General features: G+C 49.4%; 2 protein-coding genes, 1 long non-coding RNA gene and 1 pseudogene across 6 annotated transcripts in view; 2 read left to right on the top strand and 2 right to left on the bottom strand.

The window, feature by feature from the left end:
- Positions 1–3,053: 3,053 nt before the first annotated feature.
- Positions 3,054–27,322, bottom strand: MAP2K2 (mitogen-activated protein kinase kinase 2). Its single transcript, XM_079772289.1, has 11 exons — positions 26,971–27,322; positions 22,869–23,079; positions 17,079–17,225; positions 11,649–11,726; positions 10,817–10,868; positions 10,610–10,734; positions 9,818–10,031; positions 7,710–7,774; positions 6,261–6,322; positions 5,204–5,249; positions 3,054–3,409 (listed from the first exon to the last, which is right to left on the bottom strand). Exons 1-11 carry the CDS (start codon positions 27,060–27,062, stop codon positions 3,299–3,301), a joined length of 1,203 nt encoding a protein of 400 aa, XP_079628415.1. The 5' UTR covers positions 27,063–27,322; the 3' UTR covers positions 3,054–3,298.
- A 99-nt stretch (positions 27,323–27,421) lies between these two features.
- Positions 27,422–48,405, top strand: LOC307100359. Its single transcript, XR_013813600.1, has 4 exons — positions 27,422–27,553; positions 46,896–46,970; positions 47,996–48,160; positions 48,279–48,405. It is a non-coding gene; the product is annotated as an uncharacterized lncRNA (long non-coding RNA).
- On the bottom strand, positions 42,703–43,429 carry LOC307100566 (ferritin light chain-like; annotated as a pseudogene). Its single transcript has one exon. The product of its transcript is annotated as a ferritin light chain-like (transcript).
- An 8,342-nt stretch (positions 48,406–56,747) lies between the features above and the next one.
- CREB3L3 (cAMP responsive element binding protein 3 like 3) overlaps positions 56,748–60,948 on the top strand; it is a 10,392-nt gene continuing 6,191 nt past the window's right edge. Inside the window, exons 1-4 of one of the 3 annotated variants that reach the window (XM_079772672.1) lie at positions 56,748–57,165; positions 57,655–57,783; positions 58,182–58,479; positions 59,321–59,433. In XM_079772672.1, coding sequence (XP_079628798.1) covers positions 57,139–57,165; positions 57,655–57,783; positions 58,182–58,479; positions 59,321–59,433 — 567 coding nt within the window. In that variant the 5' untranslated portion in view covers positions 56,748–57,138. Of the gene's footprint in view, positions 57,166–57,654; positions 57,784–58,178; positions 58,480–59,320; positions 59,434–60,948 lie in introns of all 3 variants that reach the window. The other 2 variants (XM_079772671.1, XM_079772673.1) reach the window with 2 other exon arrangements.

Raw genomic sequence — 60,948 nt, 5'->3', positions numbered from 1 at the left:
TCCGACTGTGTCAAATGTGGGGAGGAGTTTGGGCTAAATCAGGCGTTCTCTCCTGAGCACCTTGGACATTGGGGGTGGGTCATTCTCTCTGGGGGGCTGTCCCTGGCCCCACCCACTCGATGCCAGGAGCACCCCAAGTCGTGATAGGCACAGATGTCCCCAGACATCACCTGCTGTCCCTGGGTTGAGGGGGCATTGTCCCCATTGAAGACCCTGTGGGCTAACGACAGCTGGGAGAGCAGAAAGGAGTTACATGTGGCCACGTGTGTCACCTGAGATGTGCTGTGAGGGCAAAACCCCACCATACAAAGCCTTCGTCAAAAAGAAAAAAGAAGAATGTAAAATACCATAGCAGTTTTTCATGTTGATTACAAGGGTCCCCCTCTATTGTGTTAAATAAAACATACCATCAAATTACCTTCACCTGTCTCTTTTTCCTTTTGTAACTGCAGCTGCTAGAAAATGGAAATTGCAGAGCCCCCGCCTGGAGTCGGCCTGGCCTGCTGGTTCTGCAGCCTTTTTTTCCATGATCACGCCTCCCCGCCCCCCAAAACGTTTGTTGTGCTCACAGAAGGGAATGCGACCGGTCCAGGGCCCAGGCTGATCTGGCCTGAGATTTTTTACACGATGAAGGGCGTGGGCAGACGCTTAATACATAAAGTATTTAGATAGATCTGACCCCATGACATCTGGTGTAGCTGAGTGATCACTTATCCCGTGGGTCACCACTGGGTTGTTGGGGTGAGCTACTGTCTCGGAGGCACACACGCCGTGGAAAGACCAGGTGGGGACACGGGACAGCACGTGGTCACGTAAAGTGCTGTTGAGCTGCACTGACTCGTACCAACAACACACTTGAGATTTTCTTCCTGCAAACCAAGCACCAAAAAAAGCGAAGAAAACACAAAACAAATAAATAAAAGAACACCCATTGTGCAAGATTCTAAAGCTCTGATTCTTTTGGGGGGGACAGAAGTCAGACAGAGGGCTGCTGGGGTCACAGGGATTGCTGGGTCCCCCCTCCCCCCCAACACAGTGGCTGTGTCTTCTCACATACTTGGCCTTCCCAGGGTTTTGAAAGAACAACCACAAGAAACCCTGACACACGCACAAAACACTTGGTTTCTCATAGGAACCAGGCCTGAGGCCTGATGACAACTTCTGCCTGGATCCCCACGTTAGGAGACCCCAAAATCAAGGGCAGTCACGAGTTTCACTGAAGAGCCTGCCCCCTTGCAACTGAGAACCTATAACCACGATGCTGGGCGGGGAGCAGTTTCCTAGGTCTGTGGCCCCTTTTGGCCAGGGAGTTGGGGGCAGCTAGGTCTGGACCCTGAGAACTGCTGTGACTGAATTAGAGGGTGCCAAATTTGGGGATGTTCTCAGAGAACGGGGGCTGAGGGAGACACCTGGAAACTTGGCTGTCAGCGGTTCAGACACACTCAGGAGTGAGCCCCCCTTTCTAGAAGCCTGGTTCTGGTGTGGAGTTGAAAGAGAAAGAGCCAGGTTCTAGACCTTTCCAGATGTGCCAAGGGACCTTGGCAAAAGCAACAGTACAGTATAGAACAGTCACGTAGAATTAAGGGCCTTGGGGGTGGCACCTACACCTCTCAATGCTTGTGGAGACGCCCACTTTCAAATCATCCCCCTCCACCCTACATCCCACCCTCCCGCTCCTTCCAGCCCCACCAGTGTGGTCTTTTGCTCCTTGTGAACAGCAGCTGGTTTCACGTTAAGCGGAACCTGAGATGTACAGGACAGGCCCAGAGATGTGGACCATCTGTGAGCACCAGTGCCAGGCACCCCGGGGCCAAGAAGCCAAGTCACAGTTCACGTTAGGGCCCCTTCCCCCTCTGAGGAAGGTCCTGAGGGAGCTGGGTACTCACAGAGCAACACCTTCATAACTTTTAGTTATCTTTTTATTCTTTTCTAAATCAAGTGAGACTTTGGGGGGAAACTATGAAGTGGCAAAAACCTGGAAAGCTGGTTGAAAAAGCCACCAACTCTTCTCTTCTGTGTCCACAGGAAAACATGGGAGACCAGAGGGTCTCCACAAGAAAAGGATCTGGCAGTTCCCTCAGGGCCACAGCCCCTGCCTTCGGCTGCATCTCCGGAAACCCGGGGCCAGCTTGGATTGCACCAGGCCACATCCCTCTCAGAAAACCCTTCCCCTGCAATTTGCCACAGATAAATATCAGCTTGTTTCAGCCATCAGGAGGTTTTGAGGGGGGCGCTGACAGCTTTAACATCTTCAGCGTTCAGAAGAGGGGAGCCTCAGAAGCAGCCCTGGCCTCCACTTCCTACCTCTGAGCCCTGCAGGGAGAAGGCTGGCCACCCCACGGTGCAGGGGTCTGCGAAGACCTCCCTACAACCAGCTGTGGATGAACGGTTCAAGGGCCAGAAGAGTGGCGCCCTGGGTGGTCACTTTGGATTCACTGGGCGAGCAGAGGTGACTGAGGTGCAACCCGCCCACGCATGCCGGCGAGGGGGAGCACAGGCCTTATCTACCGAACCTGCTGGGGGTTTCAACCACACCGAGGGCTTGGAAACCCAACACTTCCTTTCTGCAGAGTCGAGTGTCGGCTCAGCTGCCACTGTGAAGAGTCGGAAGTGTCTGCTGCTAAGGCACAGGAGAGGCCCCGGACCCTCTTGGGGCAGGTCACACTGCTGAGGACACGCAGGGTCGGCTGGACCAGCTCCATGACAAGAGGCGGCAGTGGCCGCGGGAAGTGGACCTCATGACAACCAACCGCCTCACGGCTCTCTGGGCCTGCCAAGGGCCACCTTTAAGGGGACAGGCGTCAGCGAGGGGACCACACACAGAAATGCAAGGTGGCACTTCCTCTGTTTTGGTGAAAGATGTCAACGTCTAGGGGTTCCCTCTGAAGCTTGGTCCTTTGAAAAAAGAGCAAAGCCAGTTCCTGGCGCCACGACCCTCCCAATTTCTCTGTGGCCCAGCTGCCTGGGGGCTGGAGCCGTCCTCCAGGGATGTTCCCCTTGGGGTTGGACCAGAGGCTGACACCCAAAGAACAAACGGGACAAGTACAATGGGCTCGGTTTGCTTTTTCTTTCCCTGTTTTTTTTTTTTTTAAACCTAAGTAAGCGGTTCTGAGACGACAACATGGGCAGTGTCACCCTTCCCCAGAGACCAGAGGCCGAGGCTGCGACAGGTGGGAGAGGAAGTGAATGTTCCGCTGTGTGCACTCTCCTCCGGGCTCGGTGGGACGGGCGGGGAGGAGCTGGTCTGTCCTGGGCGGGAAGGGCGGGTGGACGGGATTCAGACAGGTCACCAGCAGAATCACACGGCGGTACGTGTGGGCGTGCTGGGCTGGTTCAGACGCAGCGTTTTACACAGCCAGCCGGCAAAATCCACTTCTTCCACCTCGGACCGTTTGATGAAGCCGTGGTTCTGAAAAGGAAGGAGAGGCGCCGTGAACAGCCTGGTGCCTGCAGGGAGGAGTAAGGGACCAGGCTTCTGCTCAGATCTGGCAGGCCAGCTGGGATGAAAACCCCAAAACTGAGAGAAAAGCCCTCCAAAGCAGGACACAGTTGGGACAGGGAGCAGGGAGGTTCCATGCCCGAAGCCACAAAGACATGGGACAGGGCGTCAGGGGAGGGGGAGGCTGCTCTGAGCTCCCCGGAGACCAGGCCTCCGCCTCACACTGCTGACCCTGAGGCCAAGTCAGTCCCTGTGGGCCGTCCTGGCACTGTGGAGTGGTGAGCAGCATGTGTGGCCCCCACCCACTCAATGCCAGGAGCACCCCCAGTTGTGACAATCATAGGTGTCAACAGACGTGGCCTAGTATCCCTGCAGGCAGAGTCCCCCTGGACGAGACCATCTAATCTGGAAAAGAACTGCCTGTGTGGATAGCAAGTTCCCTACAAGCCCCATCCAGTATGGCAGCCACTGGCCACAAGAGGCTCCTCGGCCCCTAAATATGGCTTGTGAGGCTGAGGAACGGATCTGTGCATTCCACTTAGTCTTAAGGAATTCGATAGCCGCCCAAGGCTGGCGGTTCCAGCAGGAACAGCAGAGCACTCGAGCTTCCTGGTTCTGGGCTGGGTGGGGTGAACGAACGCTTTCTGATCAGGGTGTGCCTGGCAGGGGCGCCCAGGACAGGAGGGCGGGGCCTCAGAGTCCACGGAGGGGTCTAGTCTTCCCATGTGACATTAAGGTCCGGACTGCTGTCTCTTCTGCAAGCTGGGGCAGGCAAGACCACCTCATCTTCCTGAAGGCTGGTGCAGGCTTGGGTGAAACACCAAAGCAGGGAACGGAACTCCTGCGGTTTAGGGCAACAGGAGGAGTGGGTGCAAAGGTAGCCGCAAACAGCAGATGGTTTTACTCAGGCAGAGAGACCTGGAAGGTTTTTCCGCACAGTGTGCACGGGAGAGCTGGGGAGCAGGGAGCACTATAGGGGATGTCAACACAAATGCATTTCTCCATTTCATGCTTGTATCTTTTACAATGAACACATCTCTTATACTGTACCACACATTCTTTTAGCACACATTACTGGAAAATCTATGTCAGACACAGTAAGAAGTTTCTAGAAATAATCAGGCAGAGGCAGACCCCTTCCCACATGGTGCCCCAGGCGAGGCTTCCTATTTTGACCACAGCAAACGGTGATGACAACCAGGACACAGCCTGTTGCCACAACTAATAGTGGGGCAGGGTTAGAGCAGGTGCAGGGCCTTCTCAGAGGAGGCCCTGAAGGCAAGACTGACAGACAGGGAGCCGAGAGCCCTGAGAGGAACAGGGTGCATCCCTGGGGAGCAGAGCCATCCTGTGCAAAGGTCCTGAGGGGAAGGCAAGTTTCAGTGGCCACCTTGGTTTTCAGGGACATTGAATGGTGTGAGACATTAAAGAAAGGCACTGCCTCATGGCCTCCCTGACCTACGGGCAGCTCGACAAGCCCATGATGGGAGCATCCAGAAGCCTTAGAGCCCATCATTCTGCAGAAACAGCCCTGACCACGCATGGCTGGGCCCTTCTGTTCCCTGAGGAGCTGAGAGGGCAGAGACGGCTCTGGGTCATTCCCACTATGGGCCAGGAGACCCATAGGGTCTCCAGCTGAACACACAACCCATGACAAGAGCTGGCTCAGGAGGCCTGGCCGGGGCTTCCCTCTCCTGAGGAGGAGGGTGGGGCCCTGGGCGGCAGCTGTGCCCCAGGGACCCCAGAATCTGCAGCATCACTCACCATGAGCATCTTCAGATCCGCTCGCTCAGCTGGGTTCTTAATGAGGCTGGGGTTCCATGAGGTGGAGCAGACAGAGCATGGGGAGACAAGATAGAGCAGTTAGTTGGTGGCCACGGGGACCGCCATCACTCTGCGCCTGGTCCCCTGGGTGAGGGCTCCAGCACTGGCTGTGGTGTAAGGGCAGGACGCCTAGGGGAGGGGAGGGCAAGGGTCTGAGACCACGACAGGAGGGAAAGGGGGAGAAGGTGGGAAACCCCCTGCTGCTGCTCAGTCAGAGGCCCGGCAGCAACTGCAGCCCCATTTCCAGTAAAACCCACAAGTTTGGGAGTCCGATTGTCAAAATAGAACTTTTTCCTTAAAAAAAGCAGAACTGCCTAAACGCAGCTGCTCAAAGCAGCTTGGGGCCGAATGGTAATTCTTCAAACACAAGAGAAAACCTTGCATGGAGACAAAAATGCTCACACGGACAATGGGTAATTGGATTTGTGCCGCACGGCGTTGGCCAGAAGTCATGCGGAAGCCAGTGCACCTTCTCGCCCAGAGCAGGTTTGCTGCTGGGAGCCACAGGCTCCAGGTGGCAGCGGGTGGGCCGTGTCTGCTCATCCCTCTTCTTCAGAGGGAACAGCTGACCACCTGCCAGAATCTGGCGAGGAAGGCTTGTTTAGAAGCTGGTGGCTTGCAGGGCTCAAGGGATTCGAGGAGCCTTCTAGCAGAAAGCAAGGTGGGAACAGCTTTATTTCCAAAGTGCCTGTAACCCTGGTTCACTCGGGTTTTGGGGACAGCAGCTGGACACTGTGACTTAGCAGCCTTGGAAAGGGAATCTGGGTTCTCAGGTGACCACAGGTGTCCCACCGGGTGCTGCTGTGCACCCGGCATTCCTGAGTGGTAGGCTCGGCAGAGGGGCCGGGGCCAGGGCCAGAGAGGGAGACTTCTAGGTTGATGGCTGGAAGTGTGGGCGGCCCATTCCAGGAGGCAGGCGGGCCCTTACGTTCCCCGAGGAGGGCCTGGTACCCAGCCCCACCCACCCGAGACCGCAATGGAGGCTGTGGCACCTCACCATTTATTCACAAACTCCTGGAAGTCCTGGGTGAAGACACCACTGGGCAGCTTAGGAGGAGGCTGTGGGAGAGAATAGACAGGTGGGAGTCAGATGCTCACGATGGTTCTGGAATTAGGGAGAAGACGCTTCCCAGCCTTGCCCAGGTGAGGACAGCATGGCACTTGGGGACCCTCAGGGCACACCTCTCCTAGCTCAGTCTCTTCACTCTGCTAGAGGCGGAGGGGGCACCCATCCCCTCTCCTGTCCAGCAGCTTCTTGGCTGGCCCGGCCTCCAGCTCTGATAACTGGGTTGGCCTCTTCCAGGGTTTTCTTTCGAAAGGTCTCATTTGGGGATCACACTGGTTCTACAAGGAAGGAGAGCAAGGCTCACCTCATTTATGGACAAGGGTGGTGTCACACTGCCTGAGCCACCCACCTGTGGGTGTCTTAAATGAGCTGAAGGTCTAGACTACAGGGGCAGCTAGTTCCAGGGGTCAGGGCCTGAAAGCTGGGGGAGCCCGAGGAGCCTGGCCTGACACACACGTCCCAGGGCGGGGACAGTCATGCGCAGGACCCGTCAGAGGCGGTGGCCAGAGATTGTCCTGGTGAAACCCACAGGCCTCCTCTCCAGCTCCTTCCACCTTCCCAGGCCTGGGACACAGCCTTCCTGCTCAGGGAGGGAGGTGCTCGCTGGGTGGCACTGTCAGGTACAGGCAGAGCTGTGTCACCAGTCACCCCACCCTGGTCTGTCACCACCGACCTCTCAGCCCTGGGCCAAGCCCCACACCACGGGCAGCCCAGCCACCCTGTTTCTTTGCCTGCCTCCAAAGGGCCACCGAAAATACACGTCAGCCCAGAGTCCCAGGGAAGGTGCCCAGGCCTTGTTGAGAGGGAGGCTTCAGGGTCAGGTCCTGCTCCACCCCTTCCCAGCTGCAGGCCCCTAAGGAGGCTGCTTCCATCCTTAGGCCTCGGTTTACCTGTCTGTACAATGGGAATATTCACACCACCCTTCCAGGTGCTCTGAGCCTCCTTCCCAGAGAGGAGGGGGCACCTGGACTTTCCCCAAGCGAGTGGAACTATTTATGACTTCATGGACACGGACTCCAAGATGCTCAGAGAGATGCTGGGTGTCAGAGTGCTGAGAGTGGCCTGGCTCCTTGGCCCTAATACTTGGCTATTGACCTTGGAGGGAGAAGGCTGCAGTGGGAATTCTGGGATCATCTTTATAAACACAAAAAAATGTCCCTTGGGGAGGGGTGGATTTCTGCACTATGGCTGGAAGTAAGAGCATGTTTTTAAACCTGATACCCTCCTATTGAAAAGAATGGTCTCCATCTCTCCCCCAGCACCCTCCCCAACAAAATCCTTAGTTTATGTGTCGAATCCTCCCTTTTTGCTAATGTATTCCTACAGGAATAACTTAATTCATTGGCATGAAGATGTGCCAAAGGGCCTTCAAGAACCCACCTCGTTCACAATATAGTCCAGCAGTTCAAAGATAGCCATAGCCGGTCGGCTGTCCACCCCGTGACCTGCCCAGGGGAGAAACAAAAACGGGGGTGAAATGGGCGAGTGGCCGATGTGTTCCTGTTGGGCATAAGTCTGAGCATGAATAAGCCAGCACTCTTCTCCCCACAGTGCCTGAACCAGGGGAGGCTCCCCTGGCCTGGCTACTAAGTTCACTTCCTAGGAAAGTAACTTTACTCCGAATGAATTAATAAAACAAAATAAAACACCAAAATGGCCTGACTGGTTTGGCTCAGTGGATCGAGTGTCAGCCTGCGGACCTGCGGAATGAGGGGTCCCGGGTTCGATTCCGGTTAAGAGCATGTACCTTGGTTGCGGGCACATCGCTAGTGGGGGGTGTGCAGGAGGCAGCTAATCGATGTTTCTCTCTCATCAATGTTTCTAATTCTCTATCCCTCTCCCTTCCTCTCTGTAAAAAAATCAATAAAATATATTAAAAATAAAAATAAAACACCAAAATGAACAGGAGCATTTTTGAGAAGTTACATTTGGTGTGGTGCTGCGCCCAGGTGGTGCCACGTCACAGCCCCTGCTTAGTGGCACACAGGCGCAGCGGGTGGTGGTGGTTTGTTGGCTGCAGGCAAGGACAGCAGCGTGACCTTGCATGGAGCTTCGGGTGGAGACAGCAGTAGGCTGCTGGGGGTGGCTGACCCCGGTCCTAGACCCAGCTGGCCAGGGCTGGGTTTGGCAGTTGGACTTCCCCTTCTGTCTTATCCTGAAATGGGCACAGAGCTGGGGCAGGGGCTGGAGGAGATGGTGGCAGGCCAAGGTGGCCTGGCATGACCCATCATTCCTCCCAGCTGGGAAGGGGCCGAAGGGGAACACCAGGGAGGCTGCTGGGAGTTGGACTGGGAGGCTCGGGGGCAGGGCCTGAGGACACAAATGGGGGCAAGATTCTCTCCTTAGAGGAGTCTGGGTGCAGCCCCGGAAAGGAGAAGGTCTGGACTTGCAAACACTGTGAAAATCACCATCTGACAGCCCAGTGCCCATCAATGGTGGACAGACACACACATATGGTCCAGGGGAACCCTCTTCGGCCAGGAAACGGAGTGAGGCACTGACACTAGTACAACGTGGATGGACCTTGGAAACACGATGCTCAGTGAGAGAAGCCAGATACAAAGGCCACAGTGTGTGATTCCATTTATGTGGAATGTCCATAAGAGACAAATTCAGAGACAGGAAATGGATTTGTGGGTGCCAGGATTGGGGATTCCTTTTGGGGTGACAGTTGGACAATATTGTGAGGATATCAAATCCACTGAATTATAGGCTTGAAAAGAGTGAATCATATGGCACTTGAATTCTATCTCAATAAAACTGTTATGAAACCAGCTGACCACAGTCCACTGTATGTTTCCTTGCACTCTTATTTAACTCAGTTGCCTTCCTGTTAAGCACTGTTCCCAGGCTCTGCCACCTCAGCTGCGACCCTCCCCTTGCCACCCTCCAAGTGTGGAAGCAGCAACCTGAACCTCTCAGCCTTCCACCTCACAGGCAGCAGCTCTTGGTATCAAGAATTGTCTGGGAGCCCAGTGCCCCCCAGCCTCCTGTCTGCTCCCATGCTGTGCCGCTGGTGTGTCCAACAAACCACCGAAGGACATTCTGAATCAAGTTCCTTTCAACTTTGGGTCTCCCTGGAAGGCCTGGCCCAAACACAGCAGAGCGCTCGGGGCAGTGGCTCGGCGGTGCACATAGGGCATTCCCTGGGCAAGCCTCTGGCCTTTTTGTATGCTTGGACATTTTCGTGATAAAATGTTGGAAAATCCAACCCAACCAGTGGCTTGGCTGAGGGGCTGGCTTCTAGATCCCACCAGCTGGTGACAACAGGTGCAGCTGTCCCGGATGGGACAGGTCGGGGGCGCTGCTTCCAGCACGTCCCTAGAAGCCTCAGGACCATCTGAGGACTGCTGACCGCAGTTAGCACAACCCAGGGGACAGGTGGTGCCAAGAAGGGCCAGAGGGGAGGCAGCTGCCATCCCCCAGCATGGCATTCCCCGTGTTGGTCACTGCCCATTCAAACCAGAAGTGCTAGACTCAGGCCATACCACTGATGGGGCGTCCGGGGGGTCTCGGCCGCGGTGAGATGCTGTGAGGCTCTCCTTCTGCCCCATCGACCATGGGCCGGCCGAAGATGGCCTCCAGCTCCTTGGCATCCGGCGGGGGGATGGGGTACCTTCCGATGGACAGCTCCACCAGGGACAAGCCCATGCTCCAGATGTCCGACTGCACCGAGTAGTGAGTGCCTTGCAGCCGCTCTGGCTGTTTGGTGAGACAGAGAGGAAAGAAAGGCCAGAGGGAGACAGATGAACCCTGGAAGCTGAGGGAGCGCACCAGGTCAGGGTGGCAGCTGAGTGTCTCTCCGCTGTTCCCTCAGACCCCTACCCTGACCCCTGCAAACCCTTTAGATACCAGAGTGATTCTGTATTCTCTCTCCACCCGCTTTGGGAGGTCCTCGGCACTTTTGGGAAAGAACGATGATAGTGGAGTGCCTCCTTTTTCACAGTAATCCCTAGACTAACTTCTCAGAATCTGCTTCAACCATCACCCGGTTGTTTCCTAAAATGCCTGAGGTCTAGTTTCTTGGCTCAAAAATGAACTACTACTCTCCTGGACTGGATTTTTATTACCAGTGGGAAGAACCAGGCAGGCATTCCCAGAGACAAACATGAGCGAGAACATGATGGAAACTAGAATTTCAGAGGAGAAATCCAGCAAAGAAAAGAGAAAGTATATTACAAGAATATGCAGGCTTTTGGAAGCTTCTGGAAAATGGGAAGAGCAAATGGGAAGGGGGAAGGTATGGTACATGATGTTAAAACGCCTCTCAAAGCACTTACAGACATGTAGGATCGAGTTCCCACGAAGGAGTTGGCCATGGAGTCGATGAGCTGCCCGCTCACCCCAAAATCGCACAGCTTGATCTCCCCTCTGGAGTTGACGAGGATGTTAGATGGTTTCACATCTGAGAGCAGAGCCAGCGGGTGAGGCGTGGCTCAGGCCCACCCACTGGCCCGTGGCCCGGGAGGGGCTCCCTTGCATCTTACCTCGGTGCATGATCTGGTGCTTTTCCCGGAGATACGCCAGGCCCCGCAGAACCTGTGAGGGAGCCACAGGGTGGGAGGTCAGCAGGGCCGTGCCACATGGGGGAGTCTGCCCTGGACAGGCCTGAAGGCTAGACCTCAGTGGCCACAGCATGTGGGACTAGTAACTCGTTTTCAGGGGGGGGATGAGCAAGAGGAGAGGCAAAGTGATGGCACACCCGCACTGGTGGGTACAGGTGCCTCCCTCACTGATTCTCACATGACGACCCACCCACGAGGCCGACCCTGCCATCCCCTCGGTCTCAGAGGAGCAGCTGAGGCCCACGGAAGCTGAGACAAGGCCCAAGGCACTGTTAGGGCTGTGAGTATGCGGCTGGCCACCCTGCCTCTGAACAGAAGCTGTACCCGCCCAATAGGCACCATCTGTTGAATGCTTTGGTTCCGGGGCTGTGCTAAGGACCCCCGCTCCCCAAACTGATGGGGTGAAGGGTATGGTGGCTTTGTCACCAAGTCAGAGAAGAAACACTCATGATATTGCACTGGGGTACCCTGTGTGCCTGGGACCACATCATCAGGGTCCCATGCAACCTGGCACCTGGTATATGGGGCAGGAGAGCATTACCCCTATTTTATGGGCAAAGGGACGCCCCTGCTCAGTACCCCGCCAGTGGAGACTGGTGTTGGCAGTCTCCCTCTCTGCAGGGGCTGTAGTGACACACACCGCTGGCCATGTGGAGAGGGCATGAGTAAGGATCAAGTGGCAGAGCATGGGGCTATGAGTGCGTGCATGCACCCCATGCTGCAATGGCGGGGGACCTGGCGCCTGCACACTCACCGCAATGCTGACCTTCCCTAGGATCTCTTCTGGAATTCTCTTGGCTTCTTTCAACACCTGGTCCAGAGAGCCACCATCCTGGGGGCAGTACAGGAGAGAGAAAGCAAGCAAGCTGAGCAGGCGGCCGGGTGGGGCCGCTGCAGAGACAGATCCCAGAGGGATGCTGAAGTGGCAGGTATAAAAACGCAACATTTCCCTGGTTCCGGGAGAGCTGAGACCTGCTTTGCTCCACGGGAAACAGAGGCCAGACCACAGCTAAAGGCAACCCGCGGCTTCAGGATGGCACATCTAGTGCAGAAAGAAGGGGAAAGCGTACCTGTGACTCAGCCTTCCTGAGGTTGCCACAGCGGCAGGCCCAGCCACCAGGCTTGCAACTGGAGCCACCTGGAGGGCGCACCAGCTAGACCCAACCCCTTCTGGGCCTGGGTTCTTGTCAGAGCCCAGGCAGGACAGAGACTGAGAGCAAAGGCGATGCCTTGTAAGTGTCCAGCACAGGAGAAAGGCGGCCAAGCCAACTGGCCTCTCCCTTGCTGCCCCCGGGGCACAGAGGACACCTGGGGATGACACCTCTGCCGCTTCCCTTAGGTCTTGTCCTGTGCTCACTGTGTTACGCATGGGACTGTCCTGTAAAGGACCTGACACAGGTCCTCCCAGTTGATCCCCCCACCCCACCCTGGGCGTGGCCCCAAATCTACCTGACAATGAGGAAACAAGTGTCTTGTGCAAGGCTGCCTGGTAATAAATCTGGAAACCAAAACTCAGGGTGTTGCTGGCTCTGGCCGGGTGCCTCTTCAGAGGTGGGGCTCTGAGCATATGCCTGGCGGCCCCCTAGGACTTTAGGTGACATGGCTAAGTTCCAACCACAGGCCGGAGCTTGCCTTGGTTCCCTCCACTCCAGAGGGGAACTGAGGCTCAGTGAGGCCAGCATTTGAACTGGTGGCTGGGTGGCCCCAGAGCCTGCATTTCCTCTACTACGCTGCTCTAGGAGTCCACAGGTGTCACTTCCTCGGGACACCTTCTGCTTCACCTGGGGCAGGGAGAAGCCTTGGAGATGCCCAGGTCTCCCCTCTGGTACCCCAGCTGTGTTCATGGAGTTTTAGAAAACCCAAAGAGTTTGAAGCTTCAAGAATATGTGTGACTCTGTCAACAAGTAAGGGACCCAAACTTGTAGAGGGTGGGTGTGGCTGAGGAAGGCAGGAGGTGAGCCTGGTCTGACCAGGGTGCCCGGCCCACCCCGCTCTACCTGCAGGGCGAGATGGAAATTCCTTCTATTCTTCTCATTTCTTGTTTTATCAATCAACCTTAAAAGAATTAAAAAAATTTTAAAACTGTAATCCCGGTTCCCTAACACAGGTCCTTCTCCATTCTGCACTTTCATCGTGTTGCTATGTTCACTGAATAAGAATATTCAGGGAGGAATCTTCAGAGAGGCTATGGTGAGGCACCGTGCTGGGGGCTCAGGAGTTAACTCAAAACACATGTGTGAAGGACACTGCTCTCTTTCATGGTCTCCCCTCAGCATTGGTAACACTGGGGCCAGGCCATTCTCTCTGGGGGATGTCCTGAGCACTGTGGGGTTTTGAGCAGCACCCCTGACCTTCGCCAGCATCTCCCTCATTGTGAGAATGTCCCCTGGGTGAGATGCCCTGGTCTACAGCTAAGAGGGTAAGTCATTTGCTCAAGTCACACACACAGGATGTGGTGCAGGAGATGTCACAACTAGGTCTTTTTGACCCCTAAACCTGTCTTTATGCATGAGCATACAGTTTCATTTTGTGTGTGTGTTTTAAATGTTCTTAAATTTATACTTTTATTAAGTAGTGGTAGAAGAATACATATTTTTATAAAAATTTAAATGTAGATAAGTAACACGGATCCCCCAGTGATTCCACTTGCCTCTCCAGAAGTGTGACTTACAGTCTTCCAGAAGGCTGCACATGTGCATACACATCCATATGCACAAGGAAATATAGAGTTTTAAACAAATATAAGTGGGTTCACAACGTACATCTTTTCCTCCTTGGGGATTTTCTGATTCGATTCACACAGGCTGACTTTGTTTCTCACTGCAGAGCGGCCAGGTGGCATCCCTTCTCTGTCCCTTACTGACAACGATGTGTCTGATTTTTTTATTATTATAGAACAAGGGGGTTTTCTTCAATGGGTTCCACTAGAGCCTCAGTGGTGAGGAAGCAGCTCCCCAGCTACTCCACCCTGAGATACCCACTGTCCCCTGGGTCCATGCCTGAATCTCCCCCAGAAGAGACTTCGGCCACTCGGAACTTAGCCATGTCACCTAAAGTCCTAGGGGGCCAGACTTCGGCCAGCCCGCTGTCCCCCAGCCCCGAAGGCCAACACACTCTGGCCAGGCGAGGCATAACCGTCTGTGCTGGACCTGAGCTTTATTATCATTAGGACTCTCTTCTCAAAAGCTGCAGCTGGAACCTCCCTGAGGGGAATTAGAGCCAATCCCACAATACCCTGAGTGAAGATGAAACCTCGCCCTCCACCAGGAAACAGTTCCACAATGTGGGATATAGACTAGGCGGGCTGTCACGATGGTGAAAAAAGAGACATGAAGACTCTGGTCTGGTAGCTCATTTGGGTAGCGTGTTGTCCAGATACGCCAAGGTTGCAGGTTCAATTCCCAGTCAGGGCACAAACAAGCAGCAACCAATGAATGCATAAATAAGTGTAACAACAAATTGATGTTTGTTCCCCCTGTTCAAATCAATAAATTAGAGAGAGAGAGAGAGAGATATGAAGGCGACAGAGAAATATGGAGAAATGGCCCCAGTGACAACGGTGATATTTACTCAATGCCCTATGTGACGAGGGCCAGGGGAAAGGCAATACCACTGCCCTTGGCTTGACAGGTAAGTAGGGGTGAGAATCTCATCCAGAGTCATGTGCTGAGAGGTGGGCAGTGGGGCTGAGGCCTGACCCCAGGGAGCCATCTACCCCCTTATGTGGGGCATCCCACAATAAGGTACATGGATGCACAAAGCAACAATGTCCTCCACACAGGGAAAACCTATGAACATGCGAATGGATTCTGGAGGGGTTTATTCAACATAAATATACTGTTAAGGGCCCTGGCTGTTGTGGCTCAGTTGATTGGAGCACTGTTCCATGCACCGAAGGGTCATGGGTTCAATTCCTGGTCAGAGCACAAATCCAGGTTGCAGGTTCGATCCCCAATCAGGGCATTTATTGGAGGCAACTGATTGATGTTTCCCTCTTACATCAATGTTTTCTTCTCTCTCCCCCTCCCTCCATGCCTTCCTCACCAAGTCCCCCTCTCCCTTTTTAAAATATGTTTTGTTTTTTTTAATTTTTTTTTAGAGAGAGAGGGAGGGAGAGGGAGAGAGAGAAACAATGATGTGAGAAAGAAACATTGATCAGTTGTACCCCTACCAGGGATCCAGCCCGCAACCTGGGTATGTGCCCTGACCAGGAATTGAACTGGTGACCTTTCCATGTAGACAAGAATCAAGGAGGGGTGACACCTAACCAATTGAGCCACACCAGCCAGGGCACCAAGTCGCCCTCTTTAAGGTTCATCTTAGTCTTGAAAATCACTGGCCTCCAAGATTAGCGGAACATAACTCCTATAAGGAGAAAGCGGGAAGCGCAGGCCCCACCTTGGCATGTCTTTTCATTTGGGCATTATATATTTCTTCTACTGTCCTCGTCTGCTCGTTATAAAAGCAAACCAAAAAACCCAACTAGAAACTTTTAAAGGATGAGCACAATAAATAAATAGAATGGCTAGCACTCGTCCCCTGCCTCCTGTTGGCTCGGACTGTGTGCTGCTAGGGTGCAGACGCCTAGTGCTGGAAACCAGTCTTACATTCACCAAGAACAGATGGGGGAGCAGAGGGGCGCTAGACTGTGCCGCTCCCCCTTTGCTGTAAGGGGATGAGGTGGTTTCAAACTGTAACGATATTCAGGGAGAACAGGTAGGGGTGATCAAGAGCACTGGAGAGGGAGGAGAGAAGGGGAGGAGAGGGAGAAGGGAGGGCAGGGAGGGGGAGGAAGGAGAAGGAAGGAGGAGGAGCTAAGTATAGAGGCTCTCCTCAGATCATACAGTGACTTCCGTCCTTTCCCCTCCTTGATTCTTGTCTACATAGTGACTTTGCCCTGCAGGCGGGCAGATATGATCTCCCTCTCCTAGGTGAGGAACGGGACTCCTCCAGGGTGCTGCCTGGTGGGGATCTTGATGCAGGGGGGTGGGGAGCATCTTCTGGCGGGCACTCCCTCCAAGCGGTTACCCAGGAAGGCTGCTCACAATGCATTCCTTGCAGTCACTTGCTCAATTTCGTTTCCTGCCTTCATTACAAAACTGTCAGGGGACAGTACATTTGCAAGGCATAACCGAAGCTGCTCAAGCCATGTGCCTAAAGCCACACTGCGCCCTGGTTTTGCAAGGGCCCTGCCAGGCCTGAGCCCATCCAACTGGGCAGCAGGCAGTCTGGTATCTGCTCAACTGGGCTGCCAGAGGGTCGGAGGCATTTCCCCCCAGGGCCTTCAGCTCTGACCACTTCTGCTTTCGTTACACCCAATACACCCAATCCCACCCACTTCTGAACTTCAAGACCAAAGTTTCTTAATTAGGGGTACAGCCGATGCTACTGTGGTGGTTAAAAAAATGATTGGTGCCCAGGCTCCACCCCAGAGTTTCTAATTCCACAGATCTGAGCTAGGTGCAGACCCAGGTCTATCTTTAAAACAGCCCCCAACTCGTACTCTCTCTAGAAGGCACTTTGGAGACATTGATCACATTTCTAATCTTGTGTACCCTCAGGCCCCACAATTTTACTGGGAGGACTTTACCACTCAGGGATGCTTGCTTCCGTGCAAGAACATTCAAGACAGCATCATTCAAAATGGGCAGAGATCAGAAACAATCTCAGTGTCCACCAACAAAATGTTCCAAAATCGGTGGTGGCAATGTTGTGAATATACTAAAAAACGCTAAAATTATACACTCTAAAAGGGTAAACTGTCCAGTGAGCGAGTTACATCTCTAAGTGAGTTTAATAAATTACCTTACAGGTAAATGTGGGTGGCAGAACACTAGACTGGGGAAAAGAGCCGGCTCTATGTGCCGACAGGAAATAATTTCCGCCTTGTACCCAGTGAAAGAGAAAAGTTGGGAGGAGGGCGTCTGGCGTTTAAAGACGAAGGAACCTAAACACGTGTACCCGCATGGCATTGACTACCTCCGGGAGGGCCGCCTGGGAAAGAGGTGCACGGCAGCCTCTGGGGACAGGGCCCAGAGGGACACAGGCAGGGGACCTCCTCTTCACCAGCCACCCTCTCATTCTACATGAACCCTTTGTCCTGCCATGTCTCGCTGGTTGCAAGCCCAGGCGGCTCTGGGACACTGGCTGGGCCCCTCGGGCCCGGGTGCCCCGCCGCGCTCACCATGTGCTCCATGCAGATGCTGATCTCCCCGTCGCTGTAGAAGGCCCCGTAGAAGCCGACAATGTACGGGGAGTTGCACTCATGCAGCACCTGCAGCTCTCGGATGATCTGGTTCCGAATGGCTGGCTTGATCTCCAGGTGAATCAGCTGCAAGGGAATGGGAATCGGGTTCAGAAGCAGGCTTCTGAGGGGCACCGGGAAGGCGCGGGGGGGGGGGGGGGGGGGTCGGGGAGGGCTTAGTCCTCTGCCCTTGAGGTGCTCATGACAGCATTCAAGACGTCAGCTACCCTCCCCTAGGTATCTATCTACCCAGGAGAACTGAAAACACAGATCCACATACACACTTGTACATGTGTTCACAGCAATGTGATCCACAATTGCTAATACACGGAAGCAACCCAAGTATTCATCAACTGGTGAATGGACAAACAAAATGTGGTCCATCCTCACACCAGAATATTACTCAACCATGAAAAGGAGTGAAGCACTGATGCTCACTACAACATGGACCAACCTTGAGAACACGATGCTCAGTGAGAGAAGCCAGACACTAAAGGCCACACAGTGTGTGATTCCATTTATGTGAATTGTCCCGAATAGGCAAATCCAGAGACAGGAAGTGGATTAGTGGTTGCCAGGGCCTGGGGCTAGGGCTTCTTTTGGGGGTGATGGAAATGTTTCAAAATCGGTGGTGGCAATGTTGTGGATATACTAAAAAACACTGAAATTATACACTCTAAAAGGGTAAACTGTCCAGTAAGTGAGTTACATCTCAAATAAAGTTGTTTAAGAAACTCATCAACAGAGCAAACATTTTTCAATTGGTTATAGGGGAAGCTCTGTTAAGAGGAGCTTTCTTCCCACCAAATCGTATGAAGCCAGAAAATGGCCGGGCAGGGGGTTACTTCACCACTGCTCAGCCCCTCATTCAGGGGCGGGTTTCTCTGGAGCCCTTCCCACCTCCAGGTAGAGCAAAGGCAGAGAGAGCCTCTGGTCACCTGAGGATCCTAGCTGCCCTTCCACTTGAGTTCAATCCTGCAGCCAGGAGTGTCACCAAATTCATTACATTTCAAAAGGTGAGAAGCCCAAGGACCATCTGGAGACACGGAGAAAAGATAGCAGCCAAAACACCAAGAGCAATGCTTAACTACAAACCCTAAGCAAGCCAAGATCCCCTGCCCAGTGATACAGAGTGAAGGTTGTGGGTCCGGGTCCTGGCTACTTAGAATCCTAGATGCTCTGGCCATCATGGTAAGTTAAGAAAAAGGTGCGATTTATGCCCCTTCCCCACAGAGGCAGAGGCAGAGGCAGAGACAGATCACAGGCATCTGAAAGTGATTGCCATCAACTCAGATATTTACATAAAGTCGGTTACAACAGAGGTCAGTGATGAGGAGAAAGAGAGCAAAGATGACCCTGCTCCGAGATGTGCCATCGGGAGGGAAGAGAAGCAGGTGAAACAACCCCGAAAGGTGGAGGTGCCCCAATGGAGGAACCGTGGAGAGGTGATCTGGAGCTCAGGTGACACTGGGGCCAGCGTTCCAGAAAGAAAGACAAAGAATTGCCTGTTTGAGGACACCAAGGCACGAAGGGGTGTGTACCAAGTTGGAGGGGAGGGAGGGGGAGTCACAGGGTATGTGTGGGAAGTGTCACCTGCTCACAGGCCCATGCCAATGACCCTTGCAACCTTGAGTACTCTGGCAGGTCCTCGCAGCATGGTGCCTGTGCCCCCACCATGCCCAGGCAGTACCTCCTTGACTGGGCCCCTCCAGCCCCCAGGGCCCCTCAGGCATTTGGTTCTCCACCCAACCTAGCCCGCAGAGCCCAGCCTAACTACCCTCCCCGGGACACTGCACACCCCCACGGCCACCTCCAGGACCAAAACCACACCAGGACTCCAGTATGCTCTCTCCTTTGGTGGGACTGCATCCTCGAGGAGATGCCCAACATATGCACACATACGAGCTTCGAAAGGTTGAGATGCTGGGTCTGAAAACGAAGCTCTGATGTTTGCGCGGAAGATGGGAGGCTGATGCATAGGCAGTGCAGGGTGATGGAGCCCCGGGCGTCCAACAGAAATATACCATGAGCCACATACGTAATTTAAAAATTCTTTAGCTGCCATATTAATGAAGTAAAAAGAAGCAGGTGAAATGAATTTTTCATGTCTTTTGTTTAACTTAATGTATCAAAAAATTATTGACACGGGATCAACGTAAAAATATTAATGACTTTTTTTTCAAACAGAGCCCTTGAAATCTGGTGTGTGTTTTTTGCACATGTAGCACATCTTGACTGAAACTGACCACATTTTAAGGGCTCAGTAGCTATATCTGACTCAGGGAGGCTCTTGACTAAGAACTTGAAAGGAGCCGCAGATGAATGAGTGGCAGGGGAGCCAGAGTCCACCAGGCTTTAGAGAAGAGGGAGGGTGGACAAAACTGAGAACTGCACAGGATCCCAGAGGTCCTGGACGCCTGGAGTGAGGTGAATGTGAAGCCTCAGGCCCCAGGAAGTGAGAGGCTTTTGGGAAAGTTGTAAAGAGGGAACATAGTAAAAAAAACAAAACAAAAATAAAAAGGAGGGAACGTAGGGGTGCTGCTATGTGATCTGATTTAATGGGTCTTGTAAAGCAAACCTTCTGGATTGAACAGGAGTCGGCACTGAGGGTGTGCAGAGAAAGAGCAGGAACGGGAAGGCACATGTGCTCACAGTTCACCTTGGTGACAACCCTGGGTGGGGCACACAATTCGCCCTGATGACAACCCTGGTGGGACAGGGTAACTGCCCCCACTGCACTGATGAGCAAGTTCAGGTTCTGAGACATTAAATTTCATTCCCACGGACACACAGCTGGTGAGCAGTCAGGTCAGGATTGGGGCTGAGCTCACAGACTGCCAAAACCCATCCTCTTTCACAGCAACCTTCCAGGGCCAACCCAGCCCCACTTGCTGATTAAGTCAAAATAGTGCTGGAAGTTCAAACCAAACACAAAGCCTGTCTAGGAGTTTAGGCAGTTCCTACTGCAGGACAGGGGCTCTGAGCTAGGAACGGGGGTGGAGGGTACAAACTAGGAAAGAGGGACATGGATTCTGGAGGTAAAACCCTGACAGCTTCCACAGGGTCAGGGTCAGCCACAAAGGTTTAAATCCAATTCAGGTAAGACCCAAACTAGCCTCAGTTTTCTCACCTGTAAAATGGGGAGGTCACTCAAGGTTTTAACACTGACTTGAAGCATTACTATGTGGCCGTGGGTGGGTCACATGACCTTCATTGTAGAAGCAAGTACACATTCCTTTGCTCCACGTAGAGGGAGATCAAGGGAGCCCTGCTGCGTAACGAATGTGCTAACCTCTCCGAAGAGCTGCCCTGCCCAAGCCTCGCAGAGGTTTTGTTCCTAGGACCCTCGGAAGAACGCAGGAGTTAGTGAGCCAGGCTAAGTCAAGAAAAGTTTATGAACAAGCCCGACTGTAGAAATTGAGAGACTGGTTTTCTTGGGCCTTACCGAACTGGTCTTGTTGCTTCCCCAGCCCGTCCTACTGGTTAGGATGATCCTCTGCCAATCACAGGGACCGGAGGGATGCTGGCCCACAGAGCAGGAGCTGTATGGGCGTCCAGGAGCTCCACCCAACCTTCACCCTCACACCTGCGGGCAGGCTGCCTTTGGAGATCTGATAAGCCTCACACGTGGAATGTGTGGAATTCATACCAGGCTTCCTGGAAAATTCGGAATTCCAACCAGGGTAGTGGAGGAAGGAATGAGGCCACTGTTTCTTAAGAACTATTTTGTCTTGCCAATTTTCCCATCTGTGCCCTCAACTGAATAAAGGCAACAGACCTCCCAGGTGGACTGGCATTCCGGATGGATTAAAAGGAGCCCCTGACCGCCCCTCCCCCGCAGAGCGGTCCAGGGCTCCTGGGCTATAAGGAGTGACAGCCCCAGACCACACAATGCCCAGTAGACAGCCTTCTCGTTCAATGTATTTGCCAACTGCCTGCACTGTTCTGACAACTGCTGGGAGGAGGAGGTTAAGATCTTCAGGAAACAAAATCTGAGTTCCTGACCCTCATTTATTGGACCTTTAAAAAAAACCCAACTTTTTATTTTGAAAGAATTAAAGAAGCAGAGGGAAGTTGCAAAAACAGCAGAGTCCCACGCCCTTCCCCCAACAGTGACATCTTCTATGATGAAGGACCATACCAGGAAACTGACATTGGGACAGCACCACCGCCAACTTGACTACAGAACTTATCTGTCCCCATTTTGAAGTCTGATGTCTTACTTCAAAGGCTTTTATAAAGTTGTAGACAAACTCCCAGATTCACGTTTATACAAGGCTGGTTGGGAACACCTGGAAGATTCCTCAGCTGGCCTGAGAGAACCCGGGTCCCTGATATACACTCTGACCAGCACTGTTCTCAAGTCCCTCTCCCCATCCCCCTCCCTGAACCTCATACCTGCCTTTTATTCCTGGTGCTTCGGGCAATGGCAGACCAGAGATTTCTGGGGCTGCTCTGGTTTTGAAAAGGCTGCCTGCGCTAACAGGACAGAAATAGGCTGCAGGAGGAGGGCAGTGCTCTAGAGGCAGGAGAAATAGCTACAGAGCTAAAACCCATGGAAACCAAGCTCATCATTCCCAGGAAAGGTGGGACCTGCTCCGGCCCACCAGGCACGGGGTGGTCAGGTTTCAGAGAATACAATTTGGAAATGACAAGACAGTGGGCTTCCAGAAATAGGTGGCTTTTGATGTCTGAAAGAACATGACTGTATGAATGAAACAATTGGTCAGCACGAAGCCCCTGCAGTTATGTGTTTGGAAACCACTGTCCCCAGATAGTCACATCCCTCTTGTCCACTCCTTATTCTCCCAGGGCTATTCCCAAATGTTTAACGGGAGGCTGCACTGTAGTACAGAAGCCCAGGTGAGGGAGGCTCAGGACTTCTCAGAGCCAAGGTTTGTATGAAAGGGTGGGGTGATAGTTGATTTAATGTATCCAGCTGTCTGGTCAAACACCAGTCTAGATGTCACTGTGAAGGTATTTTTCAGATGTGATTTAACATGGAAATCACCTGACTTTGAGAAAAGCAGACACCCCCCCCCCCGCCCCTCATAAGTGGGCAGCCTCATCCAATCAGTTGAAGGCCCAAAGAGGAAAAAACTGAGGTCCCCCAAAGAAGAGGGGATTCTGCCTCCAGACTTAAGCTGTGACATCAACTCTTCCCCGGGTCTCCAGCCTGCTGGCATGTCCTGCAAATTTCAGACTTGCATGATTGCATAAGCCAATTCCTTAAAATACCTATACCCCGCCCTGCCATCCTAGTGCTTCGGATTCTCTGGAGAACTCCGACTAATACAGGTGTTTTGGTTACCCCATTGCCCCGGGACCATCGCAGCAGAGGCCCTGTCTTGGGTCTGCAGTGTTTTCTTCTGGTTGTGAAGGCAGGGTGATGCCCGCTCTAAGGGGATTTAAATCTCATCCTTTCTTCCTGAAAACTCCCTCAGCTTTCTGGGAATCTGAATTTAAGCCGCCCCGAAGGCAAAGGTCAGTAAAAGAGAGGAAGAGCTGCTTGAGGCAAGCCAGCATTGCCGCATTCTAACTGGAAGCCGAACTCTTTTTCAGGAATGAGAACCCACTGCTGATGGGAGGGCTGCTGAGCACAGGAGCCAGCAGAAGACAGAGGCCGGCACCTTTCAAACTGCTCTCCTGTTTCCAGGGACCTGCTCCCACCACATGTCACCCACAGAGCACAGGGACAGAACACCTGCCTTGCCACTGGCCACCTCTCACCTTTCTGGCCATGATGAGGCCTGAAGGTCTGTGCTGGACCTTGGTGACCACTCCGCCGTTCCCGGCTCCCAGCTCTGAGATCCTTTCGAAGTCATCATCCTTGAGCTCCCCAACCTTGGCCTTTTGGGTGAGGAAGGCTTCTAACCGCTTCTTCTGCTGCTCATCAAGCTCTAGTTCCTCTAGCTTCTTCTGGAGGTCCACCAAGTTTGCTCTGTAGAGACCCAACGGCAAGGATTAGTGAAGAGTGTGCAAGCTGCCCAAATGACTCAACCTGAGCTGAGGGTACCATGTGGCCAGATCCTGGGTTTGTAACCAAAAGGATGCAGAGATGAATCAGATTTGATTCTTGGGCTTGAGGGGCCGATGATCCAGCAGAAGAGAAAGAAGACCTGTATACACACGGCTGACAAGAGGAGAAAGCTGGGTTGCCGAGAACTGAGGCCACTGCCTCTCTCTCTGCTCACAAAGGTTAGGAGACCTCAGCACCTGGAGGACCAGCTCTGGTTCAATGACCCTGTAATCAGATTCAGGAGCCCTCCTTCCTGACACAAGGGTTCCCTACCTCTCAGGAAGGAGACATGGAACTGGGGAGACACGACTGGGCATCAGGGGAGTGAAGGCCCAGGCCAGGATGTCTGTCTTCATGAGGATGGAAGAGCAAACTCCTTTTTAGTGGCCTCAGAGCAAAGAGCAAGAACCAATGGGCAGAAGATAGAAGTTGTAATTTACATGAAGAGCAGACTGATTTAAATAGTGCAGATAATCCCAGGGCATTCCACTCAACCAGCACACTCTTATTATATCCTGAGCACTACTGTAAACATTAGGCATTTATACCCACACACATTCCTGGACCAGTTATTAAAAAACCCACATGTACATTGCACTTTATAGGGTGATTCAAGGAATTTTCAAAGAAAAATTTGACGATCAGCTATTTTCACTAATGCCTTGGGGTAAAAAACAGTTCCTTGTAACAGGCAGGTAGACTTTAGCACGATGCACACAAGGACCAACCCAGTGCTGTCCAAACATACAATGTAAACAACATGTGCAATTTAAAATTTATAAGCACATTAAAAATACATATCAAGTGAAATTAATTTTAATACATTTGATCTAACCCATCAAAATATATTTTGCAATGTGCAATAAATATAAACAAATTCATGAATATCAATTCCCAAGTGACTATGATTTGCCTGCAACTTAAAGAGGTTTGAGCAAAGGGGCACACAGGCCAGGAATGAGAAAACCTGCCACTGGGCAATGCCACCTGAGCTGGTACTGCAAAGAGGTGGCTGGAAGGTAGGTGTCATTTCCTGAGCAAGTAAACCAGAGCTTCACTAGTATAAGCACCATCACACTATCTTGTTTAATTCTCTCAATCCTCCTGGGAGGCGGGGTCTCTTGTAGAATGAAGCCCACGCTAAGGGAACAGGCCCAGGGAGGTTAAGTAACTAGCCTGAAGGTCACAACTCTAGCAAGTGGCAGTGTCTGGAATCAAACCTGTATCCTTCCTGATTACACAGTCTGCGTTCTTTTTTTTTTTTTTAATTTAAAAAAAATATTTTTATTGATTGCAGAGAGGAAGGGAGAGGGAGGGAGAGACAGAAACATCGATGAGAGAGAATCATTGATTGGCTGCCTTTTGCACACCCCTTACTGGGAATTGAGCCTGCAACCCAGGCATGTGCCCTTGACTGGAAATGAACCTGGGACCCTTCAGTCCCCAGACCGACACTCTATCCACTGAGCCAAACCAGCCAGGGCCAGTCTGTGTTCTCGATGGCCCTTGCTCATCACAGTGTGCCCCTGAACCAAGACCAGGGGCCCAGCAGGTGTTCACTGGATGCCTGGTGAACCAAGACCTCAATGAAGAAGGAATGAGAAGGACTCTGATGGATGGAAGAGAGAAGGCAAAGGAATGAATGAATGTGACACAGTTCCTTCACTGGAGGGTCGAGAGACAACGTTTGAGGCCAGACTCTGGAAGGTCTCCAGCACTGTGACATCTAAAATGCATTCTGGAGTCAGCTGATTAATCCATTTTAAATTTAATGGCAACTCAACTGTGGTTATAAAAAACCCTGGAATCCCAATGGCTGGCTTCCTCTACTGGGGGAATTTTTGAAGGGATGGAAATCAGACACCAGAGAGAGAGAGAGAGAGAGAGAGAGAGAGAGAGAGAGAGAGAGAGAGAGGGAGAGGGAGATTATGAAGAAAGATCTGTCTTGTAAGAAGAGGAGTGAATTTTTTACTATAAGGAACACGTCCCCACATTGAGCTATGCGCTTGGAGACAGAGAAAGATGTCAACTCACACACATACATCAAGACTCACGTCCTTCCCTTCACCCTCACCTTACCCCTCACCCAGGTTGCAGAAGGCCTAGTCCCCTGAGAGGCACCAAACATGCCATTCACCCGATGCACACCAGAAACAGATCACACCTGGTTTTCATGGGAGTCACACCACAAGCACAGGAAAGTGGCCCTGGCCAGGGGCCTCTGGGCTGCCCTGCTCTGCTCCACCATAGAGAGAACAGGGGTGGGAGGCCATAGGACTTCTGGGGTCAAGTAGTCTCCCTCGTGTGACTTCACAAGCATGGTTTCCCTCACACAGTAAGATACTGCCATCGTGTAATCCCTCTACCCAGGGATGTTCCTTTCTCTGTCCCCTTCTCCACAAATCCTCCTGCTTCCCTCAATTGCCTCAAACCCTCAAACCTCTTGCACTTCTCCAGCCCCTCAAGGCTTTGCTAATCCATTAGATTCAGAATCTCTGCTTATCTGCTGTCAGAGGTCCCAGCAGGGTCCTCCCTTCTTTCCTAGATGTCTCCTATTGCCCCCCTCACTCCCTGCTTCCCCAGCCTCCTCTGGACCTCCTCACCACTCTCCCCAGCTTCAGGGGCTTCACCCCCAACTAGCAGGATTTTCTCAGGCTTCCTTCCCCCCAAATTCCCTCAGGGAGCCTTCCCCCTACTACTCCACCGCTCAGGGATCCCTCACACATCCTCATCTCTCAGGCATCTCTTTCCCTTTTCCTGGTCTTCAATGGACTTCCTCACCCATCCTCACTCCCAGGGACCTCGCTCACCTGTTCAAGATATGCAAGGACCCCCTCCCACCACCTCACTATTCAGGGAGCCCCCGCCCAGCCTTTGACTTCACTACTAGGGACACCTGACCCATCCTCTCCTCTCAGGAACCCTCCCCCCAACCATCACCCAGGATTCGCTACTCAGGGACTCCCCCCTGACTCCAATTTCAGTACTCAGTGGCCCCACACCCCATCATTTTCCTGCAGGGACCTCATTTCACCCCGGTTCACTACTCAGGGACCCCCCCTCACCAAAATTTCACTATTTAGGGCCCCACAACTCCTTATTTCCTCACAGGAACCTCCCCTCACTCCAACCTTACTACCAGAACCCCTCCCACCTTCACCACTCAGGGGCTCCTCCCCCCCTCCCACCCCATCCTCTCATCTCAGGACCCCTCCCACCTTCACCACTCAGGGGCTCCCCCCTCCCATCCCATCCCCTCCTCTCAGGACCCCATCCCTGACCTCACCACTCAGGGGCTCCCCCCTCCCATCCCATCCCCTCCTCTCAGGACCCCATCCCTGACCTCACCACTCAGGGGCTCCCCCCTCCCACCCCATCCTCTCATCTCAGGACCCCTCCCACCTTCACCACTCAGGGGCTCCCCCCCTCCCATCCCATCCCCTCCTCTCAGGACCCCTCCCACCTTCACCACTCAGGGGCTCCCCCCTCCCATCCCATCCCCTCCTCTCAGGACCCCATCCCTGACCTCACCACTCAGGGGCTCCCCCCTCCCACCCCATCCTCTCATCTCAGGACCCCTCCCACCTTCACCACTCAGGGGCTCCCCCCCTCCCATCCCATCCCCTCCTCTCAGGACCCCTCCCCTGACCTCACCACTCAGGGGCTCCCCCACATTCCATCCCCTCCTCTCAGGACCCCTCCCCTGACCTCACCACTCAGGGGCTCCCCCACATTCCATCCCCTCCTCTCAAGGACCCTACTCCTGACCTCCCTACTCAGGGATCCCCATCCTCGCCGGCCCGGCCCACTCACTCGGAGGCGCCCTCGCTGGTGGGGGATGGGCCCTCGGCGATGGCGGGGTTGATGGTGAGCGCCGGCAGCACCGGCTTCCTCCGGGCCAGCATCGGGGCTCCGCGGGCCGGCGGCGGCGCCTCTAGCCGGGGCCCATAGGGGGCGGGCCGGGAGCGGGCGGCGCCGACACGATCCCGGAGCTGAGGCCGCGGCCTAGGCCGGCACCCGGGCGGCGAGGGCGGGGGCGCTGCGGACCGGGGCAGAGGAGCGCCGCGGGGCGCGGGGAGGAGGCCGATGCGCCGCCGCCGCCGCCAAGGCCGGACCCTGGCTGACGCTGCAGCCGGAGCCCCGGAGGCACAGGCGGGGAGGGGGAGCGACGAGATCGCGGACCAGCCTCTCGCGAGAGCCACACCGGGAACCGCGCAGGCCCCGCCCCGCTCCTCGCCCGGCGTCGGAGCCCCCGCCGGAGGCCGCCTCGCGGAGGGAAGAGGGGCGGAGACCCACCGAGGCGGTGCTCGCCCCGCCCCCGCGCGTGTGCGCCTGCGCCGGGGCGCAGGTGAGGCCAGGTGAGGAGGAGGCCGCGGAGCGGTGAGGAGCCGGAGCGGTGAGTGGGGGAGGCCCGTACCTCAGAGCCGTGGGTGCCGGTTTGGGACGACGGGAGCCGCTGAAATCTCCAGAAGTTGTGGGAGACAGACCCAGAGTCAACTGAAGTCCTTTTGCCAAATATGGATACACAAGCCCCCACCAACTCATAATTAACCCCATTCGTTTGTGGAAGAAAGGTGTTTTAAAAATATTTTTATTGTGTTAAATATACGTAACAAATGTACCTTTTAAAAATTAATTAATTTATTGTCTAAAGTTTTACAAATGTCTCCTTTTTCCCCAATTGACACCCCCCCCCCCCCCAGCCATTCCCACCACAGTGTCTGTGTCCATTGGTTATGCTAATATGCATGCATACAAGTCCTTTGGTTGCTCTCTACCCTCCCTCCCCTGCCATTTGTCTCTGGATCTATTCTTTTTAAATATATATATATATATATATATATATATATATATATATATATTGATTTCAGAGAGGAAGGAAGAGGGAGAGATAGAAACATCAATGATGAGAGAGAATCAATGATCGGCTGCCTCGTGCTAGCCCCCTACTGGGGATGGAGCCCACAACCTGGGCATGTGCCCTTGACCAGAATGGAACCTGGGACCTTTCAGTTTGCAGGCCGACACTCTATCCACTGAGCCAAACCGGCTAGGGCTGGATCTATTCTTGTTCATCAAATTATGTTGATCACTATATCCCACAAATGAGTGAGATCATGTGATATTCATCTTTCTCCAACTGACTTATTTCACTTAGCATAATGCTCTCCAGGACCATCCATGCTGTTGCAAATGGTAGGAGTTCCTTTTTACAGCAGTGTAGTATTCCATTGTGTAGATGTACCACCGTTTTTTAATCCACTCATCTGCTGATGGGCACTTAGGTTGTTTCCAAATCTTAGCTGTTGTAAATTGTGCTGCTATGAACACAGCGGTGCATATATCTTTTCTGATTGGTGTTTCTGGTTTCTTGGGATATAGTCCTAGGAGTGGGATTACTGGGTCAAATGGGAGTTCCATTTTTAACTTTTTGAGGAAACTCCATACTGTTCTCCACAGTGGCTGCACCAGTCTGCATTCCCACCAGCAGTGCACAAAGGTTCCTTTTTTAAAAATATATATATTTTATTGATTTTTTTACAGAGAGGAAGGGAGAGGGAGAGAGAGTTAGAAACATCTATGAGAGAGAAACATCAATCAGCCGCCTCCTGCACACCTCCCACCGGGGTTGTGCCCGCAACCAAGGTACATGCCCTTGACTGGAATCGAACCTGGGACCCTTGAGTCCGCAGGTAGACGCTCTATCCACTGAGCCAAACTGGTTAGGGCACGAGAGTTTCTTTTTCTCCACATCCTCTCCAGAACTTGTCATTTGTTGACTTGTTGATGATAGCACCAATGTACTTTTTTAAAAACCATTTTTAAGTGTACAGTTCAGTGACATTAAGTGCATTCACATTGTTGTGCAACATCATCATCCACCTCCAGAACTTTTCCATCTTCCCACAGTGAAACTGTCCCCATTAAACACTAACTCCTCCTCCCCCAGCCCCTGGTTCCCACCATCTACTTTCTGTCTCTATAAATCTGACTCCTCTAGGGACATCATATAAATGGAATCACACAGTATTTGTCCTGTTGTGTCTGGCTGATTTCACTCAGCATAATGTCTTTAAGGTTTATCATAGTTGTAGCAGGTGTCAGAATAGCCTTTCTTTTTAAGGCTGAATAATATTCCATTGTATGGATGGACTCCATTTTGTTGGTTCATCCGTTGGTAGACATTTGAATATTCCCACCTTTTGGATATTGTGAATAATGCTTTGATAATGGGTATAAAAATGATGGGTGTAAAATATCTTTGCTTTCAGTTCTTTTGGGCGTCTTTCTAGAAATGGAATAGCTGGATTGAATGGTAATTCTATATTTGATTTTTTTTTTTAAGGAACCACTATACTGTTTTTCACAGTGGCCACACCATTTTATGAGAAATGTTATTTTAACACTAACTCTTCTAAAGATACTAGAGGCGCAGTGCATGATTGAATCATGCACATGTAGGGTCCCCTACACGCTTTCGCTTTTCGCGGTGGAGCTGGGTGCCTGTCCGCTGGTGCCGGAGCAGACAGGCACCCAGCTCTCCCGCTTTTGATGGTCCACGGCCGCTGAGGGGGGCTACCCTGCTGTTGAGAGGCGCAGGGGGCGGGACTCCCACCCCCTGCACCTCTCAACCGCCGCTGAGGGGGGCTGCCGCGGACACCTGGCTACCCTGCCGTTGAGAGGTGCAGCTGGGTGTCCGCGGCAGGACCCCTCAGCGGCAGCGGATCTGGCCGTTGAGAGGCACAGGGGGCAGGAGTCCCGCCCCCTGTGCCTCTCAACAGCAGGGTAGCCCCCCTCAGTGGCAGCGGATCCATGCCTCTCAATGGCCAGATAGGCCACCCCGAGTCCCGCCCCCCAGCCTCCCACTGCCCAATCGTGGGCGTAGTGGAGTGATGGTAATTTACATGTTACTCTATTATTAGATAGGATAAGTACGTGGCACTGAATAAAGGACAGTCATTTAAAGGGGGAAACGTTGACTTTATGTAAAATTCACCACATTGCTTTTCTCTTTGTCATGTCTTTGAGCACCGGTGTACATTTTATGGTGGGGTGTACCTTTGGGAACCACATGGGAAGAAACAGAGGGAAAGGCTCAGCCAACATTGCCTTCCAGGGTCCAGCCCAGGTCCCCTGGTCTCTCTGGCTCAGTCCTGCCCACTTCATGTCCGGCTGCCCCTCAGTTCTTTTAACGGTTAATTTGCAATGCCCTTTATGTGCTAGATACAGTGCTGGGCATCAGAGATACAGTGTTTAAAAGATACACAATATACATAATTGCAGCCCAGCCAGCAGTGACTCAGTGATTGAGCATCGACCTATGAACCAGGAGGTCATGGTTCGATTCCTGGTTGGGGCACATACCCGGGTTGCAGGCTTGATCCCACTGGGGGTCGTGCAGGAGGCAGCTGGTCGATGATTCTCTCTTATCATTGATGTGTGTGTGTCTCTCTCTCCCTTACTCTCTGAAATCAATAAAAATATATTTTAAAAAATCCTATCTAATAAAGAGGGAATATGCTAATTGACCCTCATGCAGTCGCAAAGATGGCAGCACCCACAGCCAATAAGGAAGGAATATGCTAATTGACTTCTCCACCCTCAAAGATGGCGGCACCCACAGCCAATAAGGAAGGAATATGCTAATTGACTGCCACGCCCTCAAAGATGGTGGTGCCCACAGCCACAAGATGGTGGCACCCAGTCCCCTCAGCCCTGCCGGGGCGGCAGGCATGCAGCAAGGGCAGGCCTGCCTCCCTCCAGGCGGGCACGGTCACTCCGCACACCTGCCTCCAGAGTCCCCCAGTCCCCTCAGCCCCCCAGCCACCCAGGGCCAGCCCGAGGCTCAGGTAACCAGGGCCGGCCGAGGCTTGCGCTGCTGGCAGTGGCAGCACCTGAGATGTGATGGGAGCATCACCTTCTCCTGATCGCCGGGTCACCTCCCGCATCTGAGGGCTCCCGGACTGTGAGAGGGGACAGGCCAAGCTGAGGAAACCCCCCTCCAGTGCATGAATTTTCATGCACCAGGCCTCTAGTATATACATAATTGCAAAATGTAACAATGCTCTAAAAATGCAAAAACGTAACCATAGCTCTTCCCTGATTAAAACTACTCCCAGACATGCCTGTCTTCTACAATGTGGGCCTTTTTAGTTTTGCATCACACTGCTCCACTCACCAAAATTCAGGAGAATGCTCACCTGGCCTCAGATAATGCCATGACCTTTCCCAGCTCAGGGCATTTTCACCTTTTTCCTGTTCTGCAAATTGATCTCGCTAGCATATTTTATTTTAGGCTATATATGCCTATAGTCCTTTTTTAAAAATGGTCTATAGCTTACATATAATGAAATTGAGTGTTCAATTTCTTGAGGTTTTACCATGGTATGTACCCATGTGACAATTCCCGTAAACAATACGGAGAACATTTACATCACTCCAGAGTTTCTTCAGTGCCCTATTCGGTTAATAATTCCCTCGCCCCACCTAGCAATAGTGTGCTGGTAAATGTTTAACAGCGGGCTTTAGAAATGAGGGTGGGGGGAGACATTGACTTGTTGTTCCACCCATATATGCATTCATTGGTTGCTTCTTGTATGTGCCCTGACTGGGATTGAACCCAAAACCTTGGCTTATTGGAACGACACTCTAACAAACTGAGCTACCCAGCCAGAGCCACATTACACCATTATTGTGGTGTAAATATTTTCACCACAGCTGAGTATCATGGAATTAGAAAAAATGTTAACAACAGACATCTATGAGCTAGGCCAGTGGTCGGCAAACTCATTAGTCAACAGAGCCAAATATCAACAGTACAACGATTGACATTTCTTTTGAGAGACAAATTTTTTAAACTTAAACTTCTTCTAACGCCACTTCTTCAAAATAGACTCGCCCAGGCCGTGGTATTTTGTGGAAGAGCCACACTCAAGGGGCCAAAGAGCTGCATGTGGCTCGCGAGCCGCAGTTTGTCGACCACAGAGCTAGGACGGCTGATTGTAGCCCACCGCTGTCCAGAGACACCTTAGATTTTGATTTCTGTCCCCAAAGATTTGTTTTGCATGTTGTAGAGCTTCTCAGAAATGGAAATGTACAGTATGAACTCTTTTGTTGTTGTTAATCCTCCTGGCCTTAGGTTAGATGTTTTCCATTGACTTTTAGAGAGAGTGGAGAGAGGAAACATCAATGTGAGAGAGAGACATCGATTGGTTGCCTTTCACATGTGCCTGGACCGAGGCCAGGGATTGAACCCACAACCCAGATTTGTGCCCTTGACTGGGAATCAAACCCTCAACCCTTTGGCCAGTATGGGTTAGTAATCAAACCCCCTAATCCACACAGGCCAGGGCCAGTATGAACTCTTTTATGTTCCAACTTCTTTTACTCCAAACAATATTTTTGAGATTCATCCAAGTGATTGCATCTAACAATAATTTGTTCTTTTTCTTTGTTATATAATATTCCACGGTGTGTAGTTTGTGATTGCCCTCCCCGGAGAACCTTTTTGAGGAGGTTAAAGAGATCAAGTGTTTTCTCATAATCAGAATTTTCAGTTCTCATCGCTTCTCAGCCTTTGGCTAAGATCAAGTGCAGAATTTTCAGTTTTCCTTGGCTCCTACTTGGGATCTCAGCTTATATGCCACCTTTTCTCCAAAGTCTGATTTCCCTGCTTCCTGCTACTTTCCTACTTCTTGGCATTCCCAGTGCATCTGTTTGTTTCTGGTTGGTGGCTCTTGCTGCATTCTTTTTTTCTTTTCTTTTTTGTTATTTTCCCATTGATTTTTATTTATTTATTTATCTTTATATTTTTATTGATTTCAGAGAGGAAGGGAGAGGGAGAGAGAGATAAAAACATTAATGATGAGAGAGTATCATCGATTGGCTGCCTCCTGCACACCCCACACCAGGGATCGAGCCCGCAACCCGGGCATGTGCCCTTGACTGAAATCAAACCTAGACCCTTCAGTTTGCAGGCTGACGCTCTATCCACTGAGCCAAACCAGCCAGGGATCCCATTGATTTTTAGGGAGGGAGAGGGAGAAACACAGAGGGAGAAACATCGATGTGAGAGAGACACATCGCTTGGTTGCCTCCTGTACACTCCCCGATCGGGCTGGGGATTGAGCCTGCAACCGAGGTATGTGCCCTAGACCAGAATCCAACCCGAAACCCTTTAGTCCACAGTCGATACTCTATCCACTGAGCCAAACCAGCTAGGGGGGCTCTTGCTGCATTCTGATTTACACCCCTGCTCTTTCATTTTGCCTTTTTAAAAAATATATATTTTTATTGATTTCAGAGAGGAAGGGAGAGGAAGAGAGAGATAGAAACATCAATGATGACAGAGAATCATTGACTGGCTGCCTCCTGCACACCCCCCATTGGGGACCGAGCTCGCAACCCAGGCATGTGCCCTTGACCAGAATCGAACCCAGGACTCTTTAGCCTGCAGGTCAACGCTCTATCCATTGAACCAAACCAGCTAGGGCTCATTTTCCCTTTTTTACTAGTTATGGATATTTTGAGGGCATGAAGATGTTGGATCTGTCTTCCTGTCCAGCTTGTTAGAGTTGAAGCGTCACACATAAATGCTACTTGAATAAATATGGGTGTTCCTGTCCTTGGGGAGATGCATTTCCAGCTAATTACCTGTTTCTCAGCACTTGTTATAGAACATGAGGTTTTATTATTGAGGTTACAGTACAGATGCACGCCCTCCTCCTCCTACTCTATCTTTATTAGTGAGCACATATCGCTCTGTAACTTCTCCCTGTTACCTCTCTCTCTCCTTATCATTGCGTCCAGTCACATTCTTGGTACATCTGTTCCATGGTCCCAGAGACTTGGGTGGCTCCTAAATCCCTCTCCCCACCCCCAGGAAATAAATTTCTAATAGCTTTGTTGATAGATTCAATCCAAGGTGGTATTTATCTTGTTTGGGCACAATCTAGCATTACTATCACATGTGTACACACTTTCTCCACTTGCACCTGAACTTCATTCTCTCACCTGTGCAATGGATTAACTGAAAGAACGGCTGACCCCACCCTTTAGGGAAGCAGTTTCACATTCTCTGGAATACCCTACGGCCCAGGAATTCTCTTAGGCATATAACCTAGGAAACTTTTGCATGACCAGGAGACACACACATGAATGTTCTTGATGGCACACATCTGGAAAGGACACAAATATCCATCCATGGAAAATTATTTCTTAGTATAGTCTCACAAAGAAATATTAAGCAGCAGAAGACTCACAAATGACAATATCATAAAAAAGCCTTAGGAACTTAAAGTGATGGAAGACTCTCTGACATCATTTGTATGCAATGAAAATGGCTCAGCACCATTAGCCATTGGGGAAATGCAAAGTTTGAAATAAAATTTAAAATGCTGCCCTCACCGGTTTGGCTCAGTGGATAGAGCGTCGGCCTGTGGACTCAAGGGTCCCAGGTTTGGTTCCGGTCAAGGGCATGTACCTTGGTTGCGGGCGCATACCCAGATGTTTCTAACTCTCTATCCCTCTCCCTTCCTCTCTGTAAAAAATCAACAAAATATATTTTAATTTTTTTTTAATTTTATATTTTATTGATTTTTCACAGAGAGGAAGAGAGAGGGATAGAGAGTTAGAAACATAGATGAGAGAGAAACATTGATCAGCTGCCTCCTGCACCCCCCCCACTGGGGATGTGCCCGCAACCAAGGTACATGCCCTTGACCGGAATCGAACCCGGGACCCTTCAGTCTGCAGGCCGACGCTCTATCCACTGAGCCAAACCAGTTTCGGCAACAAAATACACACACACACACACACACACATTTATATTTATTGATTTCAGAGAGGAAGGGAGAAGGAGAGAGAGATAGAAACATCAATGATGAGAGAGAATCATTGATCGGCTGCCTCCTGCACACCCCCTACTGGAGATCGAGCCTGCAACCCAGGCATGTGCTCTTGGCCAGAATCGAACCTGGGACCCTTCAGTCCACAGGCTGATGCTCTATCCACTGAGCCAAGCCGGCTAGGGCAAAATATATTTTTAAAAAATTTTAAAATGCTGACAATACCAAGTGCCGGCAATGATGCTGAGCAACTGGGACTCTTAAGTTGCTGGTGGTAATACAAAAATGGTACAGCCCCCCCACCCCCACCCCCAAAAATGACTTGGCAGTTTCTTAGAAAGTTAAGTACATGCTTATCATATGACCCAGCAATCCCACTCCTGGGTGTTTACCCAAGAGAAATGAACTTGTAGGTTCACACAAACACCTGAACATGAATATTCATAAAGCTTTGTTTATAATTGGCCCCAAACTGGAAACAACCCAAATGTCCTTCAATGGGTTAAATAATAAACAAATTGTGGATTAATTTCATATAATGGGATACTATCCTATCTAAAAAGAGGGAATATGCTAATTGACTGTCATACGCTCACAAAGATGGCGGTGCCCACAGCCACAAGATGGCAGCGCCCAGTCCCCTCAGCCCTGCCGGGGGTGCCAGGCGGGTCTGGCCGCTCCGCGCATCGGCCTCTGGAGTCCCCCAGTCCCCTCAGTCCCCCAGCCGCGCAGGGCCAGCCTGAGGTGCAGGCAAGCCGTGGATGGCAGCTGCCCAGCTGCCCAGAGCCACCCGAGGCTCAGGTAAGCAGGGCCAGCCAAGGCTTGCGCTGCTGGCAGTGGCAGCAGCAGAGGTGTGATGGGGGCATCGCCTTCCCCTGATCGCTGCGTCACCTCCTGCCCCTGAGGGCTCCTGGGCTGTGAGAGGGGGCAGGCCGGGCTGAGGACCCCCCTCCAGTGCATGAATTTTCATGCACCGGGCCTCTAGTTCGGTAATAAAAAGGAACAAACTATGGATACATGCACCAACTTAGGTGAAGCTCAAAGGCTGTGTGAAAGAAGACAGTCTCAAAGAACTACATAGTAACTTGGTTCCTTTTATATGACATCCTTTTTTTTTTTTTTTTAATGTGCCTGTGGGGGAATGGCACAGTTGTGCTCCCTAAAGAGAGAGCTTGCCTGACATTCTTTGAATGACAAAATTATAGTGATGAAGAACAGAGATTGCCAGGTGTCAGGACTTTGGGAAGCTTATGGCTATGAGGAATTTTCTTTTTTAAATTTTTAAATATATTTTTATTTATTTCAGAGAGGAAGGGAGAGGGAAAGAGAGGTAGAAACATCAATGATGAGAGAGAATCATTGATCAACTGCCTCCTGCACGCCCCCTACTGGGGATGGAGCCAGCAACCGGGCAGTGCCCTTGACTGGAATTGAATCCAGGACCCTTTAGTCCACAGGCCGACACTCTATCCACTGAGCCAAACCAGCTAGGGCAAGGAATTTTCTTTGAGGTGATGGAAATGTTCTGTATTCTGATTATGGTGGTGGTGACTGAATCTCAACATGTGACACATTTCCATACTCCTATACACATTACAAAAGAATGAGTGCATGTAAAATCTGGTGGAATCAATAATGTCTATTGTAGTAATGTGAATTCTTTGGTTTGGGTATTTTCTCTAGCTATATAGGATATTATCTTTGGGAAAGCTGCATGAAGGGTGCAGGTGAATTCTGTATTATTTTTTACAACTTTCATAAAAAATTATTTAAACAAACAAGGACAATATGGCAGTTCCTCAAAAAAATTACACAGAACTACCATTCTACCCAGTAATTCCACTTCTGAGTATAGACCTAAGAGAACTGAAAGCAGAGACTCAAACTGATACTTAAACACTCATATGTGTAGCAGCATAGTTCACAGTAACCAAAAGCACCTATCAACAGATGAGTGGATGAACAAGATGTGGTCCATCCAGAGTATTAACAGCCTTAAAAAGGAAGGACATTCTGACACCTGCTACCACGTGGATGAACCTGGAGGACGTGCCCAGTGAAATAATGCAGTCACAAAAGGACTATTAGTATGATTCCCTTTATAGGTGGTCCCTAGAGGAGTCAAATCCATAGAGACAGAAAGTAGAATGGTGGGTGCAGGGGCTGGGGGAGAGGGAAGGGGAACAATTAATTAATAGGTACTGGGTTTCCTTTTGGGGCAATGACAATGTTTGATAGAGCTGATAGTCACAAAACATTGTGAATGTACTAAATACAACTGAATCCTTCATTATGCAAGCTTTTAACATCAACTTGTTCTATTTACCCATGCATTCATTGGTTGCTTCTTGAGAGCTTGTTTGGAGGTTCTAGCAGGGGAGCGCAGCTACTCGTACGTATACCCTTGACCGAAGACCGGTCCTCTCCTCTGGGGGGAAGGTCGTCCTCTTCGACTGAGCGCGCAGCTTCGGGAGGGACGCACATGGATCGGTGAGGGAGGAGGGGGACACCCGCCTAGCCAGCCAGATCAGCCGAATCAACCCTGGCGATCAATGGGGTGACAGATGTCGCAGCCAGATCGCCCTCACATCCATCATTGGTTGCTTCTTGTATGTGCCCTGACCGGAGATCAGCATATGGGGATGATGCTCTAGTTTAGCCAACTGAGCTGTCCAGCTAGGGCAGGGTCAAAAAATCTTTTTTTAAATATATATATATATATTTGTATTGATTTTTTACAGAGAGAAGGGGAGAGGGATAGAGAATTAGAAACATCGATGAGAGAGAAGCATCGATCAGCTGCCTCCTGCACACCGCCCACTGGGTATGTGCCCGCAACCAAGGTACATGTCCTTGACCGGAATCGAACCTGGGACCCTTGAGTCTGCAGGCTGACGCTTTATACACTGAGCCAAACCGGCTAGGGCTTTGGTAAAGGATCAGATAGCAAATTTTTTCTGCTGTACTCTCCAGCTGTGAGCCTGGCCCCCTGTGGGAGCTCACTGACCACCAGGGGGCAGCTCCTATGTTGAGCGTCTGCCCCTGGTGGTCAGTACGTGTCATAGTGACTGGTCATTCGGTCTATTTGCATATTAGCCTTTTATTATTTAAGATTGTAAAATGACCACCACAATAAGTCTAGTTAACATCCATCACGCACATAGTTATAAAAATTTTTTTCTTGTGATGAGAACTTTTAAGATCTACTCTATTAACAACTTTCCAATACACAATACAGTATTATAACCTATAGTCACCCCAGGACTTATTAATTTTATAACTGGAATTTGGTATTTTTTTACCTCCTTCACGTATTTTTCCCACTCCCCACCTCTAGGAGTTTTAAAAAATTATTTTGTACCATGCCTTGACCAATGGATGGTCAAGTTGATACCTATTTTACAGTTTGTGCAAAAGAGCAAGAACTAGGAGGAAAAGTGGAAAATGAAAGGAATTTGACTAGGGGAGGGAAGGGTAGTAGATGGAAATTATTTTTTGCTTTCCCATTTATGTCATAGCACTATTATTTGGTAATAAACAGATGTTTGTTTTCTTGTTAATTTTTTTATTGAGACATAATGTAAATGTAAAAATCTGCCATTTAAAAGTACACAATTCAGTGGTTTTTAGTATATTCACTGGGTTGTGCAACCATCACCACGTTCTAATTCTAGAACGTTTTCATCATTCTCGAAAGAAACTCCATCCTCATTAGCAGTCACAACCCAGCCTCTCCCCCAACCCCTAGCAACCATGAGTCTGCTTTTTGTCTCCATGGATGTGCATTGGCTTTTGCCACCAACTTGTGACTGTGCCAATAAAATGCCTCCCAAAGGGATGAAGTCAAATGTGATGTCTTAATTACTCTGATCAAAGTCCAAACTCAAGGTATCTAGAAAGAACATGAATTTTTTTTTTTTTAACAGGGGCAATTGAAAATCTCCTGGGCTTGGCAAGATAGGTGTGTGCAGATTTCTCTCTCAAGGTTGATAGCTCAGGTGACCTTCAATTTATGGAGGTCTTTGTCAATGCCTTTGCTGGGTTTCCTCTGAAGCACAGGAGTTACTGTTTGAATAATTTGGCAAATGAGGAGCCCCTCAAAAATGTGGAGCCTTGAAAAATTTATTTCAACCTTCTGGGCCTCAGTTTTCCCTTTGGCAACGTGATTTTCTCCTTTGACATTAAAGCAGGATGTGGCATATTTTCTCCGTAAAAGACCAGATAGTGCCTGAGCTGGTTTGGCTCAGTGGATAGAGTGTCGGCCTGAGGACTGAAGGGTCCCAGGTTCGATTCCAGCCAAGGGCACGTGCCGGGTTGCAGGCTTGATCCCCAGTAGGGGGCATGCAGGAGGCAGCCGATCAATGATTCTCTCTCATCATTGATGTTTCTATCTCTCTCTCCCTCTCCCTTCCTCTCTGAAATCATTAAAAATATTTTTTTAAAAAGACCAGATAGTAAAAATTTCCAGCTTTGATGGTCCCATGGTCTCTTTCGCAACTACTTGACTCTGCCTTTGTAGCAGAAACAGCCACAGATGCTGTATAGACATATGGGTGTGGCTGTGTGCCAATAAAACTATTTGTGGACACAAATTGGAATTTCATATCATTTTCAGTGTCAGAAAATATCATTTTTAAAAAATATATATTTTTATTGATTTCAGAGAGGAAGGGAGAGGGAGAGAGAGAGATAGAAACATCAATGATGAGAGAGAATCATTGGTCGGCTGCCTCCTGCACACCCCACACTGGGGATTGAGCCCACAACCCAGGCATGTGCCCTGACTGGGAATTCAACTGGTGACCTCCTGGTTCATAGATTGATGCTCAACCACTGACCCACACCAGCCGGGCTCAGAAAATATTCTTAACGTTTTTTTTTCCAACCAGTTGAAAAATGTAAAATTTGCTCTTAACTTGCAGACATGAGCTGGATTTGGCCCATCGGCCGTATGTTGCCAACTTCTGATACAGGGTATCATTTATGTTGGAAGGTATTTGGGGTATAACACATGTCCATGGAAAAATGCAAATCAAAACCACCATGAAAAATCATCTCACCTGTTAGAATGGCTGTTATCAGTAAATAAATTAAAAAAACAAAAACAAAAAAACACCCACAAGTGTTGGTGAGGATATAGAGGAAAGGGAACCTTGTGCACTGTTAGTGGGATTGTAAATTGGTGCAGGCATTATGGAAAATAGTATGAAGGTTCTCAAAAAATTAAAATTAGGTATATCATACGAGCCAACAATTCCACATCTGGATATTCATCCAAAGGCACGAAAATCCTAATTCCAAATGGTATACGCACCCCTATGTTCATTGCAGCATTATTTATAATAGCCAAGGTATGGAAGCAACCATCAATAGACGAGTGGATAAAGAAGATGTGCTCCATACATACAATAGAATATTCCACAGCAATAAAAAAGAGTGGAAACTTGCCATTTGCAACAACATGGATGGACTTGGAGGGTATTATGCTAAGTGAAATAAGCCAGACAGAGAAAGACAAGTACTGTATGATTTCACTTATATGTGAAATGTAAAAAACAAAACAAATGAACAAACAAAACAGAAATAGACTCAGATACAGAGAATAAACTGTTGGTTGCCACAGGGAGGAAGGGTGGGGCGGATGGCTAAAATTAGTGAAGGGGAGTAAGAGGTACAAATTTACAGTTATAAAATAAATAAATCCACTCTAGCCAGGTTGGCTCAGTGGATAGAGCATCAGCCCTCGGACTGAAGGGTTCTGGGTTCTATTCTGGTCAAGGGCACATACCTTGGTTGCAAGCTCGACCCTGGAGGCAACCAATTGATGTGTCTCTCTCACATCAATGTTTCTTTCTCTGTGTCTTTCCCCTCCCTTCCACTCTCTCTAAAAATCAATGGAAGAATATCCTCGGGTGAGGACTAACAACAACAACAAAAAGTGCTATGCAAAAGCAAGATGGGTGTTTGCAGCAGAATCGGATCAGATCGGGTCAAGGAAGCTTGAGTCTGCTGGGTGGGCTGGTTAATGTGTAACAAGAGGCTCTCCTGAGGAGGAAAACCCCTAATTTTTAGCATTTGCCATCTCCTGTGGTGTAAATACTCCCCACTGTGACAAATTTCAAGCTACCCATGTAATGTCATTGAACACGGCATTATACAGAGCTGTGTATCTCACCAGCCAGAGCCAGCACACCCTATACTTGAGTCTTCTGTTTTGGTCCCAATATTCTGTTAGTCTAAGCATGCGTATCACTTACTTGCTCTGTCCTATTTCGTTACTGTGAAATGCAAGTCCTTGCAGGTGTCAAGTGAAATGATGCAGGTTGAAACACTTTGGGGGAACAAAGAATGGCATGCTATCCAAATGCAAGATACAGTTAAAAAGCATAAATTAAGAGGTTGTAGGTATATATATATATATATATATAAAAGGGGCTTTGGAAAGTAACAACACTGTTCAAGAGTGTTGACATCTTTGATTTAATTCATTGAAAACCCTTCAAGTGTGTAAAGCATGGTGGGATAGTGGGATTGCGACCCCAGGAGGGGGACGCCCTGGAGGCCTTGGCAGGTGACAGGTGGCAGAATTAGGGCAAGGAGGAGACACCAAGTTAACCTCCCACTTTTCAGGAGGCCATGGCAGGAGGTCCTCCAGGAAGGAGGTTGAAGAGGCAGTTGCTTGTGGTGTCCAGGAGAGGGCGCCAATACCGAACTCCAGTCTCCCCCAGCCCCAGGCCCTGTGTAGGAAGGGGAGGGGTCTGCCATGAGGCTTGTTGGGAAGAAAAGGGGGTGTGTATGTGTGTGTGTCTCTGTCTTTGAACCTAGAAGCCCCCTACTATGCTTTCAGAGTTGGAGGTTTGGAAGAGAGGAGTTAACAAATTGGGGCAGGTTTCTGCAAAGTTTTTTTTTTTTTAAGATTTTTTTAAAATATGTATTTTTTTATTTTAGAGAGGAAGGGAGAGGGAGGGAGAGATAGAAACATCAATGATAAGAGAGAATCATTGATTGGCTGCTTCCTGCACGCCCCCCACTGGGGATGAAGCCCACAACCCCCTGCAAGTGCCCTGACCAGTTATCAAACAGTGACCTCCTAGTTCATAGGTCGACACTCAACCGCTGAGCCACACCAGTTGGGTTGCAAACTTTTTTCTTATAGCAAATACTTTCTCTGTCACAATTGGTCAACTTTGTGCTTCTAGTTCCAAAACAGCCATAGATTACATGTCCACAAATGGGCCTGGCTGCATGCCAGTGAAATCTTATTTTAGAAGACTGAAATTTGAATATCATGTAATTTTCCTGTGTCACAAAATAATTTTTTCTTTATTTTTAACCATTAAAAATGCAAAAAACTGCTCTTTGCTCTCAGGTCTAGCTCATCAATGGAGCATCAATGATAATAAATGTTTGTTTGACACTTACTAGGTATCAGGTATCAAATGCTTGAATTCAGTGGTCTATATAGCTCATTTAACACCCAGAGTAGATCTTTTTTAACATCCACTCCTCTAGAAGACAGGAAGTTTCAGTGATGATTATGAAAAGCAATGCATAATTATTGCCAGAAAAGAAATAGAGTGAATTAAAATTTTCTTTTATTGGACATCACATATATAATCATGCCAGTAACATACATAAATAGATTTCACTGGCCAGTCAAGGGGAAAAGTAATGAATGAATACTGTTTAATTCTACTAATTAATTTAAAAAAATATATATTTTTTTCCTGCAAAAAGCTTTAGTGTTTCCTTTTGGTCCAAAGCAAGGGAGAGGGCTTCAGGGTGGTTAAAAGAATGGCTAGTGGTTTTGGGGGAGAGGCTCAGACAAAAGCCAGACACCAGGGGAATGCAGAGGGGCCCCTCAAAGGCCTCTGGGCTCCAAAGGCTCCGAGTCATGCTTGAGGGTGAGCCTTTGGAAGAGATACTCACCCAGCCCAGCCTGGGGGCTGGCCAGTCTGCGGAGGTTTATCAAGTAGTCGCCCATCTTCTTGATGAGTTTCACCTCCTCATCCAGGAAGTGGTTCTCCAGGAAGTCACAGAGATGAGGGAGGGTCTGTGTGGCAGAATGGCAGAACCCAGGGCCTGTAGCTCCAAAAGGGCCTGGTTCAGGCTCCTCTCCAAGGCCATGGCAGCTTCCAGGGCATCCTGAGTTTTGCCCACTCATCTTGGGAAGGCTGCAGCACGTCCTGGAAGAGAATGCGGCCACGGCGCTGGTTTTGTATCTTTAAGAGATGCTCGGGGCCCTGGTGCTGCTTCTCCACCAACTCGAGGAAGAAGTGGCCCACGCCCTCCAGAGCCACATCCTTGTGGTCAAAATAGAAGCCCAGAGAGAGGTAGGTGTAGGAGGCCCGCGGGTGCAGGGTGGCCAGGCGGTTAACGGCAGCCTCCACCTCAGTGGAATAATTCTGACGAATCTGGGAGCTCATGGTTGTGCGGCAATGAGTTAAGGTAGAAAAAAAGGGTGTGTTGGCTGATCTCGGAGGTGGTTCTGAAGGTGGTGATGGAAAAGATGATGGAGGTGGTTGGAGGCTGGAAGAACAGGCATCCCTGGGTCTGTTCCATCCAAACATTGTTGAAGCAAGAGACACACCCAGGACTGCGGAGGGCACTGTCTCTGAATTAATTTTTAAATTAATTTTAGAGAGAGGAAGGAAGAGAAACATTGATACGAGAAAGAAACATGATTGGTTGCCTTCCGCACATGCCCCAACTGGGGATTGAACCCACAGCCTGGGTGTGTGCCCTGACCAGGAATCAAACCCTTGACCTTTCGGTATATGGGATGATGCTTCAACCAACTGAGCCACACCAACCAGGGCTCCATTAATTAATATTTTTGGAGCAAAACTTGTCTTTACATACTAGTCTGTTACAGTAATGAATAATAACATGACAATTTAGTATATAAATAAATAACAGCTTAAAGAAGACATTTCCATTTAAAAAATATGGCTCAGCCCTGACCGGTTTGGCTCAGTGGATAGAGCATTGGCCTGCGGACTGAAGGGTCCCAGGTTGGATTCTGGTCAAGGGCATATACCTTGGTTGTGGGCACATCCTCAGTAGGGAGTGTGCAGGAGGCAGCTGCTTGATGTTTCTCTCTCATCGGTGTTTCTAACTATCCCTCTCCCTTCCTCTCTGTGAAAAATCAATAAAATATATTAAAAAAGAAAAAAGAAAAAGATATGGCTCAGCCCTGGCCTCTGCGGCTCAGTTGGTTGAGCGTCGTCCCATGCACTGAAAGGTCACCGTTTGATTCCTGGTCAGGGCACATGCCCAGGTTTTGGGTTCAGTTCCTGGTCAGGGTACATGCAAGAGACAGTCAATAGGTGTTTCTCTCTCACATTGATGTCTCTCTCTCTCTCTTTCCCCCCTCCCCCCTTTTTCTAAAATTCATAAAACATATTTAAAAATAAAAGATGTGGATCAAATCCAGGAAAGAAATTTTGTGTTTGAATTAAGATTTGAGCTTACCAAATAAAAATGATGTAATTTACAGTTTGGCTCACTGTTTAAAATTTTAAATACAGATGGATTCTTCAAGTGATCAGACAGAATAAAGGATGTGAAATTGCTCAAACTCAATTTCTTTGCATTTGAAATCACAGGGCCATCATTGTTTATTTAGAATCTACTGCTTAAACAGAAGAATGTGTGACATGAACTGTGCCCAAAGAGAACTCTAAGGATTCTGAATTGTTAAGAATTAATTCTCAAAATGAGCATATGTAGCCACTGTGTGTCCAAATGTCTAATAAAGAGTTCTCAAAATTCACTTCCCTGTAGAATACAATGTTTATTAAAGGATAAATCATAAGACTGTGCTCATTCACAGCTTACTAAACATCAACAGCAACCACAGCAATTGTTTAGACCAGCAATTTTCAGCCAGTGTGCCACAACCATTTATAAAACATGCAATGCTTGTCTGTTTAGTCAGGGGCACTGACCTCTTTTCCCTGAGATTGTCAAATAACATAAATGACAGCAGCCAGCACAATAACAGCTCCGTAGTTGGAGCATCGGTCCTCATACCAAATGGTCTTGGGTTTGATTCCTGGTCAAGGGCACGTACTCGGGTTGTGGGTTCGTTCCCCACCCCTGGTCAGGCATGTGTGTGGAGGCAACCAGTCATGTGTCTCTCTCACATCAATGTTTCTCTCTCTCCCTCTCTCTTTCTCTCTCTCTTTTACTCTCCTTCCCTCCCTCCCTTCCACACTCTCTAAAATGCAATGGAAAAAAATCCACTAGTGAGGATTAACAAAAGGAAGAAAATCATAAATTATACTTATTTTTTTGTCAGATCAGCAAAAACATAATATATTTATGGCATGCTGCAGAATTTTAGTAATTAGTTTATGCGTGCCATGAGATGAAAAAGATTGAAAATTGCTGATTTAGACCAGGAGTTGACAAACCAGGGCTTGCTGGCCAAACCCAGCCCAATGTCTATTTTTGTAGGAACTAAGGATTTTTTTTTAACTGGTTGGGGGGAAAAATCAAAAGGAGAATAATATTTCACAACATGTGCAAAATAAAGAAGATTTGAATTTCAGCATCCACATCTCAAGGTGGCTGGCACACAATCACACTCCCGCATTCACGAATTGTCTGCGGTGGCTCTCGCACTGGCACTGCCAGCTGTCGGGTCGCCGTCCGGCCCGCACAGCTGAGAATAGTTACGCTCTGACTCTTGACAGAACAAGTTTGTTGACCTCTGGTTTAGACCAATAACAGATTTCTTAGGGGGAGAGTATTTTATCACTGACATGGTTCAGAATTGCCTACACACAGCGATAATAGAAAAGCAACTAATAAAAAAGAAAAGAAAAGAAAAGAAAAGCAACTAATAAAATAGGGTTTATTCTCCTTTTTGAATTTTCAAAAGACACTGTCCCCCTTCATTGATAACGCCTGGGGCGAGCTGCGTCCCTCAGCGCATCTTTGGTTTGCCAGTGCTTACGGGTAGGAGCTAACTGGATCTTTACTATTATCCTCATTTTGGAGAGGGGGAAGCTGAGGCACAAAGAGGCCAAGTAACTTGCTCAAGGTCACAGAGCTTGCAAGGAGTGGGGCTTGGGTTGAACCCAGAGAGTTGTAGCTATGCAGAGCCCAGATCCTCCTGCCTGGCGTTGCCATAAGCACTGCCACCCAGGGGCCAGTCTGGCTTTATATCCCAGCTTTGAATTTCGGCATCACTGCTTGCAACCTTGGGCAAGAGACAGCTCTTCTTTGAGCCTCCGTGTCCTCATCTATAAAGTGGTTATGACAAAACCCCCACTCATTGGGGGTTTGGGAGGATCCACATACTTAGCACAGTGCCTGGCAAAAAAATATATTTTTATTGATTTCAGAGAGGAAGGAAGAAGAAAAGATAGAAGAATCAATGATGAGAATCATTGATCGTCTGCCTCCTGCACTCCCCCCCTGCCACCCCCCCACTAGGGTTCGAGCCCTGACCAGGAATCGAACCGTGACCTCCTGGTTCATAGGTCGATGCTCAACCACTGAGCCACGCCTGCTGGGCTTAGCTCTGGTTTTTATTAGACCTGGAAGCTGGGCCTAGGAGGAATGGCACTGTTTTTCTTGGAGAAAAAAGTCCAAAAGAGTGAGGTGTTGAGAGGATTCACTGCACAAAGTGAGTTCTGCATGCATACTTGCATGTAAAAAATTGCATATAAAAAGAAACTAATGAAAGATAAGAAATTACTTCCTGTCAATCCTCTTTTAAACCTTCTGATTAAATAAAAAAGCACTCAACTGAGTACTGATGTGTCTTAAACACTTATTTACTAATTTTGTTTTAACAGAGTCACCCAGTCCAGAACCTTCCACAGGCAACAGTAGTGCCTAGAATTTAATAACGTTTCTTTTCCCTTGCCTCTGTTTTAGGTGCCTGGTGCTGTTCTTTTAATTTACCCTGGTGTTACAATCTTTCCTTTAAAGATAAATTTGTTGAAGAAAAAGGTTAGTCCAACCTTCAGTTTATCGTCAACTTCGCTTTATTCCTTTGACACATTTATTTTAGAAAACCACTTTATAATGGTAAATTGAGACCAGTATCAGATACCCCAAATAGAAGGTAACTGTACAAAGACATGCAGTGTGAAAATAAATGTTACTAAGTTCTGCTGAGGGTGGTCCTATTGCAGGCCGGTGACCCCTCTGGCATTCTCTAACCTGGAGATCCTGGTGGAGATCTGAGCATTCAGCGGCCTTCTGACATTCCGGCTGAGAGATCCCAGGGAGAAGAACCGAGGCTGGGTGCCGCCTTCGCTCAGCTCGGCCAGCCTCGCGCACGTGGGGTGGCGGGCCTCTCCTCATGTGTACGCAACTTGGCCCATGACTCAGTCGAACGCCACTCCTGATCAGATTTTCCCTGGGATTAAACATTAATCCCATGTTTGACCTTATAACCTTTAGATCAATGGTCACATTTTACAGACAGGAAAACAGAGGCTCAGCGGGGAGAAGTGACTTCGTGGTGTCACAGCCAGTGTGTTGCTGAGCTGAGGACAGGATGTTGGTTTCTTTGCACCCAAAGTAATTCTGCACAAGATAGGAAATTTATGAACTGCTCTGAGACAAGGCTGACATTTGAACTTGGCCTCGAGCAGGCCCATTTCTCTTGGGATCTACTGTGCACATTGAATGTGAGGCTCATTCCACAAGTCTGTTGAAGCCACTTTGCTGGTAGGGGATCCTTCTCAGGGGGGCACATCAGTGACCAAAACAGACAGGTTCCTGCTCCCTGGTGTAAACAGATAACATAGATAAGTAAACGGAGCCCCTCGAAGGTGTATGCAAGACTGACTGGGGTTGGGGTGACTTTGGCTGGGTTGATAAGGGCAGCTTCCTAGGGAGGTGACCACTGAGTCAAGACCACCAGGGTTGGGTTTTGTAACAGTTTGGGAAAGGTGTTGTGGGTTGAATTGTGTCTTCTCCCCTCTCCACCCAACCCCAAATTCATATGTTGAAATCCTAACCCCCAGGACCACAGAACGTGACAGTATTTGGAAATATCATCTTAACAGATGTAGCCATTAAAATGAGGTCATTAAGGTGGGCCCTGATCCATGTGACTGGTGTCTTTATAAGAGGAGAAAACGTGAACACAGACACGGGGAGAAGACAGCATCTACAAGCCAAGGAGAGAGGTATCAGCGGGAACCAGCCCTGCCCACACCTTGATCTTGGACTTCCAACCTCCAGAACTGGGAGATAATACATTTCTGTTGTTGTGGCCGCTCAGTCTGTGTCACTTTGTTTCAGCAGCCAGGACGCACTCAGTGCCCGGAGACCCAGAGATGCCTACCACCCCGCCCTCTGGGCACCTTCCCAGAGTCCCAGGTTGGAACGGGAGGAGACACCCTCTCTGCCTCCTCCCCCTGCAACAGGAAGGAAGGTGAGATGACCACACCTGAAGCCAGCAGAGCCCTCCTCTGGCTGGTGAGAGGTCTGCTTCGACCTTGGACCCACCAGCCATAAAGCAATCACCAGGAGGAGATGGTGGCAGACATGGAGGGAGGGGTGGGGATGGGAGATGCCTGGGGGGCCGGCCGTGTTTGCTGGTCTAGGCTCAAGGCCTTCATGGGGCACTGCCCCAGGGACCACTCCTTCTCCTGAAGCTGGGGGACCACCTTGCTGTGTGAAGCTAAGAGTGAGCCCTGAACAGCAGGCTTAAAGAACAGTATCCTGCCCTAGCTGGTCTGGCTCAGTGGATTGAGCCTGGGCCTGCGGACCTAAGGATCCCAGGTTCGATTCCTGTCAAGCTCATGTACCTCAGTTGCAGGCTCCTCCCCAGCCTGAGCCCTGGTCAGGGCTCGTGCAGGAGGCAACCAATTGATACATTTCTCTCATATCAATGTTTCTTTCTGTCTTTCCTTTTCTCTTCCACTCTCTCTAAAAATCAATGGAAAAATATCCTTGGGTGAGGATCAAAAAAAAACCCCCCACACACATACCCAGGCCTTTTAACCCTGCCACACACATGTCCCACCCAGCCCCTTCTAGAAACTTCTAGAGCCATCACAGGACTGACCATCAGCCTTTTTATCTGAGGGGAACAAAGCCCTCAGTCCCCTTCCTTACTTCCCCTTTGCTCACTCTGCTCCAACCCCATGCTGTTCCTCCTACCTCAGGGCCTTTACATGACTGTTCTCTGCTCCCAACACTCTTTCCACATTCCCACCTGACCACCTTATATAAAATTACAACTCACCCCACACTCTCCATCTCTCTTTCCTGTTTTCTTTTTTAAAATATGTTTTTTTTTTGTTTGTTTGTTTGTTGTTGTTTTTTTAAATATTTTATTGATTTTTTACAGAGAGAAAGGGAGAGGGATAGAGAGTTAGAAACATCGATGAAAGAGAAACATCCATCAGCTGCCTCCTGCACACCCCCTCCTGGGGATGTGCTTGCAACCAAGGTACATGCCCTTGACTGGAATCGAACCCAGGACCCTTCAGTCCGCAGGCCGACGCTCTATCCACTGAGCCAAACCGGTCAGGGCAAAATATGTTTTTTAAAAAATGTATATTTTTATTGATTTCAGAGAGGAAGGAAGAGGGAGAAACATCAATGATGAGAGAGAATCATCAATCGGCTGCCTCCTGCACGCCCCCCCCCCCCTCCCCGCCCCACTGGGGATGGAGCCTGCAACCCAGGCTTGTGCCTGACTGGAATCAAACTGGCGACTTCTTGGTTCATGGGTCAATGCTCAACCACTGAGCCACACTGGCTGGGCCCTGCTTTACTTCTATACATGGTCTCTTAGTATTACTTATTTTCTTGCTTATGCACAAATGATATTACTTAGCATCGGTCTCCCCCAATAAGCTCCACTGGGATAGGGAGTGGGGGATATGTATGTTCCCTGCTGTGTCCCCAACACTGGCACACAGTAGGTGCTCAGTAAATAGTGGTCGCAGGAATGAATGAATGAATGATTGGACATAACATCCTTCAATCTTTAGGAAGGGCAGAGGGAACCCATTCCCCACCAAGTTTTCCTCCTTCATGGTGTTTGGAGACCCTGGTTCACACCCTGTCTTCACCCACTCCCAGGAGCCCGGAACTTTCTGGAAATGCCACAGGGGATGATGTAAGAGGAGAGAGAACTGGGCGGTCTCCAGGATTCGGTGCTAATCAGTTAGCATTGCCCAAGAGGCAGATCAGAGTTCCCCTCTCCCCCAGCCCCTGCCACACCCATGTCACAAGGGTTTTACTCACTCCCTGGCAAGGCCACATCCCAAGGGAGGGACCCAGAGGAGTGGAGGAGGAAGAGGGTGGGGGAGGAGCTGGTCAAGGAGCTGTGCTCCCGGAACCCCTCGCTTCTTCCCTGCAAAACTGACCTTAAAGAGAAGTGTAGAGAGAAGCCGAAAGAAATGGGAGGTGACATGGTGACAAGGGGCAAGCCCCCGTCTGGGCGTTGTCTCAACGGTGGCTGACTCATGGTGTGGCCACAGTGAGTCATAACCCCTTATTAGCCCCTCTGCCCGCCTGTGCAAAATGGGGACTGTCGTTAGGACCAGGCTTGTGCTATGGCCAAAGGGCTGAGGCCACCCAAAAGTGACAGGCAGGGGGCATGTGCCAAGCGTCTCAGGACTGGAGCACAACATGTTTCTTATAGAGACACAGACTGGTAATAATAGTAACAACCACGATGACTGCCAGGTTTTCAGACCTGACTCTGTGGAGGTCCTTCCAAGCATTTCACATGTTTTAATCCATTGAGTCCTCCCAACAACCTGGTGAAGCAGGTCCTTTATCCTCTATTTTGCAGATAAGGAAACTGAGGCAGGGAAAAGCACAGTCACATAGTGACAAGGGGCAGAGTCAGGATTTGAACCCAGGCCCTGTTCTATCTCAGCACCGTCTGAGAGAAATATCACATATCACTTTAAATTTTCTAGCAGCTACATTTTAAAAAGCACAAAGTAAAATTAACCTTCATCTGAATATATTTTGTTAAACTAAATTATTGTATTAATAAATCCAAGCTATTTTCATTTCAACATGTGGTCAATATCAAAATTATGAATATGGTACTTCACTTTTCTTCATACTAATCTTGGACACCCAATGTGCTTATCAATTTGGTCACTAAATCTTTATCAGAAATCCTTGATGTGTACTTATGGAGTTCAGAAAGTTTATAGTAAAAAGCGTAGATTCATAAACCCAGATTGTTTCATGTATACTCAAAATTTGTCCATTAAGCCGAAACCGGTTTGGCTCAGTGGATAGAGCGTCGGCCTGTGGACTCAAGGGTCCCAGGTTCGATTCCGGTCAAGGGCATGTACCTTGGTTGCGGGCACATCCCCAGTAGGGGGTGTGCAGGAGGCAGCTGATTGATGTTTCTCTCTCATCGATGTTTCTAACTCTCTATCCCTCTCTCTAACTCTCTAACCCCTCTCTCTGTAAAAAGTCAATAAAATATATTTTAAAAAATTTGTCCATTAAGTGACTTGAGTATTAGTTTTAAATTTCAAATTAACAAAAATGAAATAACATTGTACTCGATTACACTCTTTATACTTCAAGTGTTCAATAGCGATAGTGGCCTGTGGCTCTTGTATTGGGCAGAGCAGGTCTAATCTGCTAAACCTTGCTATTTCTAATAATGGCAAGTTCCAACTTTTTCTGAAAAGGACCAGACACTAAATATTTTCAGCTTTGCAGGCAACAGGGTCTCTGTTGCAACTGCTCAACTCTGCCATTGTATATAAAGCAGCCACAGACGTTACATAAACAAATGGGTGTGGTTGTGTGCCAATAAAGCTTTATTTACAAAAACAAGCAGAGAGCCAGAACTGGCTTACAGGCTGCAAGTTATATTTATAGATGTTCAGTTGTGCCTTCTGTAAGTACTGAGTGGGCAGCTACTCTGTGGCAGGCATGGTGCCAGGCACTAGGGATACTGCACACAGTAGATCTTGCCATGATGATTGTCCCTATTTTACAGATGAATCCTAGCTGGAGACTTTATTATTTTTATTTTTTAAATATGTCTTTATTGATTTTAGAGAGAGAGGGAGAGAAAAACAATCGGCTGCCCCCTGCATCCTCCCTTCTGGGGATCGAGCCCACAATCTGGGCATGTGCCCTGTTGGGGAATCTAACCAGCAACGTTTTTAGGTGCACGGGACAACACTAACCAACTGAGCCATAATGGCCAGGACATAGCTGGGGACTTTTTAGCTCTTCACCCCACACCTCTTCCTCTTTCTGATTAGCTAAGCTCCTGAACCAATATAGACGAACGGAAGGAACAAAAGACATTTTTGTTGCCTAACACAGAATAGACAATAAATGTGTGTTGAGCCCTGGCTAGCTTTGCTCAGTGGTTAGGGCATTGGCTTGTGGACCGAAGGGTCTCAAGGTTCTATTCCCAGTCAACCGTGTACCTCGGTTGCAGGTTTGATCCCCCAGCCCATGTCAGGGCGTGTGTGGGAGGCAACCAGTTGATGTTTCTCTCTCTCTCTCTCCTCCCACTCTCTCAAAGAAAAATAAATGGGGAAAAAATATCCTTGGTTAAGGACTAAAACAATAATAATGATAATAAATAAATGGGTTGAATTTGATCGTTAGCTCGTGGTGGGAGGGACTAGGCTAGAGGTGTGTGGAGGCTAGCTTGCCTCCACTAGAGGGGCTAGTCTACCAGCAACATAGGGGAATGAGGTTTTTAGAAGGAAGCAGAATCAAATTCTGAAATCAAATGCAATCAAACTGACACCAGCTGGCGGGCACTAACTCGGGGTCACAGCTGCGTTCAGTCAGAGGCCCTGTCCTCGCCCTGCTTGTGGGGTCCTAATGAAGATGTGATGTGGCTCAGTGGTTAAGCGTTGATCTGTGAACTGGGAGGTCAGGGTTTGATTCTCGGTCAGGGCACATGCCCGGGTTGTGGGGGGCCTGCGGGAGGCAGCTGATCAATAATTCTCTCTCATCATTGATGTTTCTATCTATCTCCCTCTCCCTTCCTCTCTGAAATAAATTTATATATATATATTTTTTTGCCGAAACTGGTTTGGCTCAGTGGATAGAGCGTCGGCCTGCGGACTCAAGGGTCCCAGGTTCGATTCCAGTCAAGGGCATGTACCTTGGTTGCTGGCACATCCCCAGTAGGGGGTGTGCAAGAGGCAGCTGATCGATGTTTCTCTCTCATCGATGTTTCTAACTCTCCCTCTCTCTTCCTCTCTGTAAAAAAATCAATAAAATAAAAAAAGAAATATATATAATATATATATATATATATATATATTTAATAAATAAATAAATAGGTTGAATGCATACCACAGTAAAGAAAATATATGGTGCAATGTTTATAATATTGTCCCCTATCAGTATGTACAACTAATCCTTATTCATTTCCACAGTTACATAATATTCCATTATGTGAATGCATCAGACTCTATTATTCAATGCCCTATTGATGGATTTTTAAAAATGGATACTTTGGTTGTTTATAATGTTTTGGTTGTTTCTAAATGTTTTATGTACATGGTTATTTATTATATATTTTGTATACTTTTTATTGAGGTAGAATTAATTTACAATAATAATGCAGGTCTTAGGTGTGTTCAATTGATGAGTGCTGGCTGAGTAGTATTGTGTGGTATGGATATACAAGTTTGTTTATCCATTCTCTTGTTGTTGGATATTTGAGTTCTTTCCCGTTGGGGACAGTTATGAATAGAGTTGTCATGAACTTTCACGTCTTTTTGTGAACATACACTTGCATTTCTCTTGGGTAAGTACCCAGGAGTGAAATTGCTAAGTCATATGGTGAATAAATGTTTAACTTTGTAAGAGACTGCCAGTTTTCCAAAGTTTACCAAAGTGATTGGGCCATTTTGATTCCCACCAACAGTGGGTGAGCGTTCCAATTGCTCCATAGCTTCCGACAACTTCTGACGTTGTCTATCTTTTTATTTTAGTCATTCTAGTGGTTATCTCTCAACGTTTTCATATGTCAGAAATGGTTCCGAACAAATCAAGTAAAAATGAAAAACAAAACACACCTATACAATTATGTTTGGGAAATGCTACAAACTCTGTTCGCTCCAAGAGTGTAAAGGCTCTGATAAGTTTTGCAAAGCTGTTTATTGACGCAGTGCTCCCTCCTCTGGTTTGGCCACAGCATCCTTTTGGGGTTGTGTTTCACACTTAAACATATTGGTGGGACCTATTATGGAAATTTGAAGTAGGTGGTTTTGTTTAGTCAATGGGATAATGTGATGTCAAGGGTATCGAAAAGTCCTGCTCTCCCTCAAATGTTTATCCTTATCCTACTTGTTCAGATATTTCTTTTTTTTTAAATATTTTCTTGATTTTTTACAGAGAGGAAGGGAGAGTTAGAAACATCGATGAAAGAGAAACATCAATCAGCTGCCTCCTGCACACTCCCCACTGGGGATGTGCCCGCAACCAAGGTACATGCCCTTGACCGGAATCGAATCTGGGACCCTTGAGTCCGCAGGCCGACGTTCTATCCACTGAGCCAAACCGATCAGGGCCAGATATTTCTTCATTGGGGTTTATGAAAGCCTTCTGAAGTCTATAATTATAAAAATTTAAAGAAATACGAATATTCTGGGGAGGGGGAGTAGGAGGGTCTTAATCTACATGAAGATATAAATGAGTAATACCACATCCTTTTTTTCTGGCAGGTTTTCACCAGAGGAGGAGGAGGAATTCTGTCTCAAGGGAACCTGGACTCCTGAGAGTCATGAATGGGGTAAGGGGGAGGCAGAAAGAAGTCCAGAAGATTTCACCTACTTGGTACACCTGCCAGGACAGGCTTGGCGCAGTGCCTCCACAGCGAAAGCTGAGTAAATATTATGACGGGATCACTAAAGACAAGCCAAACCAAACAAATCCCTTAAAGATCCACCTCAGAGCCATTGCAAAGGAAATAAGAGAGATCTGGGAGCCAAGGACAAGATAATGATACCAGCATCCAGAGGGGACAGCTACTGTAACACAGGGTCTCCTGCCCGGCACTGCTGACATTGGGGTCATGTCACTCTCTGTGGGGCTGTCATGGACACTGGGGTGCTAAGCAGCATCCCTGGCCCCTACCTACTCCATGCCAGGAATATTCCTCAGTTGTGACAGCCATAGATGTCCCCAGACATTTTTCAGTGCCAACCCCCCGCCCCCCGGGAGGAGCAACTGCTGCAATGTATCTTATTGTTGATACAAGAAACACATCATGTGTGGCACATAGTAGGTCCTCATTAAATTTTTGTTGCATGAATAAATAATGATCGATGCATTGAGAAATATACACCAGGATTTAAATTTTGGGGGAGCAAGGAGGGTTTTTTAGTTACGCTGTAAACCTAGCTGTTAGCGTCATGCCTGGCATACAGAAGTCTTGATGTAGCCGTGTATTCACTAAGTTCTCAACAGCTTCCTTTTTTTTAAGAATCTCGGTCTTTTAAAAAAAATTTTTTATTGATTTTATAGAGAGAAGTAGAGAGACAGAAACATTGATGGGAGTTATCAATTGGCTGCCTCCTGAATGCCTCCTACCAGGGATCCAGCCCACAACCTGGGCATGTGCCCTGACTGGGAATCGAACCAGCAACCTCTTGATGCATGGGACGAAGCTAAGCCAACTGAGCCACACCGGCTGGGCATCAACAGCTTCTTGCTATATTTAGTATAAGCCAAACTCCTGCCTCAGCCCAAAGAGCCCTGCACAACCTGCTCCTGTGCCCTCCCCGTCCTTACCGCTCCCTCCCTCCCTCTTCCTCCCTCTGCTGCAGGCACCCCAGCCCCTCACTCTTCTCCCACTTGCCAGCACAGCCCTCCCAGGGCCTCTGCGTGTGCTATTTTTTTTTTTTTTTTTGGCCTGAAACATCCTTCCCCTAGATCTTCCATGGCTGTCTCTCTCTCATCATTAAGGGCTGTACTTAAATGTCACCTTCTAAAAGGGGCTTTTTCTAGTCTTCACTTGCCCTTTATCATGGTTTCGCTTAGTTTTTCAGTAGTACTTAACCCATTTATCTGTTTACCGGTGTATTTATACGTTTATGGTCTAGCTCGTTCACTGCCTCACCCCTAGTGCCTAAAATGGTGGTTGGCACATAGGAGGTGCTCAATGAGGGAGAGTTGATTGAGCACCTACTGTGTGCCAGGCATTTCCTAGACACCGAGGACCCAGCAGAGAACACAGAGACTCTATTCTCGCCCCTAAGGCCCTTCCATTCTGGGTGCAGTGGGGAGGGGAGAACTGAGGGAAGACACCAAGCAAGTTAATACACAAGTAAGAACATTTTATTATTTATTTTATTTTATTATTATTATTTTTTTGAGTAAGAACATTTTAAATAATGAGTTCAGTGAAAACAAGGATCTGATAAAGATACATGGGGAGGGGTCTTCTCTCTGTTGGGGTCAGAGATGGGCTCGCAGCCACCTGGGCTGATTCACAAATATCAAACATTCATGAATAAGTGGGCACAGTGACTGAGTCAGGGGTGGAGGAGAGGGGAGTTCCAGATAGAGGGAACTGCAAATGCAAAGGCCCTGAGGTGGAAACAAGTTTGGCTCAGTAAATAGTTGTTGAATAAATTAACGATAGAAGATTCCAGAAGGAATTGGTTACAGGGGTTCAGCCCTGGAGGGCTTGGAGGGTGGCAGGAGGTTGCCAGCTGTGATGAGGGGAGGGAGCTCCTGCAGAGAGAACGGCTTCAGCAAGGGTCTGGGTGGTCCTCCTGTTCTGTCCTAGGAGTGGCCTGGACTGGCCAGGAGCCCTGGACTCTCCTTTATCCCGACGTCTAGGACTCTGATAAGAAGCAGTCCCTAAAGTGGGGAAGAGGTCATGGCAGAGCGGAGGCACCCCAGACTTTGGCCTTTGCCCCTTGCCTGCAGGAAAAGCACAAAACATCAAGATAACGGGTCTTCTCTCCCCTCCCCCCAGCCTGCCCTGGTATCACTGGCCCTTTACCCTGTCCATCTTGCCTGTCCCCCAATCAGCAGCTGGGGGTGGGCTGGGAGCACCTCAGGACTATTTCAGCATCTTTTGGGGGTGGGGAGACAGATCCACAGACAGGAACAAGACTTGGGGTGAGCCTCTACCGATCTGGGACACAGAAAGTAGCTGGAGGCAGAGCTGGCCGGGCTCATGAATGGAGATTTACCCGCTGGAAAGGTGAGCCCTGCCTGGGTCCGTAGGTGGAGGGGAGGTCTATGTCAGGAAACTCTCCCCAAGCTCCCAGAGTTGGAAGGAACCCCCACCTCATGGCACAGATGGGAAGAAAGGCCCAGAGAGAATGCAGTGACCAAAGCCATGCCTCCTTTCCAGGGCTGCTCTTACTTCTCCCAGCCCCCCCGCCCCCCCCCCCAGGAGGGGGGACATGGGCAGGCTGAGAATGAGAGGGCCAAGTCTATCAGCCTCCAGGGAGTGAGCAGGCTGATTGTCCCCGTGTGTACATCTCTCTAGCACTTTTAAAAGCAACCGGCTCTCAACCTGCCCTGGGAACTCTGGGTCAGCCCCTCAGCACTGATTTGGAGGTGGAAGCCAGGCCTCGGGATTGAGTGGGAATTGAACTTGAGCTGGACAGGCCTGGGGGGGTATGCAGGTGGGAGATGGGGAGGAGAGGGGCTGTGTGACCCTCATGCCTGTCCCGTCCTTCCCCAGATGGCTTCTGCCACCTGTCCCATGGGCCCCATCGACAGCCTGGAGCTCCTGGACCTCCTGTTTGATCGACAGGATGGAATTCTGAGACATGAAGATCTGGGGGAGGACTGGGGCCACGTTGGAGACCAGGTGAGGCCCCCCACTGCAGCTAGAACTCCACTCAGCTCGGTAGCATTTCTGGCTCATGGTGTGTAATTTCAGCAAAGCACAGTATTGCGTCGAACTTCTCAGCTACCCCAAGGGGCAGGCAGCATCGGTGCCTTAGAAGTGATGAACCCGAGGTTTAGTAACTTGTCTGGGTCACAGCAGTTTGGAATTGGGTCCAAACTCAAACTCAGGGCTCGTGCCTTGACCAGGCCGGATGGTGTTCTCATGGAACATGATTGTGTTCAAGCCCCACAAGCCTTCATTCTGGTAGAAAGGACAAGTGAGGCCCAGAGAGGGTCAGTGGCTTGCCCACAGTCACACAGGAATCCAGAGCAAAGCACAGACCTCCTCATTCCCGCCCCACCCCCTCATGCCAGCAGGTCCTGCCAGCCCCGGACTCTGATGATTTCCTCAACTGTATCTTGGGTTCTGGAGACTCAGCGCCAAGCTCTCCTCTTTGGTCTCCTGCGGACAGTGACAGCGGCATCTCTGAAGATCTGCCCTCCGACCCCCAGGATACCCCTCCACACAATGTGCCCACCACCACCCCGGCCGGCTGCCATTTCTCGGAGTCTAGCAAGGGGCTCTGCCCCTCCTACCTTCCTATCCCCCACAGCCCCAACAGGCCTCTTGGGCCAGTGGCCCACGTGCTCGAGGCCTCTGTGGCCATAGACCTGGGTGAGTTCTGTGTCTTTTCTCACTGCCCTTACCTCATTACACACATACCCCTCCTTTTGAGATGGATGCTCTCATGGGCCCATTTTCCAGATGGTGAAACCGAGTTCCCATGAGGTTAAGCAACAAGTCAAAGCCACATAGCTGGGATGCACCCACGACAGGCTGGCTGTGACACCAGGTGTCATGCTGCCAACCTTGTCTTTGTACCTCCCATGCCTGGGTCATAGTAGATGCTCCATGAAAGTGAGAGGTCATGGATCCCAGTGGTCAAGGCCTCCTCTTGGGAGAGGCCTTATGCAGAAGACACCCCAGTAGGGCATCCTTTGTCCTTTGAGCCTCGCAATGGAGTGGGAGCTCTTAGGAATCCCATTGGAGAGCTGAAGAAACTGAGGCTCAGAGAGGTTTAGTTACTTACCCAAAGGCACATGTTTCAGCCAGTGAGAATGAGACTCTAAAGTCTGTGCTCTGGAGAGCAGCTCACTTACAGTGGGCCGGGCACAGGTGGGAGGGAACCAGAGGTGAATCAGACCTGGTCCCTGCCCCAAAGGGAGATAAGGCCTGGCTGGCTGTAAATCTGGTCTAGGATCCTAGGCGATAACAGCCTCTCTCTCCTGATTGGAGTGGGTCCCTCGACAATGTCCTGATGAATTTGGGTTTCTATCTTCCAGAGAGGGGAGACTAGGCCTTCAACCCAGGCCTTGGGGCCCCAAGTTGTACCCAAAATCCTTAGCACATTGGAGTCAATCCTGGAAGCCTAGGTGGAGGAGGCAGGTAGAAGCTGGGAGGTCAGCGCCCCCCACCTGACACTCTCCCTGTCTTTGTCCCCATCTGCCCTGGTTAGAAATGTGGAACCCGGGCCTCTATCCTGAGGAGCAGGCTGAGCTGGCAGTCTCGCCCCCAAGCTGCACCCTCACGGTGAAAGACCTCCTCCTCTCCGGCAGTGGTGGAGACCTGGTGAGCAGCCTCTACCCCAACTCCCAAGCATCAGAGCTGGGAGGGCCGCTGGGGTGCACGGAGCCCCATATCCCCATTTCAGAGACTGAAAAACTGAGTCACAGACAAAGGCTGGATTTGTCCAGGGTCACATCCAAAGCAAGTCTGTGGGTTCCAGTCCTGAGTTCTCTATCTCCTGAGCTGGGACACTGTCTACTATAGTGGTAGTAAAAACAAAAACAAAAACAAAAAACAACTAAAACTTACTAAGCACCTACTATAGACCAGGCATTCTTCTAAATGCTTTAAATGTATAATCTTTTAATTTACAATAACCTTGAAGATTGGGGATCATATTATATATTTTTTAAAATAGTTTTTATTGGTTTCAGAGAGGAAGGGAGAGGGAGAAAGAGATGAGAATCATCTATCAGCTGCCTCCTGTACTCCCCCTACTGGGGATTAAGCCTGAAACCCAGGCCCGTGCTCTGACCAGGAATCAAACTGTGACCTCCTGATTTATAGGTTGATGCTCAACCACTGATCCACCCTGGCCAGGCAGGGACTCATATTATCTTAATTTTACATATAAAGAAATGGGCATAGAGAAGTTAATTTGCCTTTAGCCACCCAGCTGCTGCAGGCTCTATTCCTGGGCGGGCCTGTTGGGCCCATGGCATGCTGACTGAGGGCTTCAAGTACCTCTAAACCAGATCTGACAACCCAATTAGTGCCCTCATTCCTCAAGGCCCAGAGAAAGTCAAGGCCCAGAGAGGTTAAATCCAAGTGACACAGCAAACAAGTAGCCCAGTAGGATTTGAACTCCAGTTTGTCTGATACCAAAAGTCATCCTGACAAGCTCGAGGCTAGACCAAAATGCCCCTCCCAACTTGAAAGATGTGGGGTGAGCACCAGCCGTGTGCTCAGCCTCTGGAGATCTCACGGTCAAGATGGGAAAACTGACTGCTCATGAAAGTGTACCAAGAAGGGAGAGAGGCTGGAGGGTCATTGCAGGTCCTGGAGGGCATCCTAGAGGAAGTGGAACTCTAGTGGCCTTGAAGGATAGACAAAGAGAATGATTGCTTTGGAAATGGTAACTGGGTTTTGTAAATGCATCAAGTTCAGTATCATTGTTCTTCATGTCAACAACCTTAAGATGTGGGAGACCTTATTCCCATTTTACTGATGAGCACACTGAGGCTTGGACCCTGGAGAGAAAATGGTTGGACTAATCAATGAACTGGAGTTCTAGGTAGTGGAGTTTGATCCAAAGAATGACAGACTGCCCCCAATCTCCTTTATGCCCGAGTCTCCCATTCCTTAGAAATGTGACATTTCTAAGACTTGGACATTCTGATGACAAGATTCTTTCATTTATCTTTAATAATTTAAATTTAACTAAAACTATTTTGACTAGGGAAGTGCATTCACACAGTCCAAGTTCCAACAAAACAAATGAGTAGATTGGGAGAACCACCTTCTCACCCCAGTTTCCCAGACACCCAGCTCCCCACACAGGTTCAATTTTTTTCCAAA

The sequence above is a fragment of the Cnephaeus nilssonii genome (genome assembly GCF_951640355.1).
Source record: "Cnephaeus nilssonii genome assembly, chromosome: 5".
In the NCBI taxonomy this organism is placed as follows: domain Eukaryota; kingdom Metazoa; phylum Chordata; class Mammalia; order Chiroptera; family Vespertilionidae; genus Cnephaeus; species Cnephaeus nilssonii.
This window is presented reverse-complemented; position numbering and strand designations above follow the sequence as displayed.

Coding starts and splice junctions, on each gene's coding strand:
- MAP2K2 (XM_079772289.1), bottom strand. CDS start 27,062: ATGCTGGCCCGGAGGAAGCCGGTGCTGCCGGCGCTCACCATCAACCCC. Junction 17,226..22,868: donor GCCTCATCATGGCCAGAAAG/GTGAGAGGTGGC, acceptor ATTCCCTTGCAG/CTGATTCACCTGGAGATCAA. Junction 7,775..9,817: donor CCCCGGACGCCCCATCAGTG/GTATGGCCTGAG, acceptor TCCCCTGGGCAG/GTCACGGGGTGGACAGCCGA.